This window comes from Carex rostrata, chromosome 8 (assembly GCF_964058835.1).
Source record: "Carex rostrata chromosome 8, lpCarRost1.2, whole genome shotgun sequence".
Taxonomy (NCBI): Eukaryota; Viridiplantae; Streptophyta; class Magnoliopsida; order Poales; family Cyperaceae; genus Carex; species Carex rostrata.
In genome coordinates this window covers 14,440,072-14,512,160 of record NC_135925.1, presented here as the reverse complement: position 1 = coordinate 14,512,160, position 72,089 = coordinate 14,440,072, and the positions used below count along the sequence as shown (strand labels likewise).

The 72,089-nt window shown below is 34.0% G+C and overlaps 5 protein-coding genes across 11 annotated transcripts; 2 read left to right on the top strand and 3 right to left on the bottom strand.

Moving 5' to 3' along the window:
• Nucleotides 1–14,806: 14,806 nt before the first annotated feature.
• On the bottom strand, nucleotides 14,807–18,390 carry LOC144558162 (uncharacterized). Of its 3 annotated transcripts, none has more exons than XM_078306921.1 (11): nucleotides 18,129–18,302; nucleotides 17,938–18,035; nucleotides 17,749–17,854; nucleotides 16,702–16,800; nucleotides 16,502–16,567; nucleotides 16,294–16,410; nucleotides 16,127–16,201; nucleotides 15,921–16,023; nucleotides 15,779–15,826; nucleotides 15,566–15,687; nucleotides 14,807–15,084 (listed from the first exon to the last, which is right to left on the bottom strand). In XM_078306921.1, exons 1-11 carry the CDS (start codon nucleotides 18,189–18,191, stop codon nucleotides 14,980–14,982), a joined length of 1,002 nt encoding a protein of 333 aa, XP_078163047.1. In that variant the 5' UTR covers nucleotides 18,192–18,302; the 3' UTR covers nucleotides 14,807–14,979. The 3 variants fall into 3 exon arrangements, with proteins under 3 accessions (XP_078163047.1, XP_078163049.1, XP_078163046.1); XM_078306923.1 differs by having other exon boundaries at nucleotides 17,938–18,040; nucleotides 18,129–18,291; XM_078306920.1 differs by lacking the exon at nucleotides 17,938–18,035 and having other exon boundaries at nucleotides 17,749–17,834; nucleotides 18,129–18,390.
• A 2,580-nt stretch (nucleotides 18,391–20,970) lies between these two features.
• On the bottom strand, nucleotides 20,971–25,101 carry LOC144558811 (uncharacterized). Its single transcript, XM_078307686.1, has 4 exons — nucleotides 24,868–25,101; nucleotides 22,205–22,377; nucleotides 21,488–21,661; nucleotides 20,971–21,223 (listed from the first exon to the last, which is right to left on the bottom strand). The coding sequence occupies exons 1-4, from the start codon at nucleotides 25,031–25,033 to the stop codon at nucleotides 21,137–21,139; spliced, it is 600 nt and encodes a 199-aa protein (XP_078163812.1). The 5' UTR covers nucleotides 25,034–25,101; the 3' UTR covers nucleotides 20,971–21,136.
• Nucleotides 25,102–33,224: 8,123 nt separating this feature from the next.
• On the top strand, nucleotides 33,225–38,999 carry LOC144558157 (PX domain-containing protein EREX-like). The gene is made up of 10 exons (XM_078306905.1): nucleotides 33,225–33,571; nucleotides 33,846–33,971; nucleotides 34,120–34,218; nucleotides 34,314–34,406; nucleotides 35,217–35,325; nucleotides 35,692–36,209; nucleotides 36,515–36,679; nucleotides 37,184–37,426; nucleotides 37,768–37,986; nucleotides 38,516–38,999. Exons 1-10 carry the CDS (start codon nucleotides 33,485–33,487, stop codon nucleotides 38,807–38,809), a joined length of 1,953 nt encoding a protein of 650 aa, XP_078163031.1. The 5' UTR covers nucleotides 33,225–33,484; the 3' UTR covers nucleotides 38,810–38,999.
• An 11,592-nt stretch (nucleotides 39,000–50,591) lies between these two features.
• LOC144557986 (uncharacterized) lies at nucleotides 50,592–53,993 on the top strand. Its single transcript, XM_078306674.1, has 5 exons — nucleotides 50,592–50,935; nucleotides 51,029–51,170; nucleotides 51,336–51,568; nucleotides 52,037–52,210; nucleotides 53,717–53,993. The coding sequence occupies exons 1-5, from the start codon at nucleotides 50,708–50,710 to the stop codon at nucleotides 53,801–53,803; spliced, it is 864 nt and encodes a 287-aa protein (XP_078162800.1). The 5' UTR covers nucleotides 50,592–50,707; the 3' UTR covers nucleotides 53,804–53,993.
• A 1,117-nt stretch (nucleotides 53,994–55,110) lies between these two features.
• On the bottom strand, nucleotides 55,111–59,742 carry LOC144557741 (CBL-interacting protein kinase 23-like). 5 transcript variants are annotated; one of them, XM_078306304.1, is made up of 14 exons: nucleotides 59,308–59,742; nucleotides 58,651–58,713; nucleotides 58,468–58,539; nucleotides 58,163–58,270; nucleotides 57,958–58,038; nucleotides 57,617–57,670; nucleotides 57,391–57,516; nucleotides 56,501–56,590; nucleotides 56,288–56,407; nucleotides 56,074–56,190; nucleotides 55,881–55,997; nucleotides 55,550–55,606; nucleotides 55,396–55,470; nucleotides 55,111–55,296 (listed from the first exon to the last, which is right to left on the bottom strand). In XM_078306304.1, the coding sequence occupies exons 1-14, from the start codon at nucleotides 59,476–59,478 to the stop codon at nucleotides 55,216–55,218; spliced, it is 1,332 nt and encodes a 443-aa protein (XP_078162430.1). In that variant the 5' UTR covers nucleotides 59,479–59,742; the 3' UTR covers nucleotides 55,111–55,215. The 5 variants fall into 5 exon arrangements, with proteins under 5 accessions (XP_078162430.1, XP_078162431.1, XP_078162432.1 ...); XM_078306305.1 differs by lacking the exon at nucleotides 58,468–58,539 and having other exon boundaries at nucleotides 59,308–59,510; XM_078306306.1 differs by lacking the exon at nucleotides 57,958–58,038 and having other exon boundaries at nucleotides 59,308–59,509.
• Between the last annotated feature and the right edge of the window lie 12,347 nt (nucleotides 59,743–72,089).

Here is a 72,089-nt window from a genome sequence, read left to right as displayed (position 1 = left end):
TGGTTTCTCTTTTGTAATAAAGGACAATAGATGTTCTATATACAAAGATGAATTATATTATGGATCTTCATATATGATGAATGGTCTTTATATACTGGAAATGGACAAACCCGTGTTTAACATCAATAACAAACGACTCAAAACATCACATGAAAGCATGACTTACATGTGGCATTGTCGCCTTGGTCATATAAATGAGAAACGCATCAAGAAGTTACATAAAAATGGACTTCTTGGTAAATTTGATTTGGAATCAATTGACACATGCGAATCTTGTATACGAGGTAAAATGACCAAAGCGCCTTTCTCCAAAAAGGGCGAAAGGGCAAGTGACTTGTTAAGTCTTATACACACGGATGTATGTGGACCTATGAGTACTTGCACAAGAAATGGTTTTTCTTACTTTATCACGTTTACTGATGATTACAGTAGATACGGTTATGTCTACTTGATGAGACATAAGTCTGAATCCTTTGACAAGTTCAAAGAATTCAAGACTGAAGTAGAAAATCAATTGAACAAAAGTATTAAGGCTCTACGTTCCGACCGTGGAGGCGAATACTTGAGTTTTGAGTTTAAAGAATACTTAAAGGAATGTGGGATAGTCTCACAGCTCACACCTCCAGGGACACCACAATGGAATGGTGTTTCTGAGAGACGGAATCGAACTCTACTGGATATGGTTCGATCCATGATGAGTGAAGCCACTCTGCCGAAATCCTTCTGGGGGCACGCACTAGAAACTGCTGCACGAACAATAAACATGGTTCCATCCAAGTCAGTAGAAAAGACTCCATACGAGTTATGGTTTGGGAAAATCCCAACTATGTCTTATCTTAAAATTTGGGGTTGCGAAGTATTTGTCAAACGTTCGACGTCTGGCAAACTTGATCCCAAAGCTGACAAATGCTTCTTCGTAGGATATCCTAAGGAAACGAAAGGATATTACTTCTATTACCAATCCGAGAACAAAATAGTTGTTGCTCGTCATGGTATATTTTTGGAGAACGAGTTTCTCGCAAAAGGAAGTAGTGGGAGTAATGTAATACTTGAATAAATTCAAGATACATCACATAATACAATATCTGAACCAGATCAGATTAACCCACCTCTTGATACTTCGGCTGATGAGCATCTGGAAGTTCCAAATCCACAAGTAGATGTGGATGAGGTTCTAGTCCCGAGCTCAAGTACTTCAACGCAAGTTGAAGTAGAACTGGATCCGCAGACAGTTGTGGATCAAGTTCAACAGCCCGAAGAACGAGTACTACGTAGGTCAACAAGAGTAGTCCATGCACCTGAAAGGTACTTGGGACTGCATGAGATCTCAGCCTATGACACTGAAGATCCTTTGACCTATGCGGAAGCAATGGATAGGCCCAACTCTGATAAATGGCTGGAGGCCATGAGATCCGAAATACAGTCCATGTATGACAACACGGTCTGGAACCTAGTTGTACCACCTGATGGGATAAAACCCATAGCTAACAAGTGGGTTTTCAAAATGAAAACAGACATGGATGGTAAGATGACTGTATACAAAGCACGGCTAGTAGCGAAAGGTTTCAAACAGATTCTCGGTGTAGATTATGATGAAACTTTTTCGCCCGTGGCTATGTTTAAGTCAATTCGGATACTCCTAGCAATTGCCGCATTTCATGATTATGAAATATGGCAAATGGATGTCAAAACCGCATTCTTAAATGGAAATTTAGAAGAGGATGTGTATATGACACAGCCTGAGGGTTTTGAGGATTCAAAGAATGCTGGGAAGGTGTGCAAACTTCTTAAATCCATTTATGGACTGAAGCAAGCATCACGGAGTTGGAATCTTCGATTTGATGAAGAAGTCAAAAAGCTTGACTTCGTCAGATGCAAAGAAGAACCATGTGTATACAGAAAGACTAGTGGGAGTGCCATCGCTTTTCTTATCCTATATGTAGATGACATACTACTAATGGGAAATGATATTCCTCTTTTGCAACAAGCCAAGTCTTCGTTGAAGAAAGTCTTTTCAATGAAAGACTTGGGCGAGGCTGTCTATATACTAGGCATAAAGATCTTTCGAGATAGATCAAATAGACTTATAGGTTTAAGTCAAAGCACGTACATTGACAAAGTGCTGAATCGGTTCAGCATGCAGGATTCTAAGAGAGGATTCCTGCCAATGTCTCATAGTGTTCAGCTAAGCAAGACTCAGTGTCCTTCGACAACTGATGAGCGAAGCATTATGAGTAGAGTACCATACGCTTCGGCTATTGGCTCTATCATGTACGCCATGTTGTGCACTCGCCCTGATGTCTCGTACGCTTTGAGTGTGACGAGTAGATATCAGGCTAATCCAGGCAAAGAGCACTGGATTGCTGCAAAGAATATCCTTAAGTACTTGAGAAGAACTAAGGATATGTTTCTCGTCTACGGTGGTGATTCCGAGCTTGTGATTAATGGTTACACTGACGCCAGTTTCCAAACTGACCATGATGACTCGAGATCACAGTCTGGGTATGTGTTCATACTCAACGGTGGTGCTGTGAGCTGGAAGAGTTCAAAACAAGAGACTACAGCAGACTCAACCACCGAAGCAGAGTACATAGCTGCATCCGAGGCAGCTAAAGAAGGTTTCTGGATCAAGAAGTTCCTTAGCGAACTTGGAGTGGTTCCCAGTGTTCAAGGCCCTGTGGACCTCTACTGTGACAACAATGGAGCTATAGCTCAGGCCAAAGAACCGAGATCGCACTCAAAATCCAAGCATGTTCTACGGCGTTTTCACCTGATACGAGAGATCGTAAATAGAGGTGATGTAAAGATATGTAGAGTTGACACAGTCAGCAACACAGCTGATCCACTCACGAAACCTCTTCCTCAAGCCAAGCACCAGATGCATATTGCCTCTATGGGTCTGAGACACATAAGAGACTGGCTATGAGTTTTTTCTTTAGATCTACGAGATTTTTAGAATACTAGAGATTTGTGTAACTAGGGCCTACGATGATTGGCTCCTAGCTTAAGTGGGAGATTGTTAGTTTGTAATAATCTAGAAGTCAATAATACGATAAATTAATCATAAAGCTTTGTTCATGAATTGAATGTTTATTTATATATCATTTTGTTGCCTTGAGTATTATTGCATTTGTGGATCATTTCGAGTTCATGACTGAAATTGTGAAACTCCATAATATAGATAATATATACTCTTAAAAGGTCACTGACCAAGGTAATTAGCAGGAACACTAATTACCGCTATAAGGTTAGTATGTGGATTAAAATATGGTTAAGTTTTACAAACCACCTGACACGAGATGTCATTTTAATCACATAGATACATGTTCTAGGAACATGGTATTTGACAGACCCCGAATGAAACATTAAATAGAATTGTGTTCGTGTCATTTATGTTTTCATTCAGTGTCAAAGTTCTACAGTATGAGGTATTTATCGTTCCCACTAAGAAATATATATGAGTGAGTGTTATCTAACGCTGTCCGTAAAAAGCAGCCATAATGATAGCATTCCCATATGTATAACTTAGCTGAGGAAGTGATAGTCTACCAAGAATACTACTTGTCCCTCGTATCTCTATACGAGCTATAGCATCACTGGGCCCCTTGATAGAGTTAGATTATCTGCATGCGGTATAATTACAAGAGTAATTATATTTGATAATCTACTCAAGATCAAGAAAAGATACAGTTACCAAGGATGACACACAGCTACCTTGAAACTGATCTGATATCTATGAGGCAGAAGAACTGACACAAGTAAATTGTTTGCTGGATCGTGATATTGTACAGTACAGCATCATCTGTGTAATTGGATGGTCATGATGTGTTGCCAGATACCACCCATGACTAACAGAAGTTAAAACAGTTTTAATTCTGTTTACCAACATAACACAGATCCTATTGGGTCACACCATATAGGAGCTACTCGGAGAATCTTACTGATTAATTATAAATTGATTATAATTAATATTAAGATGGTTATAATTAATTATACGTGATATAATTAAATTATAAATGTCATTTAGAATGACAAGCAGAAACAACGGTTAATTTATAAACGTACACGTTACGTTGTATAAAAGTTACCGAACAATAACCGAAAAGAAATATAATTGTACATGACAATTATATATATATGATTTGGAATTTTAATTGTTAATTATGGATTTGAATTATGGGTTTAAAAGCCCAAAATAATCAAAGCCTTAATTAAAATTAAAGGCCCAAAGTCAAAGCCCAAAATCAAAGCCTTTTACTATTCATGCCTTAATGGGCCAAGGGCAAAATGGTCATTTCACACCTATGCCACCTTGCATGACACCTTAGGGGTGTAGAAACATGGAGAAGAGTGTGGAAGGGTGTGGAAGGGGTATTTTGGTCTTTTCACATATTAAAGGATGAGGTGTCAAGGGCTTTTGGTAAATAGATTTGTTTTGAGGGGTATTTTGGTCTTTTGCGAACCTCCTCAAAACACTATAAATAGAGGGGTGAGGGTAGAGAGAAAATTTGCTAATTCACATGTTAATCTGATTACTTTGTTAATCGATTTTTCTCTCTTCCCTGATTTCGGTTATTACGAGATTCGGAAAAATATATTTTTGCAAACTCTGCGGTATTTCGTGTTTTGCTTTTTAAGTGAAACTGAATAACTTGGAGTCTTAAATATATTTAATCTGTCCCTATTTTGGTGAATAGTGTTTCTGCAGAATTCCGCGGTTTACGGTATTTCTGGCAGAAGAAGTAAATCGCTCTCCGGTTAGTCCTGGTGGATAACCAATAGAGGTATCACACGTGTGATACTGCGAGTCGATTCCATCCCTGGTGAGGCTCTACTCGCTCGGTCTGCATTCCAACTAAGATTTGGAATCAATGTATAAATTGTTATATTAATCTATTTAATTTGTAAATAGATTTAATGCTTTAGGAAATCAATTATGGAGTAGATCTGTAAATAGGATTAAACGAATCTTCTTGATTCATTTAATCCGTAGCTTAAGTTAGATGTAAAAATTTTTGTTTTACTCTTTCCGCAGCTTAAGCTAATTAAATGGGTTTGAACCGTTCCTCGAAACCCAACACTCACAACACATTGCTGAGAATTTGATGAAAAAAGTACACAATAGAAAACTTTGTGACCTATTTAAAATACTTGTGAACAAAAAGAAGCCACGGAGGTTTGAGGAGTTCTTCGAAATATTACGAAAGAAAAATCCAGATGCAGTTGCATACTTAAATAATGTCGGTAAATATCAAGATACCAATAATAATGAGATCCCTAAGCCATGGAAGGTGTATCAATGCAAGGACAATGGCGCTCGTTGGGGAATTATGACTACTAACGGATTTGAATCGTTGAATGTAGTATTTAAATATAGCCAGAGACTGCCAGTCGTTGCACTGGTGGAAGACACATATTACAAGTGTCTCGCTTGGTTTAGGGATAGACGAGAGAAAGCAATAGCTTGCCTAGCTAGTCAACAACTTTGGTCAGCACGAGTTGAAGGGCTATTGGCAAAAAGAATAAAAAAGTGTATGGAAATGAATTCCATGCCACTCGGTGTGCACAGTGAACACGAGGTCAAGGTGAATGATGAGAGGGTCGTGTACAAAGAACGAGACGAAAATTTTACTTATAAAAAGGAAACTTTTCGGTATAAGGTCATCATAAGTGATGGAAACATAGCACAATGTTCATGTCTCAAACCACAGCTTATCGGTATACCGTGTGCTCATGTACTTGCTATGTGTCGAGATTGGAGATACAACCACAATATATTCGTGAATCATTTGTATTCCGCGAAGACACTTGCCAAAACTTGGAGTGGCCAATTTCACGGCTTTGCCAACCAATGTGAATGGCCTCGCTATGACGGTCTAACTATTGTTCCGGATAAAAACAAAATCAAGAAGGGTAGGAGAAAGCACGCTCGTATAGTCATGACGATGGACGAAATGCAAGGAAGGAGAGTGGGACACCAAGCTAGACGTTCGACGTCTGACAGACGTGCAGCAGGTTGGTTGCATTATTTTTGTGTCATTCTCTTTTGAAATACTAGTATCATACCCGTGCGTTGCAACGGGGACATATTATAAGAAAAAAATATATATCAATGAAAATAATAATTATCTAAAATTAAGACACATGTTAATAGAAAATTTATATGATTCTGTATTTTTAATAAATCATGAATTCTGATAACAATTTGATGATGTGATGATTATTTATTTTTAAGTACCAATGATATCAAATAATAGCTCGATTCAAATCTAATATCAAATATCATACAACAATTCAATATCGACATATAATGATATCATAAAACATAAATAAAAAGTGTTATCGTGTGTATGTATAGGATTTATACACACACACTGACACACACATATTATAAGAGAAATATATATTCACACACACGTTCCAATTTATATTCTTCTTTGTTTTCAATTTATATTATTCTTCTTCTTTGTTTCCAATTTAGATTATACACACCCACACACATTGATATATTATATATTGGAAATATATTCTAAATTGCCCACAGCAATATATATATATAAGTAAAGAAAGAGAAATAAGGAAATAAAAAAAATGATTTTCATTGTGACCCATATAGAAACGAAGAAGAAGTAAGGAAACAAATAAATAAAAAAATGAAAGGTGGAGTCTTCTTAATTGAAGAGGAGAAATATGAAAATAAAGATATAAGGAAATGGATAAATATATCGCTAAATTTCATATTTGTTTAATTTTAATTGTAACGTATTGTGTGGCATCACATATGGTGAGTATGTTTTTAACTAAATTTAGACTTCTATACATAAATCAGATGTATTTAATCAAAAGAAGACAAATTATGTAATTGAAGGGCTGAGATCAAATCCGAAGTTTCATCTTTCAATCATAGCCGTTGGCGGATCGGACACCCAACATGCTTAATAATAGAATGGAGATATGTACATAATATATTAATGGCCTCGTTGTTGTGTTATTTGTTTAGATGCTTTCTCTAGTAGGAATCAGGGATAGCAAGCTAGACGTTCTACGTCTGACATATATGCAGCAGGTTTCTTAATATTTTAATATTGATTAATTTATTTTCCCTTATTCAAAAAATTGTGCATTCTAATTAATGCTTTTAAATCAAGAACGTCTTCTAGTTACAGTCTAAGATGAAGTCGTATGTTCAAGACTCTTTTTAAGTAGTTTATTTTTGTTATTTGGTTTGTCATTGGAGATTATATTTGTAGTTCATTTTAAGTTTGTCGTGGAGTTTGTTATTTATTATATTTGCATTCCGTCGTTCTCATTTAAAAAAGCTATTTTGGCATTTGAAGAGTGACCAAATAATAAAAGAAAAGTATTCTCAAGTAGCATTCATGAAGCTAAGTAGCATTCATACAAAATAAAAACAAAATAAGAACAAAGTAAAAACATTCTCAAGTAACTAAAGCTAAAATAAGTAACAGTCCATTTAACCAACAATCCATTTAACTAACAGTCTATTTAAATACATTCTCACATAACACAAACTAACAGTCTATTTAAACAGTTCATTTAAATACCTAGTCAAAAGTGAACAAGTCTGGTGCTCTCGTTGTGGGTATCTTCGTTCTGGTCTAGTTTCCTGTTTGTCCACTCTCTTACGCCTGACATAAACATTATTGTACGACGGAAAAAAGTCATTCATTGCTTGTGTACGTGGCATAACGACCGGACTAGGTACTATGTTGTCTTCTGCACCAGTAACATCTAACGGGGCCAGCCCGATATGATCCGAATCCTACAACAATCATTTTAGTATTTAGTAAACATGATCGACTACTATTTAAATAAAACTTAAAATTTTGAAATTATTACCTGATAGACCGGACTAGGTCCTGTGTCACCCATGTATTGCGCATCCCGATGATAGGCATGATCGTATGTCTGGTCTCAATTGGCAAATGCATTCACTCCCTGTAATAATTATTTTATTATTTGTAAGAAACATAATAAACGATAATTTAAAAATTATTTCAAGAGAGATAAAATTACCTGATAGACCTTACTAGGTCCTGTGTTGTCTTGTGCGAACGTGATAGGAACCTCTGATTCCTACAATAATTATTTTAGTATTCAATAAACCATTTCAAAAATAATTAAAATTGAACATCATAAGTGATGAAATTATTACCTGATGGACCTGACTAGGTCCTGTGTGATAAACTGAGGCTTGCTGGTACACCAAGCTGCCTAACAACTCTGACATGAACTGCCCAACGTCATCCGTTCTCTATAAAAATAATGTAGTATTGTAATAAACAAACTCGACGATTATTTGTCATTTCTTGGAGTATTAAATAATTACCTGATAGGCCTGGTTAGATCCTGTGTTGCCTTGTGTGGACGTGCCATGATCCTCTGCTCCATATAATTAATATTTTACTATCTTAATAAACATAATCGACAACTAATTAAAGTATTTTTTTTATACTTACGAGATCAACCTGACTATGTCTGATTTGAAAGTTTCTGAGGTATTCATTTAATCCGTCATTTGTTTCTACCCATCTCTCATGATAGTTGGGATCTAAATCTTGTGGCAAGTTGGGGATTGGTTCAGGATTATCACCATCTGAGATGTCATTGATATTGTCTGGAAGATCGACCGCCCTCAACATACTTTGCAATTTAGCATCCATACTGTTGTCTCTGAGAAGGCCACAACTTGCTTTCAGAAAAAAATTCCCTATTTTCTTGAGTATCCTCGTTTTCGTCAATCTCATAGCTGCTGATATTATCTTTATCCCTCGTAATGTCTATAAAATAAAAAAAGTGATAAGTGTTGGGTTTCGGGGTAACCAAAACCCGTTTAGACTTAAGCTGCGGAAAGAACGTAAAACAAAAAATTTTACTTCTAACTTAAGCCAAGGATTAAACGGGACATGTCAGGAAACTTTCCAAGGCGATCCACCTTCAGTATTCCTTTGGCATCAAAACCCAATTTAATCCTTTTACAGATCTACTCCATGATTGATTTCTAAAACTTTAATCTACTTACCAATTAAATAGATTAATATAACATATTTATACCTTGTTTCCAAATCACAGTTGGAATGCAGACCGAGCGAGTAGAGCTACATCACGGGAATGATTCTCCTCGGAGCATCAGACGTCTGATGCCTCTATAGATTATCCACCAGGACTAACCAGAGAGCGGTTTATTTCTTTTGCCAGAAATACTATAAACCGCGGAATTCTGCAAAAACACTATTCACAGACAAAAAGACAAAAACCCGTAAACTCGAATTTTCGGTTACTCAGTTTCACAAATAAGCAAAACTGACATACCGCGAAATTCGGGAAAACACTATTCATCGATCCCGTAAATATACTTCACAACAACCTGCAAGATTATACGTCAACTACGTATAACTTTCTTTTCTCAACCGAAACACTATTTGGGAGAGAAACCGAGAAAGAGAGAAAATACCGATTCAATTCTGCACGAAACGATACGTGTGAATTAGTGGTTTTTCTCTCTACCCCTCCACCCCTATTTATAGGGTTTAGGGTCGGTTGCCAAAAGACCAAAATGCCCTCCAAGTTCGGCCTATCTACAAGATATGCCATTGAATGGATAAGGATGATGACATGTCATGTGGATAAGATCGATGACGTGTCATCTGGATAGGATCGATGACATGTCATGCGGATAAGGACGAATCTGAAAAGACCCGAATGCCCTCGGCCCGAATACAAATAATATTCGTATAATTATTCTGAATAATTATATTTTTTTTTTTTGCGGTTATTGTTTCGGTAATTTATACAACATGTCCTGCACATTTAAAAATTAACCGATTAACTTTTATACAACGTGTCACACACGTTTATAAATTAACCAATATTTTTGCTTGTTATTTTTACATAACATTTATAATTTAATTATAACACGTATAATTAATTATAACCATCTTACTATTGATCATAACCAATTTATAATCAATCACAATAAGATTCTCCGATTAACTCCTATATGGTGTGACCCGATAGGATCTGTGTTATGTTGGTAAATAGAATTAAAACTGTTTTAACTTCTATAATCATGAGAGGCATCTGGCAAAACGCATCATGACCATCCAATTACACAGATGATGCTGTACAGTACAATATCACGATCCAGTAAACAATTTACTTGTGTCAGTTCTTTTGTCACATAGCTATCAGATTAGTTTCAAGGTAGGTGTGTGTCATCCTTGTAAACTTAATCTTTTCTTGATCTTGAGCAGATTATCAAATATGATTACTCTTGTAATCATACCGCGTGCTGATAATCTTGTAATCAAGGGGCCCAGTGATGCTATAGCTCGTATAGAGATACGAGGGACAATAGTACTTTTGGTAAACCATCACTACCTCAGCTAAGCCATGTATACCGAAGAGCTACCGTTATAACTGCATTTTACCGACAACGTTTGATAACAATCACACATATACATTTCTTAGTAGGAAAGATGAATACCTCATACTTTAGAACTTAACACTGAATGAAAGCATTAATGACACGAACACAATTTCGTATAATGTTTCATTCGGGTTCTGTCAGATATCATGTTCCTGGAACATATATCTATGTGATTAAAATGACAACTCCTTGTCTATGGTCTGTAAAACTTGACCATCATTTAATCCACATACTAACCTTACAGCGGTAATTAGTGTTCCTGCTAATTACCTTAGTCAGTGACCTTTTAAGAGTATATATCATCTATATTATGGAGTTTCACAATTTCAGTCATGAACTCGAAATGATCCATAAATGCAATAATACTCAAGGCAACAAAATGATATTAATCATCCAATTCATGAACAAAGTTTTATATAATCAAAATTATCGTATTATTGACTTCTAGATTATTACAAGCTAACAATAAGTTCATTGAAAGAATAATAACATCTCATAAATATTTTTAATTTATAAAACTTACATCACGTGTCGATTTTGGGACACCGGGAATGTACCATACTTCGCCAATCTCATCTCTGTATTCTGTAATGGGATCATCAAGACCCTCTATGCACCGCTTTCCTAAGAAGATATTGAACATGCCATTATCCTGGAACCAACTTCGATATGGCAATATGTCGTAATGACTCCAATACCCGGTTGGAACAACCAAGTGGCCTCCTAGATTAGATGCCTCATTTACGTAATTCTGGTGCACATTAGACCAATTTACTAGTCTCACATTGACACTGTGAACAAATTTATGTAACTAGCGTACCTCATCCTCAGGGAGCGGTAGTGGTGGCGGGATGGGCTGTGCATACCCAATGCCTCATTACACGATCTGGATAATAATGCTCAATTATCCAAAAGTGCACAAGTGACACACGAGCTAGCCATACACCCATTTCATCAATAACTCGTGATGGCAGCTTACACGGTATCTGATTTACCAATGCATTGTAGGGCTCCCATTTTACCATGTAATCTGATAACTTCTGCAGTTCGTTGCGGAAGTAACTAACTCCACTCAAATTGTGACCTTAGTGATAATCATGAAGACAACACCACTTATCTCCGAATGCTGGACACTCTTGTTCATTTGGATTGCCCCAATTTGGACTCCAATCATTTAAGGAACGAAGACAACCGGTCGGTAAACGAGACCAACACCAATGTTGTAGAAGCACAGTTGGCCCTGACATAAGCTTTGTTTTACGCTGAACCGCAACACAAAGGCTTCTGTAAAGATAAGCTAGAACAGCCCCACCCCAGTTGTACTGTTCTGGGGAATCAAGATCTTGTAGAAATTATAAATACATTGCCGGAACCGAATCTCCCGACGAATCAGCAAAAAACATAGACCCGAACAAATTGAGTACATACGCCCTTGTGTACTGGCGTATCTGCTCCTCTGTCGGCTCACCCGGTTCCGTATTTGGCATTGCAGCAAATCGAATACACAACTCCTTCAAACTTATAGCATATCCAAAAGTCGTTCGAACCTCTTGAGTGTCGTTTGGCCCTGATCTCTTTTTCTTTTTAAGCACCGCACTTGCGGTCCCATTTCCAAGAAGTTGATCCACTAAGATAGACCAAGTACGGTCTGAAGGACCTGTCACCGGTAACCCTATGATCTGCAGCGCCCAGAGACAAGAAACATCCTGCAGCGTAATTGTCATCTCTCCCACGGGAAGATGAAAACTGTGGGTCTTTGGTCTCCATCGCTCCACGAGACCAGCAAGGAGTGCTGGGTCAATTTTTATGTGAGCCATTTGAGAAACCTGATACAAACCGAGTCTAAGCAATAATAGTTTACAAAGGTTGTGGTACGCAATCCCAGTCCAGACACCTCGAGGGTCCACTCCTACATTTCTGGAATCCTGTCAATGTTATACAATTTAATTAAAGTAAAATATTGTAATTCAAATAGTTATATCATTTTATAAAAAAATATATATATATATATTATATGCTTCATGGAGTAACTTACATTAGCATGGATTCGTGAGACCTTATGTTGGTCATGCGGCATCCATAATAAATTGCTCAAATTACTTGCTGACCATGATGAATCAAAACCAGAATCATCATATGCAGCCGCAGCATCTGAAGGGCTACACGGATCACGACTGCTTGACATTCTGCATGCATAACATTTTGAAAAAATTAACAACAATCTAAATTTACTAACCACTCACATTATTAAATAAATTACTAAATTAAGCAATTACCTATGAACTCTAAAACTCACAAGAATAAATAAATACGAGATGAATAAATTATCTAATTTATCACTTCTTGCAAATACAATTAACAAACTAATAAAATGAAATATAATTAATTCAATTCATTTTCATAATAAATTAGAAAAAATAAGTACCTACATTACCTAAATTACTTGCATTACTAAAAAAAATCAAAATGAATGAACTATGAACTTTAGGCTAAAATATTGTCAAAATAATACTATGAATTATTCAAATCTAATAAATTGCAACTAATAATTGAGAGTAGATAGTTAATCTCAAAAATAATTAAAATAATGCTATCAACACTCTCAATTCTATGCTAATTATGAAAATGTTTTGACATGCGTCGGTTTATCAGCTTATAAGGGTTTATGCAAATTAGACCAAATTTTACTGTGTTAAACATTATAATTAAATGAACTTTTTTAATTTAGCAAATAAGGCCAATGAATTATTTTGATTATTTATAAAGTCAATGGCTTGGTTAACCTGAAGACATGGCAGTGACAACCAAATATATGATCATTATTTCTAAGCTTCTTGATAGGTTTAACATGAGAGCTATGCTCTATCATGAACCAGTACGAATTCTGTTTGCCAAATATGAAAGTGCTTTGACTCGGGCCATTTTAATAGGTTACTTTTTTAGGCAAACTAGAGCAATGTGTACTGTACTTGTAAATTACAATTACAACTTAGACCAATGAATATTTGGGTCTTTCTCAAATTAACTTTCTTAAATTAGCAACTTAGACCAATTAACTTTCTTAGGCAAACTAGAGCTATGCTATGGACTAATTTAAACTATATTAATTTATACCATATCAAATGAGTTTAAAAATAAATCAATTTTTTCAAATCCTAAAATTCTAATTTATCAATTCTTTTAAAATGCAATTAACGAATTAATAAAATTCACTATAATCAATCATTTGATAACAAATCAAATTAGAAATTATTATTAATTAACAAATTTTTACACTAATTTATTTTAATTATATATAAAAAAAACAAACCTCGAATGAGTGATGGGAGGGACGTGTTCGACGGATGGAGGGAGAAATTGACGGATCCGGACGGATTGCTTTAGTCCGTCCTAGAGATTGCTGCGTTGGATGCCTTGGTCCGGGTCCGACAGAAGCGAAAATTTTGTCCGACAGAGGAGCGAAGGGGAGACGGCGAAAGGGAAAAGAGAGAAAGAAGGGTGGGATTCGGGTAATAGGCTGAGGGATGGGATATCTTAACCCGTCCGGATTTCTTTTCTTTTTTTTTCGTCGGGACGGGTTGAAGCAAACCGTCTGGATTTTTTCTTTTGTTTTTTTTTTCCCTGGGGGATGGAACACCATAACCCGTCTGGTTTTTGTCATTTTTTTTTGCGCGAATTTGATTAAGAAGTCCATTAGGGGATTAAACCCGGACGGGATAATTAGACCCATTCGGTGGACGGGTTAACAAAACCCGTTCTACCCATATTTCGAAAAAATCCAAAAATAATCCCGTATTTCGATATTTTATTTATTTTATTTCTATTAATAAAAAATTCGGAGGCTTTGGATGATTTCGTCCAATAATGATGTGACACGTGGTATAATCTAAGAAGTACGGCTCTTTTGACGCATTTTCTTTTATCTTTCTTTTGTTGGATCATCAGTTTTCTAGAGTGATATCTGTTGTGGGCTTGTGGCCATATTCGAAAGTGAGCTATGATACTATGTAAAGCACACATTGATCCATGTTATGAATCCGAATTTTTATTTTTAAAATCTAAACTGTTTATTTCTTTATAATTATGTATTTGGAGAATGAATATTACATTTTTTTTTTAGAAAATTTACCAATTCTTTTTTAGATATCTAGAAAATAATTTAATATAGAGATTTTGGGCCATCTAAAATTAATGATTTTCTATCTACTTTAAAAAATAATTAAATGGTCTAAAAAAATGTAAATATGACCTTCAAATACATGACAATCATAATCATGTTAAACAATTTAAATTGACTATTTGACCTTATAAATAAAATAAAATACGGATCTATACTACGGCTGATGTGCGCTAGCATAGCATAGTATCGTAGCCTCACTCCATATTAAATTGTCTAATGTTGTCACGTAGTCAAAATATGTTGCTAGTCACTTGCAATAGAAAACTTGCTATTAAATCTACAATATACACATACGGTTAGTTCCATGAGTGTTATTTTTGGACCATATACAATTGTAAAATGTGAGTCATCATTGTGTGGGTCCGCCTTGAAGTGCTTGCACAATTTCTTCTGTTCTTGACTGGATGCCTTTTAGGTACTCCACAAGAACACGCTGCTCGTAGGACCCACCTTCCTGTCAACAGTGACAATTTCTTTAGGCTCATTTTTTAACAAGGGCATAGTTCCTTTAACAAGATGCCAACTCTAAATTTTTCCAATTTAATATGGTTCTTTTGCAACTTCAATCAATAATTTTATCTTAGTTGTTAAAGATAACTGGTACATCTTTATGTAAGCAACCAGGAAGGAACATTGCCTTGTTTGAGATGGTTCCAAATAGTGCCATTTGTTACAACAATTTTGCACCTAATTCAAAATGTCATTTTCCTAAGCACAGAGTGTAAGAAACAAAGACAGGAGGATTACGACCTTGGACTACAAATTTGAAAGGGAATTGGTTCAGTTCATATGAAAAAAGGGATGGCAAGTTAGTAATTTTCTGCTACACAGAAACCTATGATTTGCAAATTGAGTGAACAATGGGTCAGATTTGCAAAGATATTTTTTTATCATAAGAGCTAAAAGAAGGTTATTCCTAATCAGTAAATCTTAACTGTTCGAATTAAGATTCTCTCAATTCTTTTTTTAATGGCAGCATACAAATCTTCAGGTTTGATTTCTCCTTTTCCAATTGTCAACCCATCAATCAATAATTTGTTCCAGTTACTCTCAGGAGCTGCATTTACATTAACAAACATAAAAGATGATCTTAAAAAATCTTTCATGCAAGCTAAAAGAAGTCAAAGACTAACACTTGGTAGTCTTACCTTCAATTATAGATTCAAGGAACTTCTCTCTCGGAATAACTTCTCCACCTGAAATAATTGGAGAATTTAAAGATTGTGACACTAAAATTGAACTTCAAAGTAGAAAAAAAAATGCTACAATTTGAAAAAAAAATTAAAGCACCTTTATAAGCATAGCTACGCTTCCTTAGAACCTTGGAAGCGTATAATTGCAACACTTTTTGTAGCATTGCTTGTAGCCCAGGCTTGTCTCCATCTTCTTTCGCCTAAATTACTCAATTTTGTAGTGACTGTCAACATTCATTTTCTATGTGGTTTTTCAAGTTTTAATGGTGTCAATTCCTTTGATACATTTTGAAGAATACTAACTTGTCGTAACTGTGCATTAACCTCGGACAGAAAACCTTCATCAAGGTGGCCTTCTTGCTCTCTTGTTGATAGTTCCTATGAGAAAACAGATGAAGAAATAAATTATCACCACCAAACTAAAACAAAGATCTTTTTTGAAAAAAATAAAAAATAAACATTGGACTTACCTCTTCCATTAACTTGAGCACCTCAGGATCTCTAGGGGGCCATGAAATCTCTTTATGCTCATCCATAACAGGGTTCAAAATTGCTTTTAAGACATCAGTTGAGGTCTCTATTTTTTCCTAGAAAAAGATAAGATGTGCAGATATCAAACAACTAGTGTAACAACAACAAATAAGATAATCAATGAAAAAATTGCATAAAAAATCATACTTCTGTCTTGTGAACAAGGCGGTCAACAATGCTCATAACACAGGCAGCTAATTCTTCATAATCTTTCTATACAATCAACAAATATTATCAATCCATAAAGGTGCCTGTTGCATCGCATTTTAAATCAAACCAACAAAAGAAATTTAACAATGAAACAAAAATAAAATTAACAAACTAAAACATATAAATTGGAACGGTACTTTATCATCTTCTGATTCGCATGTGTCAGTTCGAGTCGCAAGTCGAATCCAGAACCCTGTGTCTAATGAAAGCACATTTTCAACCACGACTTGCTCGAGCTACTTAAGCAAAGACAAAATGTTTTAATTAATCCCCAATCTAATCAATCAGGCACAACTACTGCTAACACATCAATTAATCACCGATCATTTTTAACCCAAAATTACTGCTGGCTTTCACCTCAGCACTATGCCAGCCAAGAAAAAGGTAAATGCTAATCAATTAAGCCGATCAACTGTACAATTAATCCTCAATCAACTGTCGATTTTTCCACCAATTTAAACAATTTAACCTCAGTTTACCCCAACCGGGGGATCTAGTAATATTGGAATACAACTCTGGTCTTAGACGTATAAAAATACTTTATTCTATCATTGAAGTGATATAATAAAGTTTTTTTATGCAACTAAGATCGAGGTTAAACCAACAACTATTCATGATTCCATATTCCATATGGAATCAATTATATAATTTTCGAAAATATAGGAGAATCATAAGATGACCTTGTTTTATATTCCACTCTCACGGTTATTCATTAGTTTTTTAAGATTTACTAATGAAGTGTAAGAATTTTTTACGATAAAAAACCAAATTTTTCTATCTTTTTTTTTCTTTTTCTTGGATGATTTTTCCGATCAGGAAAAATCAAAAAATTATGATAATGCTAGTTAAATTATTTCAATCTAGTTTTAGTATACACAAAAAGTTGATTCCTATCTTTGGACCATTGGAGATGCGGTTACTTCACTGGTTTGTACAACTATTCTTTTTTTACTAATGACTACTATCCCAGATACATCATGGCACGGGATTCTTTGGACTACAAGATCAAACCAAATTATAGAACAGGACCTCATAAATAACGTTCAACAAATTGGGATTCATTTAGCAACAGATTTTTTTCCTCCCTTTGAACTCATTTCTATAATTCTTTTAGTTTCCTTGATACAATTTTAAGCCAAAAATTTAAATTGTGGTAAACTAACAACATAATAAAATTTACAAACCTCACGAGGATTAGAATCTCTCATTGTGTCAATTAGTCGGTCCACCTCGACAGTTTTTATAAACGCCTTTTCAGCATCTTTATTTACTGCACATAATGCAGTTCTCCTGTTAAATTAATTCTGGTCATTTTCCAACACCTCAATATTCTTAAATCATGCTTTGACATTCAAGGAACAAAAAGATCCAACCTCATTTGCCTCTGATTGGAACAGACGAGAGACTGCCCACAATTTCCGAATTTTTCCTTTGGTTGAATCAAACTCTCCCAGGACCAGGTACCAAAACCCTACTCTACCATGAATTCAACTATCGTTACAAAACAAATTACAAAAAGAAAAAAAATATATATTAATAATTTCGATATGAGATTAGAGAGTACCAGCTGAGTACAGTGCAGCCGGGATTTGATGGGGACAGAGGCCGTGGCGTTTATCGTCGCCATTTCGACCTCCCTCTTTCTTACTCACACACTCTTTCTCAATATCTGTGGCGCCACACAGGCGGGAGATATCTCTAGGAGAGAGTGCTGGTTGGAGATGGTGCACGTGTACCGTGGTCTTCTCGTCTGGGCCTGATTGATTAAGAGGCCTTTTAAAACAAAACCCTACAGGAATTTTGAAGCCCATGGGTCATTAGGCAGCGAAAGTACCGAGTAGGTAACTGACGGACTACAAAAGTCGTCAAAAGTACAAAATTTCTGACAACGGAGAGGACAGCAGCGAAAATTGCAAACCAAACGAGCAAGAGGCAGGATTTCATGGATCTCGCCGAAGAAAGAGCAGGGGAAGCTCCTGTGCGGCGTGTAGTCAGCGAGAAAGGGAAGGAGCGGCACAGGGTCAGCCCTCAGCCAATCGAAAGAAAGGTGCGGACCCGACCAAGTCTTCCAATTTGGTTAACCCAAATTTTCATTTGAACGGTTGGAATCAATCAAATTTCAAATGAGTCTAATACTCTAATTCAATAAATCTAAAGGATATGCTTTGTTTTAAATTACACTATATATAATCATGACTTTGGAGTTCGTGTCAATTCTATTTGAAATGGTTGAGATATTTCAGAAATTTTACACGGTGCTGATTTGAACTATTTAGCAAAACAATCAGTTTTTCTTTAATCAAGCACAAATCAATAGTATTATAGTAAATTTTAATACGAAATTTTGGATGTTAGCTGCGGCTATTTCTAAATTCAATTATAGTCTCATTTAGTTGATCTATGATCCATTTTGCTTATAAAATCTGAATCGGAGGTTCATAATATTTTTGTAATGTCGTACGAATATTATGAAGTGTTTATAATTTAATTTTAGAATCCGAACTCAATGTTAGTATATATATGTATATATAGAATCCAGCTAATGTCACAACGTTATAATTTCAATCTAAGTTATAACGAGTCAGTTTTTGAGATTTCAAAGTCCAAATAACCGATCCGAACCGTTCATCTTGTTTTCCATATTAATATGTGCTTATATCTCTATGTTGTTATATGAATACTTTACATTGCATATTTTTTTATATGTCAGTACTTCGATATGAATACTTCATTTTTTCATTAATTAGATATGTAAATATCAGCATTTATATATGAATACTTCATACGATTGTATATGAATACTTTCAAATAATAAGTATTATTTTATATAGTTAACAATATAGAAATACATAATCAGTTAGATATGAATACTTCCGATATGTAAACAATATATGAATACTTCCTTTGTTAGTTATGAAATTTCATGTATATTGACTAAATATGAATAATTAACTACTTAGAGATGAATACTTCATGTGTATATAAATACTTTATTGGTTATATGCAAATATATGAATATTTCATGAGATAGATATGAATACTACCTACACATCATGTTATAAATACTTCCATAATTGAATATGAATACTTAATGTTTATTGACAATATATGAATATTTCATGAGATAGATATGAATGTTTCATATGTATTATCAATATGTGAATACTTCATTTATATTGACTATTTATTCCTATTATTGCTAATTTTTAACATATTAACTATTCATATATCATTAGTTAGAAATGAATATTTCATAGATCAGTATGCATATATGTAGAAGTATTCATATCTGTAGAAGTATTTCATATATGTAGAAGTATTCATATATTTAGATATGGATGTAGGGTTTAGTAGCATATTGTAGATCAGTATGTTGAAATGTATATTTTGCGAGTTAGACATGAATACTTGATTTTAGGGTTAATTTCCTACATATCTTTCAAGGCATCTCTAATTTCTTATTTACCCCCTCAAGTTTTTAATATATCTTATTTGTCCCTTAACTCTTGCAATAATTTCTTATTTACCTATCACTTAATCAATTATAAATTATCTCTAGTGAAATTATAAAAATCTTGATTAAATTTTGATTAAAATTGTAAAAGACAAAATTGTCCTTCTTCTTTTCTTTCTTTTCTAGTGACATCAATGTCAGAACAACCCCAATATCTTAGTGTATAGATTCAAAGTTTCTCACTGAGCGAGGAGTTGGAAGAATTGAGCACCAATGGTGTGTTGGTCTCTAGTGTATAGAATCAATGTTAGAACAACCCCAAATTCTTTTCAATTGTTGGTCTTTAAAAAAATGAGCTGGTTCAGAGAATTATCCAACGACATCCATGGTCTTTCAATTGTTGGTCTTTAAAGAAATACATACTAGTCAATAATTAAAAAAAAAAAAACAATATTAATTGCATTGATTGTGCTGCGTCGTTTTACTTTAATAACAAATTAATTACATGTTAATTTATCATTACCTCTAGTCTAGCTAAACTATATCAAAAATTATAATGCAGGATCCATTTCTCCATGTCTCTTAGAGGATTGTGCTCACTGAGCATTCACAATCACTAATACAATTCTCAGTAATAGCAACGGTAGCACTTGCTATTTGCAAGCGTAGGAAGGGTAAGTGCTTGCAAATATATATGTAATGGCTAATGTCTCCTATTGATCCTCACAATTAATTAATTTTTTGAAAAGTAGCTAGGAACCTTGCAATTGATTGAGAGAGACAATTAAGGATGTTCAAGCAGTTGCTAAAAGTATTCATTACCATGTGTCATTTTATTTTGCACACTCGAAAAGCTTTCTTTTGAATCAAATCAGGCAGCTGCCAGCTGTTTTACTAATGAATAAAAAGAGGAATAGGATACAAAAGTCTTCCCTACCCCTACCCCCACCCCTTTTGTTTGCTATTTTTGTATACAATAAACTATTAGGAGAGAATATTTTTGTATCCATTAACCATACCAGACAGACATAATCCTACAGGCCAACTGAAATCCAATTACTTCATACTCCTTGTGAAAACCATAAATAAATAGCACATTTGCATGGCTTAAGCAAACTTCAAAATATGTCACGGTTGAAATGACCATGTATTGCACCATTTCGTTGAGCATGCTTTAGATGCATCGCCAGAGCATAGTTATTCATCTACATGGAAAATTAAACAAATTCAACGCTAATAAGTATGACATGAACAGAACAGAACAGGTACTACAGTACTAGTTGCTGGCATTCCTCAAATTTTGCTTAAAATTAACTCGAGCTTGCTCATTAGTCATTACCTTCTATAAATGGTATAGTGCAATTATAATCCAGACAGACAAGATCAACTAAGTATATATAAGGAGCCTAACACACACATATTTTCCAAATAAAATGAATATGCAGCAAGTATTGTATAAGAATGAGCACCTCTAGTGTCCTTATCTTCTCCTGATATTGTGATAATGTCTGTTTTAAGCCATCTGACTCCTTCACTTTGTCCCCATATTCTTTTAGGCGTTCATGTTGTATGGCAACAGCTCTTTTCAGAATACCATTTTCATGAAGTAAAGAATCCAATTGTTCTTTCAACCTGTTATGCTCCTGTCAGAAAATAATGAACTGATTAGTTGACAAATATAACCATAAGAATCTTTGAAGACTCATTCTAAAACAACTACCAACGTTCCATCTTTTATTATTTTCCGTACTTTTTAATAAACCTTTTTAGCTAAAAATTAAGCTTTTAAAAATCATTTAACGGTATTTAACAGCAGGGTGATATTTAACAGTTTAATTGTTTTAAATGCTTAAGCATGCCATTTAATGGTGTGCATGCTTAGAGGATTTTAATGCTAGAGAGTCCATAAAGCGATTAAAACAGTGTAAAAGCAAGTTCAATTGTGTTTCTTACATGATCTATTTCGTCTATAATTCCTTTACACAACTTCTTAACTCATCCAATTTAAGTCAAAAAGGGATATTTAGGCACACCTATTAGTCAAAACCGTTATTCTACATGTATAATACTGCTGAATGTTATGTACCAAAGCTAAAATCTGTGTAAACATATTCTCATTTTGTTTCCATCAATACTCAATTAATATAACTTGCATCAGAATTTGAATTAGATGAAAATCGTGCTACCTCTTGAAATGTCTTTGTTGCCTCTGATGCATTGCGTTCTGTTACAGATTTCTCAAACATCTCTAGCAATCTGAAAGCGCGATTTTTTGCATCATTTATATCAGATGCTCTCATCATGTCCTTCACAAAAACCTCTACCCATTGCTCACCATCAGCTGGGAAGTTATCAAGAACTGCAAAAAAACATATAACTTTATTATATACCAATAACCAAAAGTATTATGAAATGATATCAATACCATTATCAATGAACTATAATAGCAACAACAATTAAAAGACAGCAACAGAATAACATAGCCTTGTCTCTTACTAAGGTAAATAAAAAAATACAGAAAATTGACAGAACAACCAATCAATGCCAGAAAAGTTTGTACCAATTGCCAAATTCAAAAGCCTTGGATCTAAGTTCTACAGATAAAATCAACTATGAAATAGAACTTGCAAGTCGAACAATAAAAGGAATAAGGCTGGTGCTATGGACAGAGAATTGCACTACAAACATACCAAACATTTTAGTTAAACAAATTTGTCCTTAAAAGTGTCACCAGTGGTAATCACTGCTGGCTCAGGTTTCATATATTTCATCCTATCAAAATCAATTTTGTCCCTGAGTGTATCATAGAATTCGAAAAAAATAAAACATCAAATTAAGTGATTAAGTTCATAAAATATTGGGTCTAAGAAGATTATTAAGTTGTTAGTTAGAATGTAACTATGCAATAGGACTTTATATGCATATCCTGCTCAGATTTAAAATATTAGGGCTATACTGGTATGTGCATAAATTAACTAGATATGGAAAAAGTAGGAGCTTCTAATGAGATCTTCCTATCATATTCAACAACAACCACAACCAAGTCTTTAGTCCCAAACAAGTTGGGGTAGGCTAAATGAAACCCAATTGTAGCAAATGTTCAACAATTAGTTAATCTAGCAAATGTTTGTCAACCCCAATATAGCAAGAACTCTAAAGAGAGTTTCTACAAGATTTCTTTCTTGGATTTACTTAGCCCAGCAAGGAATATATTGGATAGACTACAATGTTCAGCAAAACTAGATCTTAGAGCTAGTAACTTCATCATCAAGCAGGACATGAAGAATTTTATTAGTCCAAAAACAGAGAAAAAATGAACCAGAAGGAAGAAATTTTGCATGATCTGTTGGAGTAGAAATTATGACACTCAATTTCTGAAGGACAGATGATTGACTGAAGCAATACAACAAACTTTAAATGAACATTGTCAGTTTAGGAATTAATCTCGTTACAACTCTTGGCCTGTTTCTAGGATAATATTGAATATGATCTGTTGTACTAAACTTAGCAGCACGATTTTGCAAGAAATCTTCCATCAGCTATCAGATGTTCCAAACAGATAGCTACAATTACTTGCATGTACAAGGCAAAATTAATTCATAAAAAAATAATAGATTCCCTGCCCTGATGTATGTAGCTATAGCAGCAGTTACGAATAAATTAATTGAATAATTCAAGGATGAACTCCGCCTGTGTAGTACACAGCTTGTCCCAAGCCAGGGAAAAAGGAGGAGGGTTCATGATAGGCTTGGGCCAGCGGTAAAAAAAACAGCCTCTTTATGGAAATGAAACCCTCACGAATTGGGTAGGAGTAGTACTAGGATAGGTGACCTCCTGGGACGTCCCTCTGTTGCTGATTCTGATTGGGTTTCATTTGTAGCCTACCTCAATTTATTTGGAAATAATAGTGAAGAAGAAGAAGAAGAAGAATTGAAGGATGATTTTCCTTCTGGGTATACCCCTATGTGGACAATTGTAGTATTTAAGTAGCTCATAGCATCAAATCAGAAGCATTCAGCTATTTAAACTATCTTATTATTTTTGATTTATTACTTACCAAGTTCACATTTGCATTCAAAACGCTACATTTAATTAGCTAAGGGCCTTTGTGTGTGGACATTTGGATTATTAAATTGGAAATATTACATATGATGTTATTCTACAAAAACAAAAATGTGATGATTACACAATTAGTGCAAACTTTGGATGACTGGTTTACTATATGTAATGAATAAGTATTCCAAAAAAAATAAAATAAAAAGATCTTGAAAATATCTTTAAAGGGTTTAAAATGAATTAAAAAATAAAACATTGAACCCAAATGATATAAGGTTATGTGTGCATTGGTGGGTATATAGTATAGATAGATAGTCTAACTAGTATCCAATTATGTGCAATTTATGTAATGGATTGAGGGGATCCTTTAAATTGAGGACCTTAAAAAGTTGAAACTGGTAAAAGAATAAGAATAGTAAGACATGCACGAAATGTCATAATTTTTCATGGGCAGGATATCCGTACTGCCTGCAGAGTTGGATTTCTTTAGTGATGATGGATCCTAAACCATAGAAAGTGGGTTTGGTAACAAGGACTTGTGCTACTAATAAGTTTCTGAAACCATTTATTTATAACTTGGTACAGTTGTTGTGGTTGCGTCTCCTAGAAAAAAAACCATTTATTTATAACTTGGTACAGTTGTTGTGGTTGCGTCTCCTAGAAAAAAAACCATTTATTTATAACTTGGTACAGTTGTTGTGGTTGCGTCTCCTAGAAAAAAAACCATTTATTTATAACTTGGTACAGTTGTTGTGGTTGCGTCTCCTAGAAAAAAAACCATTTATAACAGTACCTTCAGGTGAATAATCGGGAACCGACGGATTGGAAATGGAGGGAGGCGGCGGCGGCGGCGGCGAAAAGAGGCGAACTCCACGTCGCATCCGTTTGGAGATGAAACGGTCGTTATCGGCGAGAAAGGCCGAGGCATCCCTCTTGCGCGACTCTGTTAGCGCCGACATGAGAGAGGTTTTATGAAATTGAAATTTGAAAGAGGTTTGGGTTTGGATTTTGGAGTCTTGGACGAGGGTCGAAGATAGATAGATATTAGATAGGGAGGGTTTAAATAAATAAATATAAAAGGCCTAAGGCTCAGCCGACAACAGAACAGAACAGAAACAGACCACCGCTCATCGGGATTTGCTGTGGCACCTACAATTTAGACATAGGGGATTCATTCGTGTCAACTTAAAACTCATTTATTCACGCATATACAATCACATTACTAATAAATAAAATAAATATACAATCAATTCCAACTAAATTATTTTTTATAAAGAAAATTTCAAAATACAAATATCTTTTCATACAAATTTGAACAAGTGAATACTAGACAAAGAACAAGCAAAAAGAAGAATTAATATTTGAAACAGAAACATAGAGTTCATTTTAACATACCTAACATGCGGACCATGTAGTATCACAAATAGGAACATAAGTCAATGCAAATTGTAAAAAATAAATAAAAAGAAACACATATAGCATAGTGGTCAGCAATAACGCATAGCGCGCAGTGGTTATAACGATAGTTATTACAGCCATAGCAGTCGTAGCTGAATTAGCGGATTTTTATCTCATTGCGTAGTGATAGGGTGAAAATCAATGCTAATAATATTTATAATCCTAATTTCTACTTATTGTCGATTCACAAGCGCATGAATCTACCGTGTAGTATAGATTGGGGTATCGATCCACAGGAATGGTATATTAAGCAAGTACCCGTTGAGTGCTTTTTAATGTTCAGTTGCATTAAGATTAATGATAAGTCCCAATTACTAATATCTCACGATGTCAATAATCAAGATTACCCCACTACTAGTCATGGAATGCGACATTCGTCTACTAAACCATGTTCTAATAGGTCCCTTAACTATGGTTCGAATACAAGCGGTCAACTGGTCAGTCTATTCTACTTGTACTTAGGATAACTTATGTTCTTCGGATATTGGTTAAAATTAGGTATGAATGGATTGCGCACTCCATTAATACGAGGTCGCTTTAATCACACAATAAACAAGATCACAAGGCATAAAATCTCAGTAAAAATTCATATCATAGTGCAAAGATAATGATAAATGAACAACTAGATTAAACTCATAAGAATTCAAGATTACATGTCTTCACCCTAGAATAGGGTTGCTTAGCCGCTCATGGCGGGTTCAACAACAAAATGAACAAAATACATAAAGAAGGAGAGCAATTAAGAGAGATGGAGGGAGAACACCTATGCTGCCCTTTATCTCATGCATGCCATCTTCACGCCTTGTTCCTTCCTCATCTTCTAGTAGAGACCTTGTTATTCCGTAGTGATTTCCTTGTGCATAGCCTCCATTAGAGTGAAACCCTAGTTCTAAGTGCTCTCAAATGTATATTATCTTCTGTGATATGTCCAGAGTACCTCCTCTCTTTCCCAGGCGTCCATTTGCTTAAATAGGCATTGATTGAGAAGTTAGATTTGTAACTGTTGTTCTGGCAGTTTCTGTGTGCGGATGTCGGAATAGCATGCGGTTTGGCTAAGATCCACACAGACGACATAACCGTCTGCGATAGCGCTGTGCGGTTCATCTGAGATCCGTGCGGTAGTGCTTCTGGGTAGCATGCGGATGACGGCATCCGTGCGCTTGAGGCTGAGGTGTCAGAATTGCGTGTTTTATGCCTGTTTTCGCTCCAAAATCATTGAAAATCTACAATTCTCTAAAATCAAGTGAAATAATAAAAATTAATCTGATTCTCTAAAAAATAAGCAATTGTAACTCGATAAATGGCAATAATATATGCTAAATGATAGGAAAAATCATGACAAATTTGACCCATATCACGTAGCATTTAGGATCTGAAAAAGCTATAGGAACATAAGCCCACGTAAATTGCAAAAAATAAATAAAAGAAATCCACGTAGCATAGCGGTCAACAATAGCGCGTAGCGGTAATAGCAATAAGCTATTACAGCCATAGCAATCGTAGCTGAATTAGCGGATTTTTATCCTATTGTGTAGCATTTAGGATCTGAAAAAGCTATAGCACAACTATAGTACATAACTTCGAAATTTTTTTAGCTACCACTCTAATAAATCAGAATTAAACAAACACCACTCATTCCTTCACATTTCAGTTTTGACCACCCACGCATAGCCAGTTTTTGGTTCCTTCACATTTCAGTTCTGACCACCCACGCATAGCCAGTTTTTGGTGCGCGGATTGGGTATGCGCACCAAATTGATTTTTTTTTGGTGCACACCCTCAGTATGCGCACCAAATAATTTTTTTCCTTTTTTTTAGTTTTGTTCTAAATTGTTTGAAACTTTTTTTTGAGTAAAGGTTGGAGGTCAACCCACCCAACTATTTAATACATTTGTAATACAACAAATTATTTCCCCCATCTGGGTTTAGAACCCACGACCTCTCACATAGAGACCATGTGCCTTTGCCACTAGACCAAAGGCTAGTTCTTAAATTGTTTGAAACTTTTGGACAAGTTTTTTTTTCCCTGTTCTACGTATAGTTTGTACTTTGTAGTATAAAACGTTGATCAAATTGCGGATATAATTTGTAGCAATTTGCGCACCAACTTAGTACAAAATGCTACTCAGATTGCGCGTATAATTTGTTGTAGTAATTTTTAGTTCAAATTTAGTCCAAACTTTTATTTGTTAAATAAGTGCATTTTATTTTCTACAATTTCACCATCAAATTTTATGTGTACGTATAATTCTAAATACCACATAACAAAATAGAATATAACATAAAAAAAGAGGAGGGTTCAAATGCCTCCATGTTTTTGTGTCTCCATCATGCCTCCATCTCTCTCCATCATTTTCAAAGTTCAAACAGTCGATCCGAACCGCTCAACCTAACCTCCATACTAAAATATGTTTGGAGACCAAATTTTATATTTTTAGGAATTTTTTTACTATTTTTTTAGATAGGTACAAAATCAGTAAATCTGAACCATCTAAAAACAATATTTTTGTACCTATCTAAAAAAATAGTAAAAAAATTCCTAAAAATATAAAATTTGGTCTCCAAACATATTTTAGTATGGAGGTTAGGTTGAGCGGTTCGGATCGACTGTTTGAACTTTGAAAATGATGGAGAAAGATGGAGGCACAAAAACATGGAGGCATTTGAACCCTCCTCAAAAAAAAATTAGATCAAAAATTTCAAATAATTTAGAACAAAACTAAAAAAAAAATTTATGTGCACATACTGAGGATGCGCACCAAAAAAATAATAAAAAAATCAGATGCGCACCAAAAAAATAATAAAAAAATCAATTTGGTGCACATACCGAGTCTATTCACCAAAAAATTTGGTGCACAAATTGAATATGCGTGGGTGGTAAAAATATAATTGAAATGCGAAGAAATGGGTGGTGTTTGTTTAATTCTGATTAATTGAGGTACTAACTAAAAAAAATTGATACATAACTCTAGCCAACTATTTAGAACATTTATTTTTATAGACACTGAATTGAATTTAGTACTTCTAAAATTAATCTGGGCCGTATATTTATATATGTTTTTTTTGGTGTATGGGGGATATGGACTGCCACAGAGCTGAGGATACTTTACGAATCAAGTTTATGTCAAAGTTGCTTTTTTACATACTTGATCATTGCATTTGCTCTTTTGAAACAATCAAAATCAAATATCCAACAGCAAGTTATTTGGGTTTTACTTTCAAAAACAACATTGGATAAATTATTAAATAGAGGAGGCTTCAAATGCCTTCATTTTTTGTGTCTCCACTGTGTCTCTATCTTTTAAAACTTTAATAACTCAAAATTTAGAAGTTAAAAGTCAAAATAAAACCGTTAGATGTGATCTATGTTATTTTCTCTCTGTGCTTATAAAAAATTATGACATTTTAATTTTGTTTTTATATGAATCAATAAGTTGAAAAATCAACGTCTAGAAATTATTCACATTAGTACTTTTTTTTACAAGCTCTTGATGACAACCAAAATAAAATTGAAATGTCATATTTTTTTTACACGTGCATAGATAAAGTGATGTATATCATATCCAACGGTTTTATTTTGACTTTTAAGTTTTAAATTATTAAAATTTTAAAAAATAGAGACATGATAGAGGTACAAAAAATAGAGGCATTTGAACCCTGATTATTGTCATATTACAACAAAAAATGGAGGCATTTGAATCATGATTATTGTCGAATTATTGTTGGATTACAAAAAATAGAGGTACGATGGAGACACAAAAAATAGAGGCATTACAACATAATTAATTAATAACTAGTATCGTGCTCGTGCGTTGCAACGGAAATATATTATAAGATTGAATAGAATATAAAGAGACCTTTTTATTTGACATTCACACAAAATTAAGAAAACATATATTTAAATAAAAATAAAAGACACAAATGAGAAAAAAATAGATATCCAAATAATAAATACAATAAAAGAAACAACAGCAAATGAAAAAAAAGGATCAAATATAATATAAAAAAAATTCTTAAAGTATAACTGTGATTTAATATCTAATTTTCTCCACAAGCAAAACATGTTATTAAACGATTTAGATAAGAAATAATATGCAAATAAACAAAATTGAGAAATATATGATTAAATGATTCAAATAAGGATTTTCTCTACATATATATTTAAATCGGAAAGATATAATTGTTTCCATCAGTACAAGATCTGTTATTCATCTATTCATAAAGATACAGTAGTCCTAAATAAAATCCAAAAAGATATAACAGTTTTCATTTTCATTGTCAAAACTATGGAGGAAAATGAGAAATGAAATGAAGAAAACAAAAAAATAAGGAAATAATTTAATTATAGGAATTGGAGATAGTTGTAAAGAGAAATAAGAAAATGGATTGCTAGAAATTTTAATTGTGACAAACTATGTAGCAGTTCTTGTGGTGAGCTTGGCTTTAACTAAATTTAGACTTCTACACATAAAATAAATGTATTTAATCAAAAGAAGATAGATTATGTGATTGAAGGGCTGATATTCAATTTGAAAGTTCATCTTTCAATCCAGCCATTGGCAGATCAGAACAACTACGTGCATAACATAATAATGGAGATATATATATATTTATATATATATATATATATATACACACACACACACACACACACACACACACTAATATCGTGCCCGTGCGTTGCAACGAAAATATATTATAAGATTGAATATAATATAAAGAGACTTTTTTGTTTGACATTCACACAAAATTAAGAAAAAAATATATTAAAATAAAAATAAAAGACACAAATGAGAAAAAAAATAGATATCCAAGTAATAAATAACAACAAAAGAAACAACAACATATGGACAAAAAAAGATCAAATATAATATGAAATATTTTTTGTAGTATCATTGCGATTTAATATCTAATTTTCTCCACAAGCAAGACATGTTATTAAATAATTTAGAGGAGAAATAATATATAAATAAATAAAATTGAGAAAGATATAATTATATAATTCAAATAAGTATTTTCTCTACATATATATTCAGATCAAAAATATATGATTGTTCCATCAACACAAGATTTGCTATTCATCTATTCACAAATATACAGTAGTCCTAAATAAAATCCGGAAAGATATGATAGTTTCTATTTTTATTGTCAAAACTATGGAGGAAGAGGAGAAATGAAACGGAGGAAACATATAAATAAGGAAATAATTTAATTGCAGGAATTGGAGATAGTTGTAAAGAGAAATAAGGAAACAAATCGCTAGGGATTTATTCAATTTTAATAGTAACAAACTATGTAGCAATTTCTGTGGCGAGTTTGTTTTTAACTAAATTTAGACTTCTATACATAAAATAGATGTATTTAATCAAAAGAAGATAGATTATGTGATTGAATGGAGATTATTCAATTTGAAAGTTCATCTTTTAATCTCAGCCGTTGGCGGATTATGACAACTACGTGCATAATATAAGAATGGAGATTAGCCTTATTATTGTTGGAAGTTTGTTCGAGATTATATAAATAGAATATTTTATTGGGATCGACTAACAGTCCCCTATCTGTCCCCCCGCACTAAAAGACAAAAAAATAGTTAAAACGTGCTAACTACCACCAAAGAGCAAGATTAATACTATTTTATTAATAGTCAAAACGTATAGTATTCATACCTACAAATTTATACTATTCATACTTATTATCAGAACCATTCATCATATGTAAACACAAGCTGGAGGGGACCAGTAACGACCAGGGGGACAGCTGACGTCTTGTGACAGCCTGGATTGGGGACCGCAATCGTCTGAAAGCGACATTTGCCAAAATTGGGGACCACTACAGGGAATCTATATATTATTCATATCTAAATAAAGAAGTATTCATATCTAAACAAATGAAGTATTCATACTGACGATTACGAAGTATTCATACATGTTTGAAATAATTTATGCAATTCAAAATTCAAAGTCAGATTCATCTCTCTCACCCCATCTCTTCCAAGAAGTATTCATACATGTTCGAAATAATTTATACAATTCAAAAGTCATTGTCAAATTCATCTCTCTCACCCACCTCTTCCAAGAAGTATTCATATCTAACATGAAGTATGCATATCTAACAAATGAAGTATTCATATCTAACTAATGAAGTACTCAATATCTAACAAATGAAATATTCATATATATAACTATTCATATCTAACTAATGAAGTATTCACACATGACACTAACAATATTCACATCTGACACTAATAATATTCTCACCTGCCCAGATTGGGACCAATAAATATTCTCAATAGACTAGTATGCATATCTAAAACAATGAAGTATTCATATCTAACTAAAGAATTATTCATATTGACGATTACGAAGTATTCATACATGTTCGAAATAATTTATATAATTCAAAGTCAGATTCATCTCTCTCATTCCACCCCTTCCAAGAAGTATTCATATGTAACATGAAGTATGCATATCTAACAACTGGAGTATTCACATCTAACTAATAAAGTATTCATATGTTGCACTGTGACAACCTTCGCTGGGCTAGCATGGACCCCCTCCAATGGTGCACCACGCTCTTCCTGCCGAATCTTGACGGTGAACCATGCTCTCCTCGCCGGATTTCGACGGTGCACCACGCTCTCCTCGCCGGATCTCGACGGTGCACCACGCTCTCCTCGCCGGATCTCGACGGTGCACCACGCTCTCCTCGCCGGATCTCGACGGTGCACCACGCTCGCCTTGCCGGATCTTGACTGCCATCACAACTATCGGCATGGGTAGATGGTGGCGAGCAGTAGAGGAGAAGAACAGGGTGAGTTTTGAGTTATGTTGAATTTTTTTTTTCTTTCTAGGAGAAAATTGAAAAGGATAGATTTTGACCACGTGAGGGAACAAAAAAGAAAGGTTGTTAGGGGGACAGATTCAAGGGAGACAACATCTTTACTCTATTTTATTATCCACGACCACAATATAAATTTTGCTAGTTAGAGTGACTATTTAATAACAATTATGACAGCAAAGATGATAGTCATATAATAATGTCTCTTGTTACGTTATTCATTAATCACCATAGTGACAAATGAATTATTCGGGTTCGGTTTGGTGAGATCAAAAATTCGTGATTTGGGTATAATTCGGGAATGATTCGGAATTATCCGGATCAGAAATCTCAGTCCTGCAAGGGAGCAAAAAAAAAAAAAAAAAAAAAAAAATAATTGTTCTTGGAAAATTCAAGAAAAATTCGTGAATAATTCGTAAAATTCAGGAAAAGTTCGTAAAATTCGGGAATTATTCGGGTTTAATTCGGTCAAAGTTCGGTCAACCGAATAATTCGGCGTTCGGTTCGGCATCACCTCAAAAAAGAATTAAACGGATATAATTCGGGTATAATTCGGTATCTTGTCACTATGGTAATCACTAATCAGTACCTAGACCCGTCGCACAAAATTCTCATAGGCAAATGGCACAGAAACTGCGTTTACTTGTTAGAGCTAGCATCCTCTGAGGTAATAGAATATTTGCCTTCACATCTGGACCGTGCGATTAGAATCCGGGCCGGATGTGGAATGCACCGGGCACTTTAATATAGATCTGACGGTCTCGATAAAAACTCAAAATTTATGTTACCTCAGGTGATATTGATTCTGCTTGTTACCACTTTGCTTTACCATTCTCGTCTCTGTGTTTCCAAGATTTCGCTTTTCCGTTTTCTTTGCCATGTGGTGTGGACAACAATATAGACTCGAGTAATATAGAGAGAGAGAGAGAGAGAGAGAGAGAGAGCAGAGACGGAGACGGAGACGAAGGGTTGACAGTTAGGTCGGTGGAGCTCATCAAAGAATTCTCATCGGTCGGGTTGCTAGATTCGATTCGTTTCTCCAATTTTTTCCTTCAATTACTCGGCGATCGAATCTCCATCTCTTCTTCTCCAGTTGATCTCCGATTGAGTCGGCGATGCCAAGGAGCCCACCAAAGCATCGCCACGATGGCACCTCGCCTTTGCCACTCGGCATGGACTGGAGTCCACCGCCCAAAAGATGGGTATGTATGTAAAACTCTACCAATCTCAATTAGCCCAATTACCGAGGTGAACCACTTGGTCTGGTAATAAGTCCGGATCTTGCTTAAACTGCCAATTTCATCTTCTCTCTCTTCTCTTGCTTGGCTTCTACTGATCATGAGCTTCACTGAGCTGTACCTAATTGCTAAATTTTGATCATGTTTTGCGTTAGGACATGAACATCCTATTTGGGTGTTGTTCCAGTAACCGTGAGCTATCAGCTGTTGCTTGTTTCATTCTGTGTTTGGTGTGTAGGAAGGAAGAAACACAATATGGCCTCATAATCACCAGACAGGGTGGAGCTATTGTGTCATGATCCCCTCATGGAATGTTCAAGCAGATCCAGGAGTATCTCATGACACCTTCTTGAAATCTGTTGTGGTAATTACTACTTTCTCTGCATTATCATATGTGAATCCCTTAATGAATACCTAATTGCTAAATCCTGGACTTCTATATTTTTTAATTCTAAGTTGTACATGCTGTTCTGACCTCAGCAGATCTAACTAGGGTTTGGCATAAATGACAGTTTTACAGGATACACGTCGGGATACAGTCGCCAGAAGGGGTCAGCTCAAGTCATGGTGTACTTAAAAGATTTAGTGACTTCCTGAATTTGCATGCTTCTGTAAGTCTATTTTTTTTTCTTGTTTTAGGTACTATAATTTTTTCTTTCCTTTGCTTAGTTGATTCAAATTGAGTGGCTATTTTATTCAATTGTAGCTTAAAAAGACATTTCCGAAGAAGGATATACCCCCAGCCCCACCAAAGCATGCCTTGCTGCGAATAAATTCAAGTAGGCAGCTCTTAGAAGAGGTAATTTTAACAACTGAAGCACAATGATAGGCCACATTTTTCTATTGAGCACTAATTCAAGAACCATTGTTGTTCGCTGGGTTACCATAATATGGTACGGAGGGTCTATTCTCTGTATTGGTACAATTGTTCTGAAAGAAGCAGCATGAATGTATTCTTAATGGCAAAATTAGTGATCCAAACTTTATTTAGCTTTATATTATAAGCTTAATAATCAAAACGTTTTTCAATTTCTTATACCATCCAATTCTAAATCCATCTGTTTGTTTTTCACATATTTTATAAATAGCAGCTCAAAACCTCCAAAAAATTAACTTTGATTGACAATAAATGCACATTTTGACATCCGAATGTGAGAAAATATGCAGTAACTTTCAGAAATCCGTATTTCATTACGAAAGGACATATTTTGTTTCAACCCAATTGTTATAACTCTCACTACCCCGACTATTTCTTGTTAAATAGTGGTGCCGCACCACATTCCAGAAATGCTATGTAAAAGTTTGATTTGTGCTTACGGAGAGAAAGAAATTACTAACGTTGGGAAAAGAATAGTCAATACCTGACGAAATGTACTTATACCGTGAGGCTTTTACTATGCTAATGATTGGTTGCAAATTGCAAATATCTTCAACTTGTGGAGCTAATTGAAAAAGTATATAAATGTTTAGAGTTATTTTGATAGGCTGCAATATTGGTTGTTATTTTCCACGAAAAAAATTCTTCTGATATTTTACTGTAAGAATTTTAGTAAACAAGTATCTCTTAGTATTGAATTGAGAATTCTCAAATTCAATAGTATTATTGCAGAGAAGGCGCAGCTTAGAAGAGTGGATGGGAAGGGTTCTTTCTGACATTGATGTGTCGAGAAGTGCACTTATTGCGGCCTTTCTTGAACTTGAAGCAGCCGTCAGATCATGTAAACATTATATAAATATCAAAAACATTTTATGCATACCTGAATTTAGTGCTAATCAGGTTACTGTCAATTCTTGTGAGCCTTTAACATATTCCAAGTAAACCAACAGTAACAATTTTTTTAGCAGTACCTTCAGATTTTTATTCATTGCTTACCATTTGTTCAGCTGATTTTGATTTATGTGCAATCTAAGGTTCAACAGCGAGCTTAAAAATCTCTCTTATTTGTTAAATTAATATTTATGTTCAATCTGGGTTCCAGGTTGAGCTTAAAAATCTCTCTTAAAAGTTCCTTTTTATTTTTTTTTATCTTTTTATATTCTGTATTTGTCTTCAAGAAATTTATCTCATTATTCTTCCTGTCCAGCCTTCCAGGAATGGAATCAGAGTAACTCTGATGTAATAGCGGGCCCCAGCTCCAGTGTCACTTATGCCGACTTCCCTAGGCTTGATTCAACCTCTCAGTCAGTTGCATCAGATCTTGGCAGTGACTTTGCATTTGATGAATCTACTGACACTGGTGACTCAAACATTAATCAAAGCACCAAACAAAACACTACCATGACCCACTTAAGAAAAGCCTCTTCCGAGAGTATAGGAAGTGATGCGAGTTCTTTGAGGGGGAGTGAGGTTGCATCAATTGCAGGACATCTTAGCAATTCCATCTTAGATGGATCTGTTGATAACGACTTGTCAAATTTTATGGATAATTTATGTGAATCCCTTAATGATGCACAAGTTGTTTTGCCAATGGATGAAAAGAATAAGCTGGTTAGGTTTCTTTTGACGCTGCAAAGGAGGGTTGTAACAGCAAAGACCGATATGGAGGATTTAATAGCAAGGCTGAATCAGGAAACAGCAGTTAAAGAGTACCTTAATACAAAAGTATGTTTCTCTGTCACATCATTGTGTTCTTCATTTGCAAAATTAGGGTAGACTGTGGTCTGTTTAATCATTTTTGTGGTTGTTGCGAGGTCTGATGATGGTATGAAATAATAGCAAAATCAATGATATGAACATTTGTGAAAAAGTGCTTTGGTTCTGTCAGTATCTTTGATTATTGCTTTTATCTGATTTTATTAATTTGCTTGGAAAAGGAGGATCTTAATTTTGATGAATTTCAATTTAGTGGTATTTTCTCTTATGATAACATTTATTAATTTAGTAACTCAATTTTTTTTTTTACCCAGGTGAAGGATCTAGAGGTAGAACTGGAGGTGACAAAGCAGAAGACCAAAGAAACCTTGGAACAGGCAATAATGCTAGAAAGAGAGAGAGTCACACAAATGCAATGGGACATGGATGAACTTAGAAGAAAGTGCTCTGAGATGGAGTCAAAACTCAAGTTTGAACAAGTTGGGTATTCTTTTTTTTAAGTATTTTGTTTCTAGAATGGCAATGTCCTTTATATGCCGAGTTAGTAATCAGTGCATCACTCAATTTTGTATTTGAAAAAAAAAATCTAAAACTAACATTTTAAGTTGTGAACTGAATGTTCTGATTTAAAATAAAAAAAAAGGTTCCAACTGAATGTGAAATTTTAGTTGCAAACTACTGCTTAACTTCAATGCATTTGATTGGTGGGAAGAAGGCCCTTAATTTTTATCTTTAGCAATATATTCTTTCCTAAAATTTTGTATTTTGTGATGATAATTTTGTTGCTTTAATTGTGGGGTGCTGCTAAGCTTTTTCATGTTTAATTGGCTGTTTAATTAATATGTTTACACGCGAGTGTTACTTGACTTCTTTCATATTACTTGCTTAGACCACCTTATGATTGAACCATAGAAATTTAAGAAAAATGAGTGGCTTGCTTTGGAGCAATTCCATTTAACCACCATTTGACTTTCTACTGTCAGAATGAGAAAACTCGTGCTGAATCAGAAAAAACGAGTGCGAGTGATGAAAAGGATTTGCTTGTCCAAGATTTAGAGTCTAAACAAGAAGAACTCAACATTGTGAGAAGGCATCTAGAGGAAGTAGAGAAGAAATCAAAATCAGACATAAAGGTGCTTGTGAAGGAAGTGAAAACTCTCAGGAGTTCTCAAGCAGAGCTGAAGAAAATGGCAAATCGATACTCTGAAGAAAAGACCGAATTGCAGGTAACTGATATTTTGTGCAATTGCAGATGTCTAAAATCAGATATTTCATTATTTCAACAAGAAAGAATGCTGGGTGTTTGGCATCTTTGGTTTTTTATATTTATAATAGAGACAGTTTAGAATGATTTTACTTGCATGTGCATTCAGAATCCGGTTGCCTGATTAAATTTTTATTTGATTATCTCAGAAGCAAGGTAAGTGAAATAATAGGTGCTATTTACTGCTATCTTACGATGATTTGTTCTATCAGAGATTTAGTACTTCTGTTTATTAAATTATTTATGTAATTTATTGTCCTAAACTCTAATATAGTTAGCTTATTGATTTTTTGTTCGAAACAGAGAGCTCTTCAAATTGAGAGGCAGAGATGGAAAGACACAAATTTGTCCCGAGAGAAGCTTCTTCATGAATGCAAAATCCTTCGGGATAGGCTGCAGGAATGTGGTGTTAACCTATTCTCTGAAGACGAAGATAAATTAATCATAGAGAATTCTTCGGTTGGTGATGCTTTGGATCTCTTGGCTACTTCAGATAATAGGATTGGCCTTCTCCTTGCTGAGGTATTAATATTTGTGAAAAAAGGGCAGGCCTTTATGAGCAATAAGTCTAGTATTAATCTGTATGTTCTGGTACTGAATCTCACTGATTGATGCTCATATCTAGAAAAAAAATTAAAATTATTCTCCTCTATAAAGTTTTCTGAACAAATACAAGGCTTTATTTTATGAATACTTGCAGCATACTAGAAAACAGTGAAATATGTATTACTCTGCTAGCAACATCTCATCCTCTAAAGCACAAAAGCGTGATATCTTTTCTCATCTTTTTGTGAGAATACCCAGCTTACCCATCTTTTTGTGTAGGATTGGGTAAAGATGGTAAGGTTATGTAGTGTTTTATGGCACATAGTATATATATTTTTCGTTTTTCATGATTATTTGTACGTATATTGACATATTTTAGTGTTGCAGATGAAAGTTACCCTTAAATCTATGAGTTGAGATTTAATTGTTTATCACCTAGTAGTCGCTACCTGGATTTCAAAAAAAAAAAAGAGATTTAATTATTTTTTTTCCCCTTGTCTATTAGGCACAGTTATTGGCAAGAGAGGATGAACCGACAATTTCTGGCACTGACTCCAATTTAAGCACTAAATCAGCTGCACTTTTTAATACAGATTCTACGAATGGAGAAAACGTTACTATATCAGAGGAAGATATAAGAAAAGCTCTTACCGATTTATTTATAGACAATGCACAGTTGAGAAAGGAACTCAACTCTGTAACTAGATGTGCTTTACGATTGGTTTCAAAATCTGATAGAGAAGAAGCCGAAGAGGTGCCTTTGAGGAAAACCGTCTTGGACCGCTTCTTGAGTTCTTAGAGATAAATTAATAAATTATACCTGATGTACATTCTTGATTGATGGGGGCAAATCTACTTTTGGAAAGAAAAAAAAATCATATATAACCCTGTATTTATAGTTTTTTTTGTTATTTTTTTCTTCTTCTACAGATAAATTGAGTTGCATGAGAACATTTCAGTTAAAAGAGTATTTGGCCTTTGCATTTAGTGACCCAAAAGTTCATAAATTGCACCAATGAGAGAAGAATTTCGGTTCTAAATTTGGATTGAAAGCAAGAAAGCAAGCAAGCAAGCAAACAGTAATTTTCAGGTCCTTGATAATGAAACTAGAAATGTGGAAATTATATGCTGCTGCTGGGCCATTATATAGTTAGCATATAAACAAGAAACAATTATCTATGTACATATGCCATGATCTTCTAATAAGTCAACCAAAATGTTGTTTTCAAAAGTATTTGTCGTCAATTTGAGTCATTATCGTGTAAAAATTCTGATTAAATTACTGGAACTCGGCCCGAGTAAAGAGAATATCATTTAATCCGATTGAAGCGATTTGGAATTAGTAAATGAGAATAGAAAAAAAAAATAGTGGTTATTTATATTAGTGTGAAAATGGTGCTATTTAGATTAGTAAAAATATTGTTTGAATTGTAATATTTAAAATAGTGAATAGTTGTAACCAAAAGAGAATAGTATTAACAAGGTACTAATTAAGAGGAAAGAAAGACAAGTGGGGTCTCAAACGAATTGTCACAATTGAAGATGATAGAAGTGGCGTCAACTTTGTCATTTCAAATGAGAAAACATTTTTATTTTCTCTCTTCGAATAGTAGTTATTCCAACGTTTACAAAGAATAGTAAATAGCAGCTGTTTTATCTATTATGAATAGCAAAAATGTTATTTGGATACAATTATTGTTCTGAATAGCCTCTATTCTAAAATAGTTTCTATTCTTAACACAATTATGATAATAAGTCATGTTTGATTGGGATGTAAGAGGTGGAGAAATTTTTTTACATCACACTTAATTAAATTATCAAATGAGAAGTAAAATATAAGAATTAAGATGGAACAAATTCGGAGTAAGTTATTCCATACTTACTATGTCCGTAGGGCCAACCCTCATAGATCGAGATTTATTTTTCAACAATTTATTCTTCTAGGCAGATTAATTTTAACAATAATTTAATCTGCCAAACAAAATGTAAAAGATGAGAAGTAAAACTAAATAAGCGAACTTAATGTTTCTTTAATTAAATTTAAATAGCAATCAAATGAAATTATAAAAAATAAATCCAATGCAAACCACAGGATACCACTAAAGCGGAATCGAATTCCATGAGCACTACTCGGTGTTACTTCCATACTTTCAAATCCTTTTATCTTGTTTATTGATTGTGTGAAAAAAAAAATCTTTTAGCTCGAATTTGTAAACCTCCACCCCCATATACATCAATTACCAAAATTTTTATTAATACCCTAAAAAAAATTTAATGAATATACCCTTGATTTTTTTTTTTTAAAAAAATACCCTCACCGCCCCTATGGGGAGCGGCCCACTCTGACTGCCCCTCACAGGGGCGGTCAACCTTTTATTTTTTATTTTTTTTACTCCGAGATATCTTAATATTTTCATTTAAATAATTTTATGGAGTTTTAATTTTCTTATTTAGAGTGTATGTCAAAAAAAGACATTTGATGTATTGATAAGTGATGTCGTAACTCTTTATAACTTTGACTTGATTTGTCAGTTTGATATCACAAGTCTAAAGATAACACTAATTAAGGACTTGGCCTTGATTATTAATAATTTATTTTATTCAAATACACATAAGGAAATATGGTTATATTGCCTCAATGATGTCAACTTTTTTTTTTTAGATCTTAATATTTTCATTTAAATAATTTTTAGAACAAGATTATGAAATCATAAATATAATCATCATTTTTTTTAATTCCAAACAAGATGTTTTCGATAATTTTTGAATCATAAATATAACCATAATTCATGGAAAACATAAAAAAAAAGTTTAGAACAAGATTGTGAAATCTAACACCTTGTTTGGATGGAGAGTAGAGGGAGGGAGGGAATGGAAAGGAATAAATTTTTTCCGTTAAATCGTGTTTGGTTGATAAAATTATGTTGGAGGTGAAGGGTACAGGAGGTGAAAGGTTTAACCTTGTATCATTATAATTAATAGAATCGGTTTTCCTCTCAAATTTAGGTGTAACGGATGGAAATAAATTTTGTTACAAATATTTTTAGAAAAAATGATACAAATGCTCAACCCTATATCTTACATATATAATTCTCATACAAGATTTTTTTCTCAAACCTACAACAGTCACCGAATTTCTCATTAACCTCCTAAATTTTAATCAACCAAACAATAAATAAGATGAAAATGAAAGTTAAATTTATTTTCTCTCATTAATCATCCAAACACGAAGAGGTTAAATATGTTAATCTTCCTTTCTATTCTTTACCTCCCATTCCTTCCTCTACTCTCCATCCAAACAGGGTGTAAAAGGAAATAGTTTTAAATTTTGAAAAGAAAAAATTATCTTGTAAAGGACATATATTGAACAATCATAGATAATTTCAATAATCTTTAAATAATAAATGAAGTTGTAATCCATTAAAAAATAAGCAAACACACAATAAATAGTAAATGCATTTTAAAGTTATGGTCATTTAGAGAGCATGGGTGCATCATCGATGTTTTGACAATAATAAAGTTATGGCCGTTTAGAGAGCATGGGTGCGTCATCAATGTTTTGGCAATGAAACATCGATGCACTTCAGCCGTCGTTAAGTCGGGCATAAAGCTGTTAGATATGTGTGTTCTAAAAGTTATCTTATGTTGATCACTTTTATATGTTATGTTTATGAATTGGATGCTACATGCATTTTGTTCCATGAAATTTATATTTATCTATAGAAGTGTTTAAGAAGATGCTCTTGGTCTTGAACCATAGAACTCTATATGATGACAAACATAAATCTCTAAAATGTTCGTAAACTTGGTCATTAGCATGGAACACTAATATACCATGATAAGTTTGTCATGTTGATTAAAGTATATTGTAGTTCTATAAATGTTAATAAAGGATTATCGTTTAATAACATGAGTATATGAAATGTTTCATATACTGAACAGACCCAACAAATGAAAATATTATATGGGTTATGTTAGTGTCATTCATATTTTCATTGTGTCTCGGAATTCTAAGATATGAGATGTATTTCTTTTTCACATGAGAAATATATAATGTAATTAGTATTAAAAACTACTTATCATAAGTGGTGATAAAAATATTAGTTCCTTATATATGACTTGTGCGGGAGAAAGACTCATTTATAATGAGTAATGATATTTTATGGGCCCCTTGGTAAAGTAGAATTATAATGCATGCAATATAACTGAAGTGCAGTTATATATTTATAATTTATTTAAGAGATCAAGAAACGAATATATAATACAAAGATGACACAGTCCGACTTTGTATAATATTCATAATATCATGTGGCAAGGAATAGACACGAGTGATGTTAATTATAACATTACTTTAAGAGATCGTGTATTGTAAAATGATACTTTATATCTATGTCATTTGGGTAAGTATAATGTATAGCTAGTACTGCTTATAGTTTATGGTAATAAAATATTTTATACCATTGCCAACATGACATGGCACAGGGTCACACCTATAAGGAATTAATTAGAAATGCTAACTCCTAGATTTATTTGACATGTATGACATGGCTAATAAATGAGTTTATCTACTTAAAACATGAGATAAATAATTATAAGAATAATTATGAGATATTTAGGATTTAATTAAATGTTTAATACAATCCAAATATCTGAAAAGATCAAGCGGGAAAAATCTTTACGGGCTGCAAAAGAGAGTTTTTGTGGGTAGTAAAGAGTTCTGAAATTTTACCACAGTTCCTGGCCAAAACATAAATAGTTTTTGGCCAAAACCAAAGTGCAGAAATACAGTGTGTTCGGCCATAGACAAAACAGACAGTTCCTGGTCGAAACGAGGCCAGAACAACTGCCCAGAAAGCAATTTTTTGAGGATAACTATTTCTGGCTGAAAGGGAACTATTGGAATAACTTCTAGGACATGGGAACTGCCTCTATAACTGCATATAGGTTATTTAAAGGGGTCTCCACTGCCTAGAAAAGAGATGTTTTTGATTTAGAGAGTAAAATTCTGCCCATATACTCTCTCTCTCCCATTTTGATATCTCATGTGTTGAGAAACCACAAACCCTAAACTCAAGATCTTCCATTGGAGTATAGGGATTAAGGAGCAACTGAAATAGTACTCTATAGCAAGAGGAAACTTCAGTTTCTAATTAATTTCTTGGTGGATACAGTGGAGGGCTTCTAGTTTGAAGTCTCAACTTTGTGTAGGACACATTAGGAAGCCGTATCGACAAACGAAGGTATCCAAGAGATCTAGAAGAGAATACGACTTCTCTCTATTTACCAAATTGACATTTGGTAGAGGTATATCCAATTCTCATTTAATAAATATATTTTTGATGAATTGAATGAGTAGATATCCATCTACATGCATATGAATTGCTTTAATAGAATTAACATAATAAAGTAGATCCGTAGATGCTTGAAAAGTGGTTAAATTTTTTTAATTTTATCGCCTTTTACGCATCATGAAATCCTTCAATTGGTATCAGAGGTTCGAGAAGGTCAATTGGCATCAAAGGTTCGAGAAGATCAATGATGTTCAAGAGGTTTGAGAAGAACCACAGGAACACCAAGTGCCACAATAACCAAGAAGGTCAATAAGGGTAAGAAAGAAGCCTGATTTCTATCTAGGCCTTCACGAAATTTCAGTAATGGATACTGAAGATCCGTTGACCTTCCACGAAGCAATGAATAGAGATGACTCCCAATCATGGTATGAAGCCATGAAATCCGAAATGTAATCCATGTATAACAACCAAGTCTGGGACTTGGTAGATTTTCCTCAAGGAAAGAAAGTCATTCAAAACAAATGAGTTTTCAAAAGGAAGATAGACATGGATGACAACATGGCAACTTACAAAGCTAGACTTGTTGCAAAAGGATTTAGTAAAGTTCAAGGAATTAATTATGATGAAACCTTTTCACATGTAGCCATGTTTAAGTCCATTCGGATTTTGCTGGCCATTGTCGCATTTCATGATTATGAAATATGGCAAATGGATGTTAAAACAACATTTCTAAATAGGAACTTGGAAGAGGAAGTGCACATGGTACAACCTCAAGGTTTTGAAGATCCAAAATATGGCAGCAAAGTATGCAAGCTTCGAATATCAATTTATGGATTGAAGCAAGCATCAACGAGTTGGAACAAACGCTTCGATAATGAGGTTAAACACCTTGGATTCATCCAAAGTAAAGAGGAACCTTGTATTTACAAGAAGGTTAGTGAGTCACATTGTATTTTTTTAGTCCTGTATGTCGATGACATACTCTTGTTTGGCAATTTCATATCTCTAATGGAGCAAACAAAAATTTCATTGAAAGATGTTTTTCTAATGAAAGACTTGGGTGAGGCTCAATATATCTTAGGAATAAGGATATATAGAGATAGGTCTCAAAGACTCATTGACTTAAGTCAACATAATTACATTGACAAAGTGTTGAAAAGATTCAACATGCAGAATTCCAGGAAAGGAAATGTACCAATGAATTAAGGTGTGACACTTAGCAAGTCTCAACGTGTCACGTCACGTAAAGACATTGAAATCATGAAGGATGTACCATATGATTCCGCCATTGGTTTCATCATGTATGCTATAGTGTGCACACAATCCGATATCACATAATATGCTCTAAGTGTGACAAGTCGTCACCAAGCCCATGTAGGTCCTACTCATTGGACCGTTGTTAAGAATATCCTTAGATACCTTAATAGGAATAAGGATAAGATTCTTATGTATGGAGGTGAGAGGAAACTCATTGTAGATGGCTACATTGATGCAAGTTTCCAAATCGATTATGATAACAAGCGATCACAATTAGGGTATGTCTTCATTTCTGAATGGTGGTGTCGTTAGTTGGAGAAGTTTTAAACAATCAACTACGACTGACTCAACCACCCAATCAGAATTGTTAGCTACCGCTGATACATTTTGTCATTCAAGACTTCATTAAGGAAGACAAAATAAGTCTTAAAAGGTGAACACGGATTGTCACATAACGAATTCGCTAACAAAACCCTTATCTCAAGCCAAAAGGCAAAGTCCACCTCAACCTCGTGGGTTTGAAGAAACATGGAGGGTGGACAGAGATAGAGTAATGAGTCGAGAGGGCGACCCTAGTCTTAGAGTTTATGCATAAGTGATGCATAAGATGTAACTTTAAGAACAAGCAGGAGATTGTTAGATATGTGTTCTAAAAGTTATTTTATATTGATCACTTTTACATGTTATGTTTATGAATTGGATGATGCATGCATTTTGTTCCATGAAATTTATGTTTATCTATAGAAGTGTTCAAGGAGATGCTCTTGGTCTTGAACCATAGAACTCTATATGATGACAAACATAAATCTCTAAAATGTTTACAAACTTGGTTATTAGCATGGAAGACTAATATACCATGATAAGTTTGTCATATTGATTAAAGTATATTGTAGTTCTATAAATGTTAATAAAGGATTATCGTTTAATAACATGAGTATATGAAATGTTTCATATATTGAACAGACCCAATAAATGAAAATATTATATGAGTTATGTTAGTGTCATTAATATTTTCATTGTGTCTCAGAATTCTAAGATATGAGATGCATTTCTTTTTACATGATAAATATATAATGTAATTAGTATTAAAAACTACTTATCATAAGTGGTGATAAAAATATTAGTTCCTTATATATGACTTGTGCGGGAGAAAGATATATGTCAATAGTATCATTGCCCCTCATTTGTAATGAGTGATGATATTTTATGGGCCCATTGGTAAAGTAGAATTATAATACATGCAATATAACTGAAGTGCAGTTATATATTTATAATTTACTTAAGAGACCAAGAAACAAATATATAATACAAAGATGACACAGTCCGACTTTGTATAATATACATAATATCATGTGGCAAGGAATAGACACGAATGATGTTAATTATAACATTACTTTAAGGGATCGTGTATTATAAAATGATACTTTACATCTATGTCATTTGGGTAACTATAATGTATAACTAGTACCGCTTATAGTTTATAGTAATAAAATATTTTATACCATTGCCAACATGACATGGATCCCACAGGGTCACACAAATAAGGAATTAATTATAAATGCTAGCTCCTAGATTTATTTGACATGTATAACATGGCTAATAAATGAGTTTCTTTACTTAAAACATGAGATAAATAATGATAAGAATAATTATGAGATATTTTGGATTTAATTAAATGTTTAATGCAATCCAAATATCTGAAAAGATCAAGCGGAAAAAATCTTTATGAGCTGCAAAAGAGAGTTTTTGTGGGTAGTAAAGAGTTATGAATTTTTATCACAGTTCCTGGCCAAAATAGAAATAGTTCCTGGCCAAAACCAAAGTGCAGAAATACAGTGTGTTCGGCCAGAGCCGAAACAGACAGTTCTTGGCCGAAACGAGGCTGGAACAACTGCCCAGAAAGCAATTTTTTGAGGATAACTATTTCTGGCTGAAAGGGAACCATTGGAATAACTTCTACGACGTGAGAACTGCCTCTATAACTGCATATAGGTTATTTAAAGGGGTCTCCACTGCCTAGAAAAGAGATGTTTTTGATTTAAGGAGTAAAATTCTGCCCATATACTCTCTCTCTCCCATTTTGATATCTCATGTGTTGAGAAACCACAAATCCTAAACTCAAGATCTTCCATTGGAGTATAGGTATTAAGGAGCGACTGAAATAGTACTCTATAGCAAGAGGAAACTTCAGTTTCTAATTAATTTCTTGGTGGATACTGTGGAGGGCTTCTAGTTTGAAGTCTCAACTTGGTGCAAGACACATTAGGAGGCCGTATCGACAAACGAATGTATCCAAGAGATCTAGAAGAGAATACGACTTCTCTCTATTTACCAAATTGACATTTGGTAGAGATATATCAAATTCTCATTTAATAAATATATTTGTGATGAATTGAATGAGTAGATATCCATCTACATGCATATGAATTGCTTTAATAGAATTAACATAATAAAGTAGATCCGTAGATGCTTGAAAAGGGGTTAATTTTTTTTTTAATTTTATCACCTTTTACGCATCATGAAATCCTTCAAAAGCATCGGTGCGTTGTTGGTATTTTTGCACGGAAGCATCGTTGTTTTTGAAAAAACTTTAAACAACCATAACTTTGGCTAGGAAAGTCGGATTTACGCGTATGACCCCAATTCGGAAAGGGGGGACGAGATGGGTCAGAATTTTGCCTCAGAGATCATCCCTGGGCATCTGATGGAATCAAAATTGCAAAAAAATATCATTTAGTGCCTCAAAAATTTAGTTTAAATTTTCTATTAACGGTAGACATACAGCGACCGGTATTAGTTTTTCCAAAAGCCTAAGAGATTATTCAAGAATTATCCATATAATTATTTTAAAATGCATTTACTATTTATTGTGTGTGTGTTTGATTATTCAAGCAAATGGTATATGTTGACAATAATCAAATAATCCAATGATTCTCTCTCACTCTCCAATTATTCTCTAAAAAAAAAGTTGACATCATTGAGGCATTCTAACCATATTTTCTTGTGTTTATTTGAATAAAATAAATTATTAATAATCAAGGCCAAGTCTTTAATTAGTGTTATCTTTAGACTTGTGATATCAAACTGACAAATCAAGACAAACTTATAAAGAGTCAACGACATCACTCATCAATACATCAAATGTTTTATTTTTTGGCATACACCATAAACAAGAAAACTAAAACTTCACAAAATTATTTAAATGAAAATATTAAGATATCTCGGAGTAAAAAAAAAAAAAAAAAGGTTGACCGCCCCTGTGTGGGGGGGGGGGGGGGGGTCGGGTGATCAGAGTGGTCCGTTCCCACATAGGCACTTAGGGTATTTTAAAAAAAAATCGAGGATATTTTCATTAAAATTATTTTTTTAGGTTATTAATAAAAAATTCGGCTTCAATTAGCACCTTCATTTTTAGAGTACTATGAGTAAATATTCTAAAGTAGTTTGTGAGATTAATTTCAAAATTATAAATATAAAACTAATTTACTTAACAAAAGATGCTATCACATATTAAGTTTATAAATTTTCAAGTTCATCTGATATAAAGTCAAATAATAAAAAATCATGTAAATAAATCGTTGAAACAAACTTCTAAACCTTTATCATTTAAATGTTTGATTTTATCTGAATAATTTTCTTACCCCTTGTTTGGATGGAGAGCAGAGGAAGAGAGGATAGGTGGAGAATAAAAGAAAAAATTAATATATTAATATATTTATATTTAAATGATTAATGAGGGAAAACAAGTTTAATTTTTCTTTCCATCTAATTAAAATTTAGAAATATAAGTTTGTAATAATAAAACTTAAATGAGAATTATATATAAATAAAACGGTAACATATAGGATTGGAAAGTTGTGTTATTTTTTTTAAATATTTCTAATAAAATTTCTTTCCATCAATTACATCGTTAAATTGTTACACCAAAAAGGTATAATACAAAGTTTCCGTACAGCAAGCTGTACCTTTTAACCTTAAATACGCTCTTCGGTTCAGACTGCAAGTGCACAGTCCTATCGAATAGTATATTGTCGGGTATCGATCACAGGGACGGTTCAAATCTAAACCGGACTCTACTTAAATTAGTTAGGTACTAGAAGTGAGAAAAAGGTTGGGTTGGTTGTTTAAATTTCCTAAACAGTTCAATTGCAATAATTAAATGGCAGAAAATAAAGTTTAGTTTTAAATCAATGATAAAAGGCGTTTCCAGGGTTTCAGACTCATCTAAGTTCTACTTCTCAGTCCCTGATACGGGTCGTACAGCTTCCTGTACGGGTTGTATCAGGTGATACGGGTCGTACAGCCTCCTGTCTGACCCGTACTGACTTCGAGTTAATGCATCAGTTGCTGTTTCCTTGTGTTGTTCCTTCGTGTAGGGTTCTACTGACCAGACCTAATGTTTCTAAACCTCAACTTTCGTATATTGGTTCATAAAACTTGGTATGGAGTTGCAATATTTACCCTCTTCGGATTCTAGACTTCGACTTTCGTGTTGGTCCGAATTACCTAGTTGGTTGATTGGTATTCTAAAGGTATTCTCTTATCTGTCGATAAGAGAAAATGTTCACATTTCGACTATTATTTGGTTTCACCTTTCGGGTCACTAAACCTACCTCAGATACTTAACTTTGGTTGAGAGATTTTAAAGGGGAGAATGCGCTTTAGATGTGATCATGCATCTAGTGACAAACCAATAAAAATCAAACAACTTAATTTAAGCAATTAAAATCAAACACAATCAATCAAACACAAATTTTAACACAAGAATTCAATAACTTTCATGCAAAACAAAACATTCGAATATATCTTAACCTTGGAAACAAAGAAAACTACTCAAACATAGTTATAAAAAAAATAAAAGAAATAATAAAAGAAACAACCATGACAAAACCCGAAGTACTAAGAAGATCCATCGAAAACTCGTGTCTTTCGCTTCTCAACTTCGTCTCCAAGCTTAGCCGCCAAGTCCAAACCCTAGAATATGCTCCTCTGGTTCAGAATTCTCTCCCCAGGTGCAAGAATTCCCGTCTTCCTTCTTTCCGGATTTGTTTCCAAAACAGTTCTGTTTTTGGATCTGTCTGATACGATCCGTACATGATCTTGTCCGACCTGTACAAATATGTTTATTCTTCTCAGATTGTAGATCTTCTCGCAAGCTTTCCAAAAAGTGGTCGTTCACTCAAAACGGAGGTATGAGTCAAAAGTTATGACTGTTTTAAGTTCGGATGCTGAAATTTCAGCAGAATGTTGTCCGGGTCGGACAGAGGCTGACGCTACTCGCGTCAGGGGTGATGCTACCCTCGTCAGGGGTGACGCTACCCTCGTCAGAGTCTCAGAATTGAGTAACTTTCCTGATTTCGCCTGTTTTATGCAAAATAAGAATAAAAGCGCAGCAGTATATAGATATTCAATGAAATACGACCGATTTAATGATTTAAACACATGTTTTTGTACAAAATACAGGTCGGAAGATAGATAAGTTTGCGAGATATCATAAATCAAAAAGAAAATTAATTTTATTAATTATAATTATACAAAATTAAACATTTCTCTTGTTGTATCTATCATCTCTGTCATAATCATATTAATCAAATACGATTGGAAATAAAATCTTCTTTTATTGCCAAATTTTATAAACAAAATGTAAAACATTTTATTCCCACAGTTATTAATTGGAGAGACTTTTCTTACTTTGAAAAAAAAAAGAAAAAAAAAAGAAAACTAAAAAAGGTGACGTAAGAGGGAATGAATGAAACAAATAGAAATAGAAATAGAAATAGAAAAAAGGGTTTTCCCGTTCACACAGACACAGCACAAGTTTGATTGAAGCGATTGAAAACCCCAACCGCTAGAGGAATTGAGATCCATAACCATAACGGTACCCTACCCGCCTACCGTGTAGAATGAGATCTTTATCGTCCTTTTGAACCTAGCACGAATCATAAAGCGAACCAAATAGGCAGCGGTGTCCGGCTAGGAGGAGCAGAGGAGCAGAGGAGCTGATGAGCACCATCTCATTCTCATCTCATATTAATTACCTTCACTTGAATTCGATCCGATCTCTATGAAACGATCGACAGCACCACGACGGGCGTAGAGGCGGCGGCGATCGGTCGTGCGAAATTGAAGGCCTCAGCACCACGACCGCCATGTCAGCCCTAGTTGTGTGCGGAAAGAGGTCTTCTTCCTCCTTCTTTGACGAAGATTTGCCACAGCAGATCCTACACTCTCCTTCTCCTTCGCCACCTCATCATCCCTCCAAGCGGGCCCGCTGCGGCGGCGCCAGCTTCTCACCATCACCAGCGGCAGCTCCCGGGCTGTCCGAGTCTGGTACTCTTCTACAGCTCATCTCGCTGTTCCCTGAGATGGATCCAAAGGTTAGCCTCATGTTCCTTTACAATTTCCTTTGATTTGATTTGATTTGAGGAAACGAATTAAGTCTTTATTTATTTCTTGTGTAAAACTCTCAGATTCTTGAAGAATCACTTGAAGCTTCGGGAAATGATCTGGAAACGGCCATACGGAATTTGTATAAGTTGCGCCTTGAGTCATCTGTAGCTGACTTGAATTCTAATGAGCATAAATTTGAAAATGGCACCTCCTGCACACAAGGTACAACCAACTCTTTAATACTTGCATATGCAAGTTGAGCTATTTGAATCTGCACTCCTTGTTCGATAGACAAAATTATTACCAAGAGGCAACTATGTTATCCAACTTAAATTCTCAGTATCTGTATTTTTAAAAATGGAATGCTATCCCTACTTTCCTTTCCAGGCAATAAAACTTTTGCCAACAATGGCAACATGGAGTCCACCTCAGGAAACCAACCATCTATGGTGAACAACAATCCATCTGACAAGTCAGAATGGGTTGAACTGTTTGTGAGGGAGATGATGAATGCATCTGACATTGCTGATGCACGGGTCCGTGCATTTAGATCGTTTGAGGTTTTTGAGAAGTCAGTCTTGCAAAGTGCTGGTGTGGATGCAATGGAAAATTTACACAAGGTATGTATTGCTTATATATCACCCATGTATTAGTTAGTGGGGTGCTTATATCTGCTGTTATTTGTTTCCACTTTCCTAGTTGACATGTGTGGAGCAAGTATGGAGGATATCGTTTTAGGAATGGGGCGATGCTGTTTAATTTAAGTTTTGTAGGATTATATTCTAGGACTGTAGAAGAAGCATCTTCATTCTTTTAATTATCAGATAGGAAAATGCAATTCTCATGAAACAAATGAAAGCTTTTTGTTCAACTGGGTGCCATGTCATTTTTCACTTGAAATGATACCATTTTACACATCAGTGTTCTAATTATATCAGCATAATCTAAAAATGGGCATATCAGGTAAAAAATATGGGTGGCATTGTCTTATGTAGGATACGAACCACAAGAAACATTGTTAAAATACATATAGCAAACAATACTGAAGATTTTTCTTGTCTATTTGTTTTTTGGTTTTGAATGGTCAGGAAAATATGGTGCTCAAAGAGCAACTGGAAAATGTGCTGAGAGAAAATGCTATACTGAAAAGGGCAGTTGCGATCCAGCATGACCGGCAAAAGGAGTTTGCCAGTACCTGCCAGGAATTGGGCCAGCTCAAGCAGCTCGTGGCTCAGTATCAAGAGCAAGTTCGAAACTTAGAGGTACAGTCTACAACCTTAGTTTTGGATTTTGATTCGTTAGAAAATTCATCACTATGATAAGCAGGCCCAGATGCCTCCTATAAATTCAGCAAATACATGTATTACTAGTAAAATATTGAGCCTATTGTTTATATTTTCTTTTATTATCATGTATATCATCTTTATTATTTGTCCAATCCATGTGTGAAATTAAGGGAAATTTTATTATTTGAGTATGCTAATTGAAGATAGTGGATTCAAGTCGCATGAATTGCGGCCAGTTCATGTCTATAGTTGCTTTTGTGTTTATCTGTACAAAGGTAGGGTAACTGGAGCTAAGCTGGGGTGAAATTTAATCTAAGGGTAATTGGGTCAGATATGAGTTTTGATTAGTTTGGGCTTAATTAGATATTTTAGTCTAAAGTGAAAAGCCATATCTCGCTGCACATGCCATCTAGGGCTGCAAACGGATCAGATAGTGGCAAAACCATATCCGTATCTGTTTTTATTTTTCAGATACAGGATCAGATTGGATATTAAACGGATATGGATCCGATATTAGTTGGATATGAATACAGATTGGGTATTAAACGGATACAAATATGGATATAATTCAGATCCCTAATTTAAATATCTGTAACAAAATTAGCACATATTATTCAATAAATTATTTTTCTCATTAGAAAATAATAATTTAAATGATGGATATAATTTGGATATTTGATCATTATGGTGAACAAAATATTTTTTTCTCATGTTAAACCAGTTAGGTAATTACAAAATATATATCTCGTTACAAAAATTAATCACCAACATAACCATTTTTTCATATTTTTAATCAAAAGATAATAACAGAAAAGAATATTCTTATCTAAACATATATGATTCTAAAGAAAAATTAAAAAAAATACAGAAATGGATATCTGTATTCGTATCTGAAAAAACTTGAACATGGATTCAGATACAAACGGATAATATCTGATCCGTTTGCATCCCTAATGCCATCTGTGGCAGGTAGAGGGTGTTATCAGAGCTTCCGGATATTATGAAATCTAGATCCTTATCCAAAAGTGTTTGGTTTTAAAACTTGACCCAAATACCCTTCAGATTAGTAGTTTGGATCTGGATAGATAAATATACATGGTTTGTTTGTGAACTATTGGATTGGAGAAGTTTGGGATGTGCCGGGTCATTACTACTGGTTTCATTTTGGAAAATTTCTCATCAAGCTTTATGTGATTATAAAAATTGTGAATATGTAAAAATATAGAGGGAGGGGTTTGAGCAACACATGATAAGATGATCATGTTGTAAATGTTGATCATAATAACATATATGAATTATGATAGTATTAAGAACTCATTTTTTGTGAATTCATGTCCTTTCCAATTTGGATCTGGGTTGGAACTAGATCGAGACCGGATAATTGGATAAAAGTAAGCACCTTTAGTGGTTCAAAAGATATATATTTTTTCTCTCCATAATATGGCTTGATACTAAACTAATTGTGAAAAAATGCATGCACAGATAAACAATTATGCACTGACCATGCATCTGAGACAAGCTCAACAGAACAACTCCATACCGGGACGCTTCAATCCTGATATCTTCTAGAATCTTGTGTTGTATTCTAGAATAAAATGCCGTTATTTTGTTATAGATTAATGGAATTAAAAGAAATGGAGGTAGTAATAACTCTGCTTCCGATGTTTTGTTTTCAATTAGCAACGTGTTTGTATTTATATTTTGAGGAACAACACTTGTTTACATTTGAAATGATATAAATTATTAATGGTTTTGCTAACTGAAAGTAGTCATGAATCATGATATTGATCCAGTCATTTATAAAGTTTTTAGCTGGTTGCTGGTTGCTGGTGGCCTAGAGCATGTAAAAACCTTACAATATGCTTTCCAATTTTGTATTATGACTTGGCGTACTAATTAAGTATTGCGTCTATATATATTATAATGAACCTGCCATGACCATCTGTTGAAAACATTGCTACAAAATTTATTTCTAAGAATAAACTATATATCTCGCATATTTCCATTAGCGGTCCCTTAGATGGAAATGGAATGATCGATACTGTCTACCTAACCATGAACCGGTTACCACTGCATTGACCATAAACATACGAATTCATAAAGCACATGGTTGGAATGCTCTTTCTCCTCCTGGTACATGAGATGAGCTCCAATTCTCCAGATGACATGCTATTTTGATGAATGCTGAACTCTGTCGGCTTCATTTCTATTTATTGGATGTAATCAATTGACGGCATAGATATTTATTTAATTACAAAATGGTTTTATATATTATTTTTACAATTTTAATTTTAGAACATGATGAATTTAAAATTGGCTGTCAAGATTATCTAACACATTGTCAATATAGTCTTTAATTAATAGCAGAAGACTTCCAATGCAAGTTGTTAAGGCACCTGATTGAACATTTATGGAACAGATACATACTATCCTGTTTAACCCCTAGCAAATAAGCTGAAACCCTTTTGATCATTAGTGATCATCCATCCTTTCATAGTTTAGCATCATAACTCTATGCATATTGGTATCAGTTGTAGCATTGATAACTCAGATATTGTTGTTGTAATCTTCTATAGAGATTAGAGACACATACTCTTGTAGATGTATATCCAACGCCAGAAAAAAAAAAAAAGTTGAAGAGTATCGTTTCAGACTCAAGCAGCACAGCACAGCCTTGCACACTTGGGTGGCAAATTGTGAATTAATATACACCACAGTTTATTGAGGTAATGATAAGTAGTAAGTTATCACAGATTAAAACCTGATGCACATATTTTTTCTCGGACCTATTTTTCTTGCATATTCTGGTAAAAAATTGGAGAAAACGATATTAAAAAGAAATGGTTGAAATTCCCTTCATTCTCTAGCACATCAAATGGTTGAAATTCCTTCTTCCAATATAAATTATAATAACATTTATAAGTGATAACATAAGAGGGCATCTTGTAGTATTTATCTACAAACATTTCTACTAAAAAATGTCAGTGTGAAGTTCCAGGTTTGTCATCCTGCGGTGCCTTCCAAATTATGTCTTTCAGCCCATTAGAGATGTTTGAGTAAAACTGCAAGTAGATCAAGAAAAGAAGGTTAAAAATACTAATTACACGGGTGAGTATCAGATAGAGTAATATGTATAGATCAGATAAAAAAAAAAAATCTACCTTATGATATTCAAGCGTATCCCCATTAGACTTGCGTAGCTCGACCATAAATAAAGAGGGAGCCACCTCAAACACCTGTAATAATGAAGAAAATCGAATCTAATTACTTATGGAATTTGTCACACAAAAAAGCGAGAGGGGAGAGAGAGAGAACCTCAGTTGCAATAGCCAGTTGTCCTTTCCTTCCAGGATTTTCTCCTTGCAACTTCATCTAAAAGCAAAAAAACAGATCGTCATAATGTGACATGGATGCTCATGCAAAAAAACACAAAAATAAGGATGAAATGAAATCAATATGAATTGTAGACAGTATGCCCATGTGCTTCTGTATGGTACAATAAATGATATAATGATAAAATAGAAACAAACATCATCAAACAGGCAATCAAGTAGAGATGTTCAGAACTAGGAAAAAAAACTGTGTCAACTAAGGGTCATTTCAAAATAAAATCAAACACAAGTACTAGAACGGGAAGTAAACAGACCTTATAGTTGTTCTTCTTTGCTTTGAAACCAAGGGGCGTAGCGGCTTCCTCGATTTTCGACAGTATTTCATTTGCGGGAAGTCTTGATGCAAACCTCGTCTCACGTTTAACAAGACCCTGCTCATAGCTTTAGATTAGTTTGAAATGGGGAAATTATCAAAGATTTCTAAATTAGTGCAACTAACAAATATACCATTTGTTTTTCAAAAAGTGTACTAAGATTGAGGCCCTGAGATGTAGAAATCAGCTCAAAGGCATTCATCAAAGACGGTCTTTCCTCTCTTCTCTCCACCACAAGATTTGCCGGTTCCTACATTTATTTTAAACATTGGATAAGTGAAATGAAAATGACCAGAAACAAAGTAAAACAACTCATTTTAAATGAAAAAATATAATTAAAGAATTACCCCAGATTCATTGAAAATATCATTCACATCATCAAGATCAACTTCAACAGGTTCGAAACTCAGGGGCTGGTATCCCTTTTTAAACCACTCATTTTCAATCACTTCTGAAATGGTGATCCTCTGCATATTACAATAATAATCACTGAATTCGGGAGAACAAAAAAATTGAAACTTTATGTTAATTTGAACTATAATTTATTCTAGTTTGCAAACCTTTTGTGGATTAGGCTCTAGTATTTTCTTAATAAACTTCTTGGCACTTGTAGAAAACCAAGCAGGGCAAGAAAAGTCAGCTTTAGAGATCTGCATCAAATCACACTATTAGCTATCTGTGTTAAGAGACATTCAACACTTTTCAAGAATTCATGAAATAAATAAACACCCCATGACATGTGTTGTGACTCCGCAAATAAGCATCAACATATAAACAAGTGTGGCAAAAATAAAGAAAGAAAAAGGACAAAAAAATATTCAATATTTGTCAAGTTGGTATTTAGCAAGTTACTCTTGTATATATCTAGAATGGCAATTGAATTGTATTAGGAAGGCATGTCACCTATTGAGGATTGCAATGTAAATGTTCAAATTAACAATTTATGAAAATATGGCTGGCACTTAAAATATAGCACGTTACCACTTTACTTAATCCAGATTGGCACTGGAATGAACACTACATTATACTAATACACTTGGCATAACACCACCAGTGGATAAGCCACGAGTTACAGGGGTGGACCCAGTAAGGCAAGGGGTAGGCAACTGCTTACCCATGGATTTTGAAAAACAATTTTAGAACATGTATTTTTTGGCTATTGCCTACTCCAGTGAACAATTTGCCAACCCTTGAGCCAAATTCATTTTTCTTCCCAACTCCGTATCTTCCCAGCCCAACTCATATTTTCCCAATTCATTTTCTTTCTAGACCAACTTATTTTCTTGCCTAGCCCTAGCCCAATTCTGGGTTCACCCCTGATTGAGTTAGATTGTTTTCATTTTCTTACAAAATTGCAACTATGCACACAGATGGCCAGAGTCAGTTTGACCTACCAGGTTGGGTAAATTGCTAATCCATACGAAAATAAGAAACTGCAAAACTAAATTACCTTTTTGTAAAGAGAAACAAGGTTAGTATCCTCAAATGGTAAATAACCTGCCATTAGTACAAAAAGGACCACACCACATGACCATAGGTCAGCCTTGGCTCCGTCATAACCTTTGTTGCTTATAACCTACACAAAATTATGTTACCAATTTACAGAGCAAAGTAGTGATTTGAAGGTTAAGAGAAGTGGAGCTTGAAATAAACTTATTGAAGGTTTGAAGGATAACCTCGGGTGCAACATAATTTGGAGTCCCACATGTTGTGTGTAGTAATCCATCTTCCTATTGAATTGTAAGTAAATATGTTAAGCTAAAAATTAAGTGAAATGCAAATTGAAAGTTGTATTAAAAATCAGCAAGCCCTAAATTAGGAGGTACGAGAATTAAAAGAAATGATCTACTAATATAAAATAAATGCCCCTTAGGCGCAAACGACAAGAAAGGCCAAGGAAGTTAAAAGTTTCTACAAATAAAATAGTTCTAAATCCACAAAGCAAACAAGAACCAAATGTTGGATAGCATGTAAAGCACATATGACTAAAAATGCGAGCATTCATATTCATACTTACTCGAACTTGCTGATGAAGTGCACTAAGCCCAAAATCTGAGACTTTGAGAACACCCCTTGAATCCAGCAAAAGATTTTCAGGCTAATGATCAACAAATAGAAGGAAATTAAAAGGAATCCATCTTAATACTAAAAAAAAAGAAACAAATCATAGTGCTCCTAATCATAAAAACTAAGCAAGTATCTGATTTAATTATATCATTCACCTTCAAATCTCTATGATAAACGCCTCTGCTATGGCAGTAATCCACAGCATCTATGAGCTGCTGGAAGTACTTTCTGGCCTCATCCTCCTTCAACTTTCCTCTAGAAGCCTAAATCATGAAATAAAAAAAAAATTAGAAACAGTAGCTATTAATAATCTGATTAGAAAAGTTATAATATATTACAGAAATAACTATGCTACTCAGCACATTCTTGCAGGGATGCTAATACAAGAAGCAACCAGTTATCCAGGCTGTATGATACCCAATATCGAATGTGAAAAGACAGGTTTAAAGTAATATCTTACAATTTTGTCAAAAAGTTCACCACCGGTGACAAGTTCCATGACTATGTAAATCTTGGTCTTGCTAGCCATTACCTATAAAACCCAAACACAACCCAAATAAAGAGAAAAGAAAATATGCAGCCATAATAGATATATTAATATAAATAGATGTTAAAGAAAGTTCAAAATGCACAACTAACCAACCTCATACATGTGAATAACATTGGGATGCTTGATCAACTTCATGGTTGAAATTTCACGCTTGATCTGCTTTGCATTTACAATGACATCAGAAAAGGGAAATATATTATATTATATTATATTTCTAAAGCTCATAAAATTTTACTACTGCGTCTTTATATGGTACATGGATCACCATGAATTCAGAAATTTTGATAACTATAGGTACTCAACCTGAACAATCCCAAATTGGCAGGACACACCAGTCTAGTACCAGTAGGGAGCCGCAACCAATAGGACATAATTTTTTCTTAATTTTATATCTCTAGGAGTAGGAGCCCCTTTTGTTTTTTGTTTTCCTTCAGTATGGAAACCTTGCTTGAAAAGAGAAGACTTTTCTTACTGTTTGAATATAAAAGGTACCAGTATTTAATTTTCTGGCAACAAACGTTAATGAGTAGCAAATTCTCATTCTTTTTTTTCCTTTACAATAAAGCAAAAGGTACTTGTTATTCATATGCAAAAGATTTTAGGCCGCTAGTCTCATAGTTGGTCACAAAATAAAGCAAAGAAGAGTGAATGAGAATACAACACAAGATTATCATCAATTTAAGAAAAGAAGATGATATATGAGCAAGTTGTGAAAAGAAAAGAAAAGAAAAGAAAAGAAGATGAGGTGACCTGTCCGATCATCTTATGTCGAAGAACCTTGTCTTTATCCAAAATTTTAATGGCGACAGTGTCTTGGGTATCGACATTTCTGGCGAATTTGACCTTGGCAAAAGTGCCTTCTCCTAGCGTTCTTCCAAGCTCGTACTTGCCCACTCGCGTTCTTCCTGCTACCGTACTCATCTTTTTTTTATCTGTCACTCTCTCTCTCTCTCTCTCTCTCTCAATTTGAATTCAACTTTTAGAAACCTTTTTCCGTGAATCTGACTCTGAGCCAATTAATCCCTTCGTTTGTAATTAAGAGAAATAAATCACGATCTCTTCTTGTTAGAGGCCCTCCAAGCCCTCCATTTCACCGCTCTCATTTGGACCGAATTAATTAATTAAATCGGAGATGAGATGAGATGAGAAAAGAAAATGGTGCCGCGTGCGCCCCCACAGAGTTATTAGAGTAATAGGAAGGCGAGAGAGGAGAGAAACTTTGCTTCGGCTTTGGTGGATCTCACCAGGTGTCGGTTGAAGAGAGGAGAGGAGAGGAGAGGAGAGGAGAGACTAATTTCAATTTCAATTTGTATTGGAAGTTGGAACTTTGGAAAAGATTGCGTCGTCGCATCGCATCGCATCACATCACATCACTCCCAAGTCCCATGATCCCATCCCCTTACGGCCTTGCCCCTTGCCCATAGTAATTAGTAATTAGTAATTACATTATGACGAGATAGAAATAGAATACAAGGGTTGAAGAGCAGGAGGCCAGGATCTCATCTCTGATCTCCGAGCACGCCTGGGCTGGGCCTGGGCTGGCTCATCGAAACCTATAATATAATATAATATAATATAATTGCGTTGACTCGTTGACTATTGAGTAATGTTACGAGGTAAAAATCAATTAAATCAATTATACCTTTATTATTATTCTTGCTCATCTCTCATCTATTCTCATATTTAATTCAGAACGCCAAAAATAATATGTTGCCTTTTCCTTTTCCTTTTCAACTGCAGGATTGAAGATTCTGACAAGGACAGAATCTTAGGCATAGTCTTAATTAAGTTTCTCTTTCTTACAATTACAATTGACAAAGATGCCATTTGCATCACCTTAGGCTTATCATAAAAAAGAGATGCCAACTAGAAAGTAGAAACCACCATAAAATAAATCGGTCAACTCAGTAACTTAATTCCGTTTGCTAACACGTCTTCTCCAATTTTCTTCTTCATCGAAAGTTCCGCGGAGCTTCGCACACCGCACACCGCATAGTCATAGATTTATGATTTATCAATCAAGGAGAATGCATCATGCATGTTATGTATATGAGAATAATGAGATAGAAATATAATTTTGTTTCATGTTTGTTGGGGCCTTGGGGGTTTGATTTAATTAATTTGACTTGGAAATTGGAATCTAATCTATCAGCAGCTACAGTGAAAGCTACGTCTCTCTCACGAGGTCTAACTTGGCTGCATTTTTCATTTTTCTAATGAATTATTGCAATCATTGTACCTTTTTTATTCGGAATGCGCATCAGCGCATGCTATAATTAATTAATATCATTTATTTTATTTTATTTTATTAGTATTGAATGATGTCATGTACCAGGTACTTTTCCTTCCTCTACTCTCTATAATCTCTATGTATATTATTGTATAATATCAATATGAGAATTCATATACTGCTCACTAGTCACTACTGCCAATCCAGTTGAATTCAGTTACAAAGAACCTTCGTGTAACGTTCTGCTCGGCAACAAGGATTAAGGCTACCTTAATCTCCTTATTTTAACTTAGCTCTTTAATTCTATTCAACACTGATTTCTTAGTGCGTATTAACATCACATTCTTTAATCTCTTGAATTTTAATTATCTGTCCCGACCTTAAGACACACCTCTACTTTTTTCTTTAGTTTTTTTTAACTTTCATCAACATATTAATACAACCAAACATCAGTTTCTTAACACTCCTTAAACTCTTAATTCTTCACTCTTAAGCTCTTAATACAACTTTTTATAAATTAAATGCACTAGAAGCATGACAATATTTTCTGAATTTACCTAGAAGCGACTTTTGAACCGGAATCAATAACTCACAATCCAAGCATTTTTATTTTTTTCCAATATCACATAAAGAAATATATTAATTTTTCTTACAGCCATAAAAAATTCGGCCTGAAAAATATTAATCCGAGTTATTTGTTGCAGTCTTTCTAATAAATTAAATTATATTGTATTCCATCTATTTTCAAAAAAAATATTCAACATTTCTAATATTTTAATACAACAAATAAAAAAAAAGCAAAATCTACAAAACCGGTAAACCATCAACTGGACCTTATGAATTTCAAATTTTTTTTCGGTTAACCATTAACCGGACCAAAGTAATAAATCCGGAAATTGAGTGACCGGAAAGAAGGGCTTATTCCGGTTATTGGGTAACCGGATAGGGTAGATTTCAAAATTCTTTACAAACCGGGGTAAATTCCATAATTTCATTATTTTTTTGGGCATTTATAAAAATTTCGGGCCTAGGGCCGTTTATTAAGGAGATAAGATCACAGGATTCGATTAGTAAATACTAAATAGAGAATTAAGCCATGCATGCAATCATATTAATTTAATTACGAGAAAATATTGTTTTAATTGCAACATAATATGTAGATGCAATCTATATGCAAGCAACGCCACATGTACGTAGCATTTATTCGATCCGTTGTTTGTTTGTGTTCGGGATTTCCTTTCTAAGATTTTGTGAACAAATCGAACTGAAAAGCTAAATCAAAATCAGGTTGAAACTTCACGTAATTGCTCACTGCCAATCCAAGTTCAATTCAATTAAATATTGCAAAGCAACTTGTATAACGTGTAAAAAGATGCATGCCAAATTAATTAATAACATGAATATTAATTGTTTCGCACCAAAAAATCATGTGATAGACATAATAAAATCATGAAGTGTTTTGCAATTAAAAACACGTAATTCAGAATCCGTAAATTCAAAATAAAATAACAAAGGAATTTAAATCTTACAATTATGAATTGAAGACATCTTTAGGCGGAAGCCCAAATTTTTTAAATATAACATAATTCAAAAAATAATAAACCAAAACACAATTTTTTGGTAAAAATTATAAAAATGACATGGCCGCATCTAGGAAAAGCGGCCAATATTTTGGGCCGCTTCTACAGGCTGCGGCCATGGCCGCTTCTAGCGGATGCGGCCCAAACCGACATTTCTATAAAATCCCATTTTCTGGAAAGAGAGTTCATTTCACAGGTCGTTTTCACCGAGCCTCTTCTTCTTCTTAGCTGAACTGTAAGTTTTTTCTTTTCTCTCTTTTTTTCAATTTTTTTTTTCAGTATTTGTAATTAATTTAGTTAATTTGTAATTTTAGGTTTTCTTGTATACTCAGACCAAAATGGCTGTTATGGTATCAGTTTACACTGGTGGTGAGGTTCTAACAGACCCTAATGGGGGTTTATTATAGTATCGGATCTGTTTCTGTGATACCGGTAATGCCGGGTACTAATTTGTTGGTTCTGAAATCAATTATTTCTCAAAACCTGAGATTGAATCAGGATCGATATGACCTTGATATTCAGGCCAAAATTAGCATGCCAACTAGTTCAGGACAAACCTGGTTCCAACTATTTTCTGTTCAGAATGATGGAGTCTGGCAAATACTGTACAACTAGACCATTAGTTTTCCTGGGGGTGGATACAAGGTAATTGAACTCTATGTGGAGATTAACAGAGTCCAGCGTCCCAACCCCCTTGCGAGGTTAATATGGAGTGTTACTCGGGGTAATACGTCAAGCTCCTCAAGTCCAGTGTCCCCTTTTTAGATTGACATGCCTGAGAGTAGTAATGCCCCAGTTTAGGAGGGCCGACGGTCTACTAGTCGGCCCTCCTGTCGGTCCCAAACTCCTTTGCAGATTGACATGCCTGAGAGTAGTCAAGCCCCAGTTCAGGAAGGCCGACGGTCTACTAGTCGACCCTCCCGTCGGTCCTGACCCCAACCTGACCAAATTGCTAGTAGTAGTCGGAACTCTCATTGGGGTCAGCCTTGTGATCCGGATGAAACCGAGGAGACAGTGGATCTGGAAATACAGGAGGCAGAGGAAAATTGGGAGAAAGTTGATCCTGATTGCATGAGCGATCAAAGTGACCAGGAAGATACCAGGCCTGTGCTCAGGACTGGCAATCAAGTAGTTCAGGATATGTGTGGCGAAGAGGTAGATGAGGAGATATGAGCAAGGAATGCAAGTAATGGGGGATGTATGTGACCGTGCTTTGAATTGGTTGGACGGTGTGGGTAAGTATCTGGATCAAGATGAGAATGAGTGTCCAAAATCATGGAAGATATTCCAAGCGCTGGATGGGGGTTATCGTTGGGGAATTATGACTACAAACGGGTCTGAGTCGCTCAATAATGTCTTCAGGTCATCTCGTAGGTTGCCGGTAGCAGCAATAATTGAGGACACATTTTACAAATTTCAGCAATGGTTTGCTTAAAGGAGGGCAAAAGCGTAATTTGAAGCAAGCCATGGTCAACAATTCTCATGTCGTGCACACAAGGTATTTTATTTTTTTAATTGTAAATTATTCTATTTTCATTCAATTATTTTAATACATTAATATCATCAATTTTTTCGTAGTTGATTAACAAACGGTGCGTGAGGTCACAATCTATGACAACGCTCGGTGGATTTGGCAACTGGAACGAGTTTGAGGTAACATCCACACAAGAGAAAGTTAATGCATACATGTCTGACGCTTTTGGCAGGTTTACTAAGGCCAATTACAAATACACGGCGGTAATCACGGATGATAACACTGTTACATGCACATGCCAGAAGCCGCAATTAAACAGAATAACGTGTTCTCATGTTCTAGCAGTGTGCCGTCTTTGAGGCATTGACCTTGGTAGGTTCGTACATTACTACTACCACATCCAGACACTGATCAACACATGGATGTGTTGGATTTTGACGGTTCAAACCCATTGATTAAGTTTGTTGGGTTTTGACGGTTCAAACTCATTTATTTGCTTAAGCTGCGGAAAGAGTAAAACAAATTTTTTTACATTTAACTTAAGCTACGGATTAAATGAATCAAGAAGATCCGTTTAATCCTATTTATAGATCTACTCCATAATTGATTTTCTAAAGCTTTAATCTATTTACCAATTAAATAGATTAATATAACAATTTATACCTTGTTTCCAAATCACAGTTGGAATGCAGACCGAGCGAGAAGAGCTACATCGGGAATGACTCGTCTCGGAGCATCAGACGTCTGATGCCTCTATCGGTTATCCACCAGGACTAACCGGAGAGCGGTTTATTTCTTTTGCCAGAAATACTATAAACTGCGGAATTATGCAAAAACACTATTCACGGAGAAAAAGATGAAAACCCGTAAACACGAATTTTCGGTTACTCAGTTTCACAAATAAGCAAAACTGACATACTGCGAAATTCGAGAAAACACTATTCATCGATCCCGTAAATATATCCTTCACAACAACCCGCAAGATTATACGTCAACTACGTATAACTTTCTTTTCTCAACCGAAACACTATTTGGGAGAGAAACCGAGAAAGAGAGAAAATACCGATTCGTTTCGACAGGAAACGGTATAAGTGAATTAGTGATTTCTCTCTCTACACCTCCACCCCTATTTATAGGGTTATATGGCGGTTGCCAAATGACCGAAATACCCCATGAATAGTAAGGAGGTTCGAAAGTGAAAATACCAAAATGCCCTCGGTTGGATAAACATGATGACATGTCATGTATGGATAAGGATGATGACATGTATGGATAAGTTCTAAAGTGAAAAGACCAAAATGCCCTCGGCCCAAATCCAATTAATATCCATATAATTATTCTGAACAATTATATTTCTTGCGGTTGTTGTTTCGGTAACTTTTATACAACGTAACGTGTACATTTATAAATTAATCGTTGTTTCTGCTTGTCATTTTTATATGACATTTATAATTTAATTATATCACGTATAATTAATTATAACCATCTTACTATTGATCATAACCAATTTATAATCAATCACAATAAGATTCTCCGATTAACTCCTATATGGTGTGACCCAATAGGATCTGTGTTATGTTGGTAAATAGAATTAAAAATGTTTTAACTTCTATAATCATGAGCGGCATCTGGCAGAATACATCATGACCATCCAATTAAACAGATGATGCTGTACTGTACAATATCACGATCCAGTAAACAATTTACTTGTGTCAGTTCTTCTGTCTCATAGCTATCAGATCAGTTTCAAGGTAGATGTGTGTCATCCTTGCTAACTGAATCTTTTCTTGATCTTGAGCAGATTATCAAATATAATTACTCTTGTAATTATACCGCATGCAGATAATCTAACTCTACCAAGGGGCCCAGTGATGTTATAGCTCGTACAAAATACGAGGGACAATAGTACTTTTGGTAAACCATCACTTCCTCAGCTAAGCTATACATATGGAAGTGCTACCGTTATGACTGTTTTTTACGGACAGCGTTAGATAACACTCACACATACACATTTCTTAGTAGGAACGATGAATACCTCATACTGTAGAACTTAACACTGAATGAAAACATTAACGACACGAACACAATTCCATTTAATGTTTCATTCGGGGTCTGTCTAATATCATGTTCCTAGAACATATATCTGTGTGATTAAAATGACATCTCTTGTCAATGGTCTGTAAAACTTGACCATCTTTTAATCCACACACTAACCTTGTAGCGGTAATTAGTGTTCCTGCTAATTACCTCGGTCAGAGACTTTTTAAGAGTATATATCATATGTATTATGAAGTTTTACAATTCCAGTCATGAACTCGGAATGATTCATAAATGCAATAATACTCAAGGCAACAAAATGATATTTTAAACATTCAATTCATGAACAAAGCTTTATGATAATTTATCGTATTATTGGCTTCTAGATTATTACACTAACATGATGGGTGAATGGCATGTGTATGACAATCAGTCTGATTGGTCGCAAAGTGAAGGCCCAACCCTTGTTCCAAATGACAAAAATATTACTTTAGGTCGAAGGCGAGTTAATAGGATTTCGATGTGGCTTGATTTACTGCATAATAGAAGGAGAGGACATCAGGCAAGCCGAGATACACAAGAACAACAAAACAGAGCTGCTCGAGATGCACGAGGTAGTTAACTCATATTTTTTAATTAAATTCCAACTTAAAAAAATAATAATAATAACAATACATTTTTGCTTGTCAATTTTCAGGTTGAGAGAGAGGCAACAATGTATTTTTATCTAGTAGTCAATTTTATGTTGTGATTACATTGCTTGTTTGTTGTAATAGTTTTAAGAATTTTATTTAGTAGTACTTGTATGAAATTTTTATTTAGGCGTATCTTAATCTAATATTTTCAAATAAAAACAAAATCAAACTAACATAATATTTCTTCTTCCAAATTAAACACCATACACAGCTATAACTACAGATATTCAAAACAAAAAAACAAACCAATAAAAAACAAAAAATCAAACCAATAAAAAAAAAAAAATTGTCGGGCCGCTTTCCCTAGAAGCGGCCATGGCCACAGCCTGTAGAAGCGGCCCAAAATACTGTCCACTTTCCCTAGATGCGGCCATATCATTTTTATAATTTTCACCAAAAAATGGTGTTTTGGTTTATTATTTTTTGAATTATGCTATATTTAAAAATTTCGGGGCGAAAGCGTTAGTACTGATCTTCAACGGTTTTTCTCAGATCTGATGATGGAGACCTTCAGCGCTTTCTTTACTTCTCTCTTTCAAAATAAAATTGATGAAACTTTTCCAGAAAGAGATCCCTCAAAATCAGCCAGTCTTAAAACGTTTCTTAATGTGATCTCTTAAAATAAGTGGGTAAAAACGTTTCTAGAAATTGGATGCGTTTCTGTATAGAGAAGATGTCTTTTATATTATCTAAGGTAACCTTTGGAACCAGTATATTTATTAATAGTAATCCGAATTTTTCCATCAAAAATTCAGATGTCTTTTCATTAATTTCTTTAAATAAAATTGATGCACAGTAATAACATAGGCCACGTAATAAATAAAACTAACAACATGATCGTTTTATAAATGTATCAATAGAGATCAACTTGGATGTATAAAAGTTCATCCAATGTAATTAGTTTTCAATTTTATATAAAGAGTAAGGTTACGGTGCTACGGCTCAATATTTGAGTTTTCAAAATCCTAACGGTCGATCCGAATCGTTCATCTTGTTTTCCATATTAATATGTATTTGGAGACCAAATTTTATATTTTTTGAAAAAAATTTACTATTTTTTTAGATAGGTAGAAAATCACTTGATCTAAAAAATTTTGCACCATTCAGATATTTGATTTTCTACCTATCTAAAAAAATAGTAAAAAATTTCAAAAAATGTAAAATTTGGTCTCCAAATACATATTAATATGGAGAACAAGATGAACAGTTCAGATCGACCGTTAGAATTTTGAAAACTTGAATATTGAGCCGTAGCACTGTAGTACTCTATGCAACCCATAGCACCGTAGCCTTACTCTTATATAAAATTATCTAAAAAGTATAAAATTTTGATGTCCATGCATATGTAAGAAACCTGAATTAAACCTGATATCTTTATAAAGTTCAACGATTGTATTCTAAATACTTATTTTTGTATTATTTTAAAAACTAGAGTGTCAAATAACTAATAGTCGATCTTTCCAAGATACAACTTCTACTATCAACATTTTATTCATCTTATAGAAAATTTTAAAAAGAAATTACAATTATATATAAATTAGTAAGCATCTTATGTTATATTAATAGTTAGATATTTCAAATTGAGTACCATAATTAATATCGAGTTATTCAGAGTTGAGCTAAAGCTATATATATATAGGAGGGATCAAGTTACAACAATTTTTGAGTTACAACAAGTTACAACAACAATTTTCTACATTTTGAAAGTCCAAATCATCGATCCAAACCGTTAGATGTGATCTTTACAATAAAATGTGCTTGGGGACCAAATTTAACATTTTTTGAATTTTTTTTTACTATTTATTAAGATGGGTACAAAAACTAGTCAAATTTAGACCATTGAATTTTGTACCCATCTTAATAAATAGTAAAAAAATTCAAAAAATGTAAAATTTGATCTCCAACCACATTTTATTGTAGAGATCACATCTAAGGTTTGGATCGATGATTTGGACTTTCAAAATGTAGAAAATTGTTGTTGTAACTTGTTGTAACTCAAAAATTGTTGTAACTTGATCCCTCCTATATATATCAAGTTATGATTTGCGAGTTAAAGTCTAAACAATTGATCTAAACAGCTCCACATAATCTCTATATTAAAATGTTTCAATGTGCTTGGATATCAAATTTTATATTTTATGCAAGTTTTTTACTATTTTTTTTTAAATACGTACAAAATCATTATTTTGGATGATCCGGACTTTTCTAAAAAATAGTGATTTTGTATCTATCTAAAAATAGTTATTTTTTCTAAATAATATAAAATTTGGTTTCCAAACACATTTTAATATAGAGATTATATATGTTGGGCGGTTCAGATTGAGTGAAAATAATAATAAATTTTTACTTGTATTCAATAAAAATTCGAGTACAATTAATTGAAAACAAGTAAATTTATGGAAGAGAAATTAATTTAGTGAGAAGGTGCAGTAAAGTGCCTCCCCATGCTGCCTAGGGCCGTTTATATATATATATATATATATATATATATATATATAGGATTTGGCTAATATGCTATGGGTAGCTAAGAGGCCTCCCGTGCTACGGCTCAATATTCGACTTTTCAAAATCCTAACGGTCGATCCGAACCGTTCATCTTATTCTCCATATTAATATGTGTTTGGAGACCAAATTTTACATTTTTTGAAAATTTTTTACTATTTTTTTAGATTTATTGAATATCGCTGTTTTTTATAGTCCAGATTTGTCTGAAAAACAGCGATTTTCAATAAATCTAAAAAAATAGTAAAAAATTTCCAAAAAATGTAAAATTTGGTCTCCAAGCACATATTAATATGAAGAACAAGATGAACGGTTCGGATCGACCGTTAGAATTTTGAAAAGTCGAATATTGAGCCGTAGCACGGGAGGCCTCTTAGCTACCCATAGCACCGTAGCCAAGTCCTATATATATATATATACAGGGGCAGATCTATGTAGGCTCAGGGGTAGGCACTTGCCTACCCCTGGATTTGAATTTTTTTTTAGAATTAGTACTAATTTTTTGATGTGCCTACCCCTAATTTGATAGAGTGCCTACCCCTAACTCAAAAATACCTTTGTTTTGATTTGTTTTGGCTCAGTTCCTATTCTAAGAGAAGAAAATCTGGTTTAAATAAATTTGAGATTTGAGTAGCGGGAGAAGATAAATCATGAAGGGAAGAAGGAGAAAATGAAGAAGATGTTTATGACAGTGGGACCCATTAAATTTATTACACATGCCATTTAACTTTTACACAATTTCAGCCCAATTAGACTCACCAAAGCCCACAAGTGTTTTCTAGACCAAACGTTACATGTGGTTGTTAATTATTGTTGAAGATATTGAAGATTACCAAAGCAACCCGATCCAATAACAGCTAACCAGCTTTAATTAGCACATTGTTTAGGAATATACACCTATCTCAAATTTGTCCTGTAAATGTAATATGTTTATTATGGAAATAACAAACATAGAAAATTTGTGTATTAAGGAAATACCAATGGCTAGAAATCTTGTGTAATTAAGAAAGATCAAAAGGCTATTGACGTACATTTTGTAAAGGCATCTTTTCATCAATAGAACATTCAATCAATAATTAACCTTCATCTCTTCTATGATATGTAAGAATTAATTTAACCTTTTGCATTTTCTTTACTTCTTAATTGTTATTTTATTTTATGATGTATATAACATTATTTGTTATGTATTATTGGAATTTACAATTTAACTATGTCAATTTTACAATTATTTTTATCCTTTGTATGATTTTATCTTATTATAAAAGTGGATCATATATACGAATATAGTATTGTACCCAATAAGTTAATGGGTTTAAACCCAATTAGTTATTTGAACCCGATTAGTGCCCTACCCTGACGGAAATCCTGGATCCACCCCTGTATATATATATATATATATCAAGGAGATAAGATATTTTCGATTAGTAAATAGAGAAGATATATAGCCACGCAATCATATTAATTTACGAGCAAATGTTTTAATGAAATTGCTTGCAACCGTACCGTATACATAATGAAGATGCAAACTATATCTCCGAAATATATATATATATATATATATTTTTAGTTACCATCGGTAACAATTAACCACTATCGATCTTAAACTTCAAAATTGAGTTTTTAACGCCTATGCTAGTTCAGCTCACGCACCAACTTTGTTTTAGTTCTAGTTCTGTTATATTAATTGTGTGTATAATATATATATAGTATAAAACGTTAATCATATTATGTGTATAATTTGTAGTAATTTTTATATCAACTTATTTGTTACAAAACGTTGTTTAGATTGAGCGTATAATTTGTTGTAGTAATTTTTAGTTCAAATTTTGTATAAAATTTTATTTGTTAAACAAGTGTGTTTTATTTTTTTACAGTTTTATTTATTAAACAAGTGTATTTTATTTTCTACAGTTTCTCCGTCTAATTAATTGATACATGCATATAATTTTAAACACGGAAGAACAAATAGAATAGAATTATTTAATTTTGGTGCGAACTGAATTAGCACGGGTCAAAGGAATGAACATTTTATAAGTTAATTTATAAGTTGTTTTATATATTCAATTTTTATCATTTCTTTGACCACTTGACATTGTAGTAAATAAACTCGAAACTTTCAAAATTTTGCATGTACATGCATCACTCATGAAGTACATGGATTTCAACGGTTTGGATTCGGCATTTGAAATTGATCCGATATACTTTTGAAGTTGTGCTCATCAAACTCTCTTGGTGAGTACATCACACTCTAGCTTTACTCCTATATATATATATATATATATATATGCGCGCGCAACTAAATTTTTTGTCTGTGCAGCTAGCATTCACGTGATTGTTGAAATCATATCAGATCCGATCAAAACAAAATACTACTTCATTTTTCCGTATAATGGCATGGTGGCAATGGTTAGTGTGGGAAAAATGGCATGGTGGAGCCGGCTCTGTCACGAAACGGCACGGCATGTATTACTGTTTCAATACCGTGACTCATGTGTTGCGTGCCGTGATCACCCCTTGACATTTTGGTCACGGCATAACACAACACACGAAAGATCCGATCACGGAAAAAATGACACGGGACGGCACAGCACATGAATATTTTATACACAATAATGGCGTTATTTTTAATTCAATTATTGGAACAAGACAACCTTCCCCAGTTGAAAGTTGAAACCCCATGTGGCGCAACCCTATCTTATCTATCATTTTTTTTAATATTAATTGATCGATATGCAATAGAATTTAAAAATGAATTAAAATATATATATATATCTAGAGTAAAAACCGGGTCATAGTCATACTGCAGATTAGTACATTGATTAAACGATAACAACAGATTACTTTCGGGTAATTAAATGGTTTAGAAACTTAAATTAAGTCAAAAGAAAACAGAGAACATCCATCCATTCAAGTTCTGGGCGTTTCAAGGGAAACAAAATGTTGATCTCAGGCTATAAAATCTTTGTAATTTGTGCCTTTGAAATTTTTTACACAATTTCTTGTGAACTGAATAG

Bases quoted from the DNA above. Each gene is read 5' to 3' on its own strand.
- LOC144558157 (XM_078306905.1), top strand. From the start codon at position 33,485: ATGCCAAGGAGCCCACCAAAGCATCGCCACGATGGCACCTCGCCTTTG. The intron at 34,219-34,313 runs GTAAGTCTATTT...ATTCAATTGTAG, and splicing joins TCCTGAATTTGCATGCTTCT to CTTAAAAAGACATTTCCGAA. The intron at 36,210-36,514 runs GTATGTTTCTCT...TTTTTTACCCAG, and splicing joins AAGAGTACCTTAATACAAAA to GTGAAGGATCTAGAGGTAGA.
- LOC144557986 (XM_078306674.1), top strand. From the start codon at position 50,708: ATGTCAGCCCTAGTTGTGTGCGGAAAGAGGTCTTCTTCCTCCTTCTTT. The intron at 50,936-51,028 runs GTTAGCCTCATG...TAAAACTCTCAG, and splicing joins TCCCTGAGATGGATCCAAAG to ATTCTTGAAGAATCACTTGA. The intron at 51,171-51,335 runs GTACAACCAACT...TTTCCTTTCCAG, and splicing joins TGGCACCTCCTGCACACAAG to GCAATAAAACTTTTGCCAAC.
- LOC144557741 (XM_078306304.1), bottom strand. From the start codon at position 59,478: ATGAGTACGGTAGCAGGAAGAACGCGAGTGGGCAAGTACGAGCTTGGA. The intron at 58,714-59,307 runs GTCACCTCATCT...AATGCAAAGCAG, and splicing joins GACATAAGATGATCGGACAG to ATCAAGCGTGAAATTTCAAC. The intron at 58,271-58,467 runs GTAAGATATTAC...TTCATGATTTAG, and splicing joins GTGAACTTTTTGACAAAATT to GCTTCTAGAGGAAAGTTGAA.
- LOC144558811 (XM_078307686.1), bottom strand. From the start codon at position 25,033: ATGTCGGCGCTAACAGAGTCGCGCAAGAGGGATGCCTCGGCCTTTCTC. The intron at 22,378-24,867 runs GTACTGTTATAA...GTTTTTTTGCAG, and splicing joins TCCCGATTATTCACCTGAAG to TTCTTGATAACTTCCCAGCT. The intron at 21,224-21,487 runs GTGCTCATTCTT...TTTTCCATGTAG, and splicing joins AGAAGATAAGGACACTAGAG to ATGAATAACTATGCTCTGGC.
- LOC144558162 (XM_078306920.1), bottom strand. From the start codon at position 18,375: ATGGGCTTCAAAATTCCTGTAGGGTTTTGTTTTAAAAGGCCTCTTAAT. The intron at 16,024-16,126 runs GTTAGTATTCTT...TGAGTAATTTAG, and splicing joins TTAATGCACAGTTACGACAA to GCGAAAGAAGATGGAGACAA. The intron at 15,827-15,920 runs GTGCTTTAATTT...CAATTATTTCAG, and splicing joins GCGTAGCTATGCTTATAAAG to GTGGAGAAGTTATTCCGAGA.